Here is a 68,246-nt window from a genome sequence, read left to right on the forward strand (position 1 = left end):
GGGAGTCCACACTTGAGAAAAGCCTTAGACCTGAAGGAAATGTGCTGTCTCCTTGTTCACGCTAATGACATGTGACAGCTTTTATGAGGGAGCCATCTCCCCGAACTTAAACCTCATATTCCCACTCTTCCAGAGGATTGAAATGCCCCATGAGCTCCCAGCATGCATGAGGCTTATGGGAGCTGCAGAGCACATTCTAAACTCTCAGGGCCCTTTGCCAGTTACATCGCTGCCAGTTTCGCTGATAGAAGCTGTCTCATCTTTACTGTCTTGCACAGTGTTACATCAGTCACACCATGTGGCAAAGGCAAGGGAGACGTCTGTGCTTGCTCCCATTCCACAGAGGAAATCTTGAGTAGTTTGCGCTCTTACATCAAGTTCCCTTTTATGATTAACTCTGAAACTGACACACTTTTGGCCACAAGTGGGTTCTGCTGGGGGTTAGAAGGGAAGGTTACCCTCTACATGGAAACTGTTGGTCCTTCATGACACTTGCTAATCTTTCCAGCCTCCAAGTCACCAACTGGTAACTGGCTGCCTCCCATTGCTCTGTTTTGTGCAATAATAAAGGTCTTATTGTTGAACCTACTTTTACTCTTGGGGGTTCTCTTCACTGCATGAGGTGGGTGGAAAACAGAATTGGGCTTGGTTTGTATGAAGGGATGGACTGCTTTTGAAAAAATTTTCTTTTAATTTTCAATTACAGTGTACATTCAATATTTTGTATTTCAGGTGCACAGCATAATGGTTATATAATCATATACTTCACAAAGTGTTGCATCTGGTATTTCCAGTACCAACATGGCATCATACGTGTTATTACAATATTATCAACTCTATTCTTTATGTACTTTACATCCCTGTGACCATTTTTTAGCCACCAAATTGTATTTCTCAGTCTCTTTACCTTTTTTGCCTGGCCCCCCAACCCGCCTCCCCTCTGCAACCATCAGTCTTTTCTCTGTACCTGAGTCCTTGTTTTTTTAAATTGCAGTGACATTTTATTTTTTAAATTCTGTTTTATTGATTATACTATTACAGTTGTCCCAATTTTTCCCCCCATACCCCCCTCCATCCAGTAATTCCCCCGACTCCCTCAGGCAGTCCCCACACCATTGATCATGTCCATGGAACATGCATAGTTTCTTTGGCTGCTCTATTCCCTACATTGTACTTTACATCCCCATGGCTACTCTGTAACTACCTATTTGTACTCCTTAATCCCCTTACCTCTTCAACCTTTCCCCATAATCCCCTCCCATCTGGCAACCATCAAAATGCTCTGTGTATCGATGATTCTCTGTCCTGGTCTGCTTAGTTTGTTTTTTAAATTCAATTGTTGATAGATATGTACCTGTTGCCATTTTATTGTTCATAGTTTAGATTTTCTTTTTCTCAAAAAAATCCATTTAACATTTCACATCATAATGGTTTGGTGATGATGAACTTTTTTAGTTTTTTCTTGTCTGGGAAGCTTTTTATCTGCCCTTTGATTCTAAATGATAGCTTTACTGGGTAGAACAATCTTGACCACAGGCCCCTGCTTTTCATGACTTTGAACATTTCTTGCCAATCCCTTCTAGCCTGCAAAGTTTCTTCTGAGAAATCAGCTGACAGTCTCATCAGAGCTCCCCTGTAGATAACTGCTTTTCTTTTGTTGTTTTTAAGATTCTCTCTTTATCTTTATTTACTTTTTTAAAGATTTTTGAAATTTATCTCTTTATCTTTAACCTTTAGCATTTTAATTATGATGTGTCTTGGAATGGGCCTCTTTGCATCCATCTTGTTTGGGATGCTCTGTGCTTCCTGGACTTGCATGTCTCTTTCCTTCACCAAATTAGGGAAGTTTTCATTATTTTTTCAAACAGATTTCCAATATCTTGCTCTTTCTCTTCTTCTGGTACCCCTATAATGTGAATTTGGATCACCTGAAGTTATCCTAGAGGCTGCTTACACTATCCTCATTTTTTTTTTTTAATGCTCTTTTCTTCTTATTGTTCTGATTGGTTGTTTTTTGCTTCCTTATGTTGCAAATCATTTATTTGATTCTTGGCTTCATCCACTCTACTGTGTTTCCCTGTAAATTATTCTTTATTTTAATTAAGACATCCTTTGTTTCTGACCAGACTGTTTTTATGCTCTTGAGGTCCTCACTGAGTTCCATAAACACCCTTATAACCAGTGTTTTGAGCTCTGCATCTGATAGATTGCTTATCTCCATTTTGCTTAGTTCTTTTTCTGGAGTTTTGATCTTTTCTTTCATTTGGGCCACATATCTTTGTCTCCTCCTTTTGGTAGCCTCCCTATGTTTGTTTCTATTAGGTAGAGCTGCTATGACTCTCTGTTTTGGTAGTGTGTCCTAATATAGTAGGGCCTCCCCTATCAGGGGTTGTGCGAGGTGGGTACTTGAGGTGCACCCTTCATGTGGGCTGAGTATACCCTCCTCTTGTAGTTGACGCTTGATTACTGTTAGCAGGTCAATGGCAGGGATTTACCCAGGCCAGTCAGCTGCAAGAATTGGCTGTGACCACTGACCACCAACATATGTGCTCTGTGCAGCATCAGCTGTGCAGGGAGAGGCTGGTAGTGCTCCAACATTGTCTGTAGCTGTCCACTGGGTGTACAGGCTCTGGGGATTCCTGGGTGGTGCAGGTCAAGGTCAGCTCCCACCTGTGTTTTTCCTGGGGCCACCCTGCCTAAGTTATAAAGCAATCTGAGATGGCTGCTACGTATGCTGAGCTTGGAGATTCCCAGGTGAAGCCACGCTGTGAATCTAGGCTGGTTGCTGCTACTACCAGGCCTGGGGCCCCTTAGCAAGATGCATGGAAGACTGGGGCTCACTGAGGCTGGCTGTTGTTTTTTAGAGAGTATTCAGGAAGTTGTGAAGCATGAGCCAAGACTAACCATTCATAGGGAAAGACAGCTTGGGTGGGCCCATAAGTTGGGTGGGATGCAGCCTCTGGGGATCTCCAGGGTGTGGCAAACAGTATTAGCCAGGTTGATGCAGTCTCAGAGATGGCACCTACCTGCTGGCTCCCTGGCTCTGTGGCGGGCAGGTTCAGAAAAGGGTCAATGGCTCACTTTTCTTTCTGGCAGAAGGCTGTCCCCCAGCTCTCACCTTGGTCAGACATTTCGTTTTCTCCCTGTATGCTACTGGTGCCTTTCAAGATGTTACCCTGTTGCTGGAGTTCTGAGGGAGTGAGTCTGATTACGTCTGTGTGTGGGGTCTTTAAGAGGAACTGCTTGGGACTCCAGAAGTTTCTTCCACTGACTCAATATCCACTGGAGATTGCAGCCGAAAGTTATGGGGGCTTATCTTCCTGACACTGGAACCCTGGATTGGCAGACCAGGTATAGGGCTGGGAAGTCTCGCTCCTGAGATATCCCTCCCGAATTTTTATCCACCACATGGTGGATGTGGGACCTGCCCATTCTGCATCTCCTCCCCTCCTACCAGTCTGGACGGATGTTGTTTCTTTAATTGCATAGCTGTCAGACTTCCACTGTGCTCAATTTCTGACCTGAATGGTTATTGTATATTTTAGTTGTAATTTTGATGTGGTTGTTCAAGGAGGCAAGCCATGTTTACCTATGCTGCCATCCTGAACAGGTTGTCCATCTGTTTTGTTTATATTTTTCTTTAGATTGAACATATAAATAAAATCATTTGGTAGTTTTCTTTCTCTGATTGACTTAATTCACACAGCACAATATCTTGTAGGTCCATCCATTCTTTCACAAACAACAAAATTTGGGTTGTTTGTTTGTTTAGAAAAATTTTTTTATCCTCACCTGAGGACAGTTTTTCATTGCTTTTACAGAGAGAGGGAGGAAGGGAGGGAGAGAAACATTGACTGGTTGCCTTCTGTACCTGCCTTGACCGCGGATGAACTTGCAAGCTTTTGGCGCATGGGATAATGCTAAACTGAGCCACATTGGCAAGAGTGTGTTGTTGTTGTTGTTGTTTTAATTTTTTAAAAGATTTTATTTATTTATACTTAGAGAGGGGAAGGGAGGGAGAAAGACAGGCAGAGAAACATCATTGTGTGAGAGATACATCAATCAGTCGCTTCTTCTATGCCCTCAACCAGGGACCTGGCCCACAACCCAGGCATGTGCCCTGACTGGGGATCAAACTGGCAACCTTTGGGTTTGCAGGCTGGCATTCAATCCACTGAGCCAACCCAGCCAGGGCTTTTTCTTTTTAATTATGAATGGACTGCTTTTGTGGGCCTTCAACTTGGTTGCTGCTCATCAGCAGGAACAGTATAATGAGAGGGAGTGCTTCTCATTCCAGCTTTGGCCTAATCTACATTGCTGCCCAAGACGTCCTAGGAACCAGTACAATGCTATGTGGTTCTAATTTGTGGCCTCCATATATTTTGAGACCACAGGTCACCCTGAAGAGGGGTTCCTTGTTTTGGTACACTCCAGTGCCTTTTGGAAGTTCCCAGAGGGTGTCACGTAACGTTCAGCACTGTTGAGGGAAAGCTTTTCACCAGGTTCTACAAAGAAGCCGAGTGTCCTGATGTTCATAATTCTGTAGACTGGTATCACTCCTCAGATCACGGGAGCCAGATTTGAACCACGGGTACTGAAATCCTGAGTGTATTAAAAGGCAGTAGAGGAGCCTGCTGCAAACGTGATGGAATGTGCCTTTTCCAAAAGTTCATCCAGAAATCTTGTGACTGAGGACCCACAGAACCTCCAGAGCTGTGTATCTCCTGTAGCTGAGGTCACTGTCAGAGCAAATAATCTAAAAGGTCTTGTGAATTCTCATTGTCATTCTGTGCTGTGCACCTCGAGTGCATTTCTCTAAAGATAGGGAAGTGACGACAAAGGATGGACATCCTGTTGTCCAGGGTTGTGGCTTTTGTGGTCAGTCAGCATTCTTGTTGTCCCAGATCCATTACTCACCAATATTTCCTACACTGACTCAGGGCTGCTGTTCCTCAGGTTTAAGGAGAATGGAGTAGAATCACTATTGGGTTGTTAAACCTGTTTTCTAAAATGAGTGGGAGATCCATATTTTTTATTTTGAACATTTTTATAGAAACTCTACTAAAGCATAATTGACATGCAATAACCTTAAGAATTTTCTGAGATCGAAGCTTATAAAACCATCATAATCACATCGAACAGATCCATGACTTACCATGTGCCCTTTTATAACCTTGCCTTGTCCTTCCTGGGCCTACAGGAATCCAGTGATTTACTTTTTACTTTTTTTGGTAGATTTTATTTACATTTTATTTTTAGAGAGACGGGAAGGAAGGGGAAAAGGGAAGGAGAAAAACATCCCTGTGCAAAAGAAACATTGATTGGTTGTCTGTCGTATGACCCTAACTGGGGACCTGCCTACTACCCAGACATGTGCTCTTACCAGGAATTGAATCGGTGACCTTTTGATTCACAGGCCAGCACTCAATCCACTGAACCACATCAGCCAAGGCAAATTATTATTATTTTTTTTACAAATAATTAGTTTGCATTATCTAGAATTTTACATGAATTGAATCATAAAGTGCTTACTGTTCTGATATTTTTCACACTGCATAATGATTGAGATTCATCAATGTTGCTTATGTGAATAGTCATTCTTTTTATTCTTTAGTATTTTTCCCTATGGATATGCAACTATTTGTTCATCCATTCTTTTGTTAAAATGGGCAGTTGGGTTATTTCCAGTTTAGTCCTATAAGAAACAAAGCTGGACATAGGCATATAATTCTTTATATGAATATGTTTTCTCTTGTACCAATACTTCAAAGGATGTAAATTTTTTCATATTTAAGAAACTGCTAAACTGGTCTAAATTGGTTGTACCCATCTATGTTCCTACATATCCATGTAGTAATATTAGTCATAATTAATAATAGTAATGTCATACATTTTCCTGTAGACTGTATTCCTGACTCAGGAAAAACTGGATATTCCTTCTCCTTTGAAATTGCTATTTTCACTATATTCCACATGCCACCCTTTCCCACATTCTCAATTCATTTATTCATCCTCCTCTTCATTCATTAGATTCTTAAAGGCATTCCCTTGCACTCTATCTCCCTGACCTCTGTGTTCCCAAAATATCATAATATTTGGCCTTGTCTATCCTACATCTGACTGCAGAGGCAGCTGAAACCATCAAATGAATGGAGTGGCTTCACCACCACAATGTGGCCTCTCCTCTCTAGTTATCCGTCTGGCTGCTCCGCCAGCTGGTGTCTGTGTTCAGCCTCAACTCAGATCCTGAGTCTATTCCAAATGTTCCCTTATCTCCTCAGTCCAATGGCAATCCTTGAATGTCTCAAACGCACCTGCAGCTCATCATGAGTAACAGAATTTCACCATCTTGCCTCTTCCTCCAACATCCCCAATTTTAATGAAAAGTCTTACCATCCAAATAAGTTTGAAACCCAGGTTCAGCCTTTGGCCATTATGCTCCACGCAGTACCAGAAATTGTGTCTATGTGACATGTGTCCACCCTGATGTCTGAGAGCCTGTCATGGGTCCTAGGGTTATCAGTATTTTCTATCCAATTCTGATTTGCCGTACATCTTTTGTCTGTTGTCTCTGCGTGCAATGATGATCATTGGGTCGTTGATTATTTTATGAGCTGTTGAAACATTTGGATCCTACTTCTATTGCTATTTCTGCATTTATTAGCAAAAAATCCTATATAAAGAATTTTCCACAATGTTCTATATGGTTACCTCAAAATACAGTCTGTAAAGAAAAAGAGAGGGAAGAACTTGATAGCTTCACTCTAGTTAGCAATTTTCAGAATAATTATTTGGATCGCTGACATTGTCCTCAAAAAACAACAAAATGTTTATCTTGGGGCTAAAGCTGTCCACTTTGCCTAAAAGGCTTTGATCACAGCGGCCATGGTCATAGTAGGAAAAAACCATTTGGTAAGTGGCTCTTCAGCTAAGTTTTAAGATTTTAAAATGAATTGTATCTATCTTAGTCCATTCAGGCTGCTATAAGCAAATATCCTAGACTGCACAGTTTATAAGCCACAGAAATTTACTTCTCACCGTTCTGGAGGCTGGATGTCCAGGATCTAGTAGTCAGGAGATTTGGGGTCTGGTGAGAGCCCTCTTCCAGGTTGATTGACACCCTGACATCCTCCTTCTTCCGTGTCCTCACCTAGAGGAGGGGGTAAGGTAACTTTTGGGGGCCTCTTATAAGGACACCGCACGCAGGGGACCAGTGGGACTGATGCCCAAGGACTGGGCTCAACCAAGCAGGAGAGCCCAGAGAGAGGACCCCTAGAAGGGCCGTTATTAGGAGTTGGAGGAACACACAAGCCAATAGCATGAGGGTGCTTTGTCCTGTCACTAGGTCAAAGGGATGATCAAAAGGGGAACTTGTGTCAGGGGCCCACCTGATCACACCGGTACAGCTGGTCGTCTGGGTGGGTGCGCACAGCCTCTTCCGCGGGGATGTTGAGGCAGCAGGAACGCACGGTTTTCGTAATTCACAATAGTGTGCCCGTTGTCGCCTTAGGAGCATCTACCAAGAGGCAGAAAACACAACCGGGATGTCTGGGTGCATCCCCTTTGAGAACATCCCAAGGCCCTCTTCCCTGGAGCCTCTGCAAGCCCCTTCCCAGCTTCCCTCCCTGGGCCTCCGGGGAAGTAGCTCCTAGAAGGGGCGGAGTATTCCCTCGCTTGGTCGGATGCAGGACAAAAAACTACATTACCCAGAAGACTGTGCTCCGCGGGTCGGGAGGAGGGCGTGCTGGACCGCCGACGATAACGGAAGGGGCGTGCTCGCCCTTTTGGCAGGGGCGGGACTTCCGGTATGTCCGGGTGGGTGTCCGAAAGCAGCGTGGTGGGTCTGTGGGCGCCGAGCCGCGCTGGGACAGTGGGACGGCCTCGCCCGTGCCTCCGTGGGGCCTGGGGGACGGTCGGCTGAGCCTGCGGGGCCCGGGAGCCCTCGCGCGGCCCGATGGCGCCGGCGCAGGTGAGTGGACGGGCCCCCAGACCCCTCGCCCTCTTGCCACAGACCCCTCGCCCTCTTGCCACAGCGGCGTCCGGTGACTCCGTGCTTTCTCCCGACCATGTTGCTTTCTCTCGACCCGGATTTCTCCGGGTCGCCGTCCAGGGGCTACAGGAGGTCTAGTCCCGTTTCTGCCCCCGCGGGCATGTCGAGTGGAAGGGACGTGTGGAGTCTGGACCTCTCCGGACCCCGTGCTGCGTGCGTCCGGCCGCGGAGACCTCCTCGTGGGTCTGGCTGCGCCCCTACCCGAGGCTGTGAACTTGGGCACCCCCCTTGCCTCCCTGAGCTGGTTTTCTCGGGTATAAAATAGTAGGGATACTGACGGTGTCTCGTCCCGATTGAGGAAACTAGAGAGGACACGTGCGGGGTGTGGTACCCGCGCTCCCTTGGAGATGCCTCCCGAGCCGGCAGCCCCTGCCAACTAGGCTGCACGAGGAAGAGGCAGGCGTAGCGTCTTGGAACTACTCCGCGAGGGCAGGAAAGGTGACAGGCAACTGGGAGCCAGAAGGGCAAGGAGTTTTCCTTTTGGCTTACAGCGCGACCTGACCTCCCACTGACGCAGTGAACCCGTTTTCCTATTCAGGACATTCAGTTGGGTTTGAAAAGTGAGCCCGTTGAAATGCTCGGTACCGTTAGTGTGCGGGAGCGGGATGTTCCTTTGGACACAAAGGCGCAGGAGGCCGCAGGAACAGGCGGACACCCCGAGTGTCCCCACGAGAGCCTTCTCACCGCCGGGACCTGGCTTGTTAGTTGATTTCCCCGTCCACAGGCTCCCTCCTTCCCTTTTTGTCAGTCTCCAGAGACTGCCTTCCGCGAAGAGGTCTTCCCTGGTTGCCCCACCTAAAGTGGCCTGTCATCCTTTCAGTCTCCTCTATCTTCTCGTCTTTGGTATTTTTAGGGGCCCCTGAAGTTGTCTTACTCATTTCTTTAGCTGCTCCGATAGGTTCCGTTTCCAGGCTGGGACCGTGAGCGCCTGTCGCGGCTCCGAGCCAAAACTAGAAAGGCCTGGGCTTGCAGAAGGTACTAGTGAAACAGTTGAATGAATGGGGCTACCCCTCAGGGGCTCCCACAGTCTTACCATCAACTCAGACTGCCCCCTGCGGCCTGCGGGGCTCTCCTGGGTATGCCCCCGGGACTGCCTCTGCTCTTCGTCCCATGCTTAGGGCACCCACCCAGGAGGTCTTGAACTTGCCAAAGCCCTGCCCACCTGGCAGCCTTTGCCCTTGCGCTCCTCTGCCTCTGGGGCCCAGTCCCCAGGTGTTTACACCCTTCCTGTGCACCCGTGGCACCTCTTAGGATAGTCTTCCTGTTGTAGTTCTAGCTAAGGTGCCCCTGGCCCCGGCTCTTTGCCATTTTTTGTCGGGTGTTTAAATCCCGCCTTTGCTGCTTAATTGTGAGATTGTGGGAGACTTTCTAGAGCTGCCCTCGCCCCAGGCCACTGACTGTGTCGTGAATGTGATCTTGGCATGTACCTCATGGGCTGTCGGAGGGTTAGTAGAAGTCACAAAACACACTGAACGCTAGCCCATGCAGGTCCTCCAGGGTCTGTCCTGGTTGCCGGGCGTACGCTTCCTCGAGTTCTCAGAGCTGCCTGGTGAGGTGGGGACGATTATTGCACTGATGGGGAACCTGAGGCTTAGAGAAGTGATGTGATGTCTTTCCACGTTCAGAGTGGGGAGTCTGATTCAATCCCGGGAGGCAGGCTCCAGCGCCTGGGACAATCTCTAATGGGGCATGTGACGTTCTCAGCCCAGGGCATGTGGGTGGTGAGGCCCCGGGAGGCCCGGCCGCTGCTGTGGAAATTATCATCACCATCATTTCCAGCAGAACGCTCACCATCTGCGCCACAGTCCTCATTGGAATGGCATCGTCTGCAGTGGGTTCCCCGGGGCCGGCTTTTCTCTCAGCCACAGCCGCAGTATGTCCAAAGGCCTCCCCTTTCCCCCCTCTGTACCCAGCACAGAGCTCAGCCCTCAGCCCTCAGAAGACCTCGGTGATCCGGGCGTGGGTCTCTCTGCACCTTTGCCAGTGACTGAGTGACAGGCTCTGATCTCACCCAACAACAGGCGCACGAAGCTACTGTGTTTGACTTTCCAGGCACCAGTGACCTTCAAGGATGTGTCTGTGACCTTCACCCGGGAGGAGTGGGAATTGCTGGACCCAGCCCAGAGGACCCTGTACCAGGACGTGATGCTGGATATCTGCAGGCTCCTGGTCTCGCTGGGTGAGCGCCCACCTCGCATTCCTGTGTGGTTTGATTTCTGACTGGTCAAGAAGGTCACAGAAGCCACCTTCTCCTTTCCCCACAGCCCCTGCAGTTTCCTGGTCCCTCCTCTTCCTGCCTGGTCTGCCTCGGGGATCGCTGGGGGAGAAACAATGTCCTTCTGGACCCTCACTCTCACCCCAGTGCCCAGCACGCTCAGGCCTGTCTGAGGTCTGTATCCCAGAATCCACAGGAGGGGCGCTGACTGGCCCAACCTGGTGGGGTCAGGTGTCCCCAGTTAGCCAGGCCCTGCGTGACGGGCTGTTCTCAGAAGACAGGGTGAGTCAGGAAGACTCCCACATGGCACTTGTCATCAGTGCCACCCAGGGGTCCTCTAAATAACATAACGTCAGTCTGCAGGCCCCTGGCACCTACAGGGTCATGATGTCCCCTGAGACGCAGCCACGCAGGAGATGATGTAGAAGGTGTGTGGGAGTGTCACGGGTGGACACCCCGAGAAAGCCAGTCCTTTCGCCTCCTCTGTCCGGCATGCTGGTCGCTGTCAAGGGAAAGTCTCATCAGTGCTGATTCTTTCATGTCCCAAAACCGTGACTAGTTACTCTTTTCAACGGAGCGAGCAGCCTCCAGCTCACAGCTCTGAGCATCTACACAGGCTTGCTGGGACTCGATGGCAGTATTTTGATTTCATTGCTGTTTTGATGGTAACCTTCCACTGTGGGACGTGAAATCGACTTTCTCATTCGCCGTAGAAAACCAGGGTTCCTTTTAGAATAAAATACTTAAGGACGATAAAAAGTGGGTGAGTTTAGGAAGAAACCATCAGTAATGATGGCATACTGTGGGTGCTCGGAAGGGGGACATCAGTTTCAGATGAACCGCGATGAGTTGTAGAAGAAAAAAAATAGGATTTAGGAGTATGTAACCAGGGGGTCATAGCTTGTCCTGGGCACTTGAAGAAAGGCATCTGAGGAGGTGACTCGGAGGCTGAGCTCGCTGGGAGGGCGGCGCAGGAGACGGCTCCAGGTGGAGGAACCAACGTGAGAAAAGGCCGAGACGGGAGTGAGCTCCGCTGGCAGAGCCGGGGGACGTCTGTGCCACCTGCTGTACTGCCTCTCCCTGAGGTTGGTGCCAGGCACACAGCACGTGTCAGTGACTGTGGCTGAGCCCCTGTGTGAATGGACTTCTTCACGGAACCCTCCGGCCTCTACAGAGATGTACTAGGCGGCACACACAGGATGATGTGAAGGTCCGAGCTGCTCCGCCCCCGGGACCGGCCCCTGCCGCGCCCGGGCAGGGATGTCGGAGGCCGCGGCAATGACTGAGGCAGCGAGCCCCTTGCTCAGCCCCCTCCTCCCACACAGGATTCCCAGCTTACTCTTCAGAACGGGGATCCAGCCCAGGTGCCCTGCCTACCCCAGATGACTATCAGGGACTGACTTCCACAAGCAGTTTCCTGTCCTCTCTGGGCACCGGAGCCCTGCGGGGGTGGGGAGGGGCGCTGCACAGACGCTGATGCCTCGGCCTCACCCCAAGAGATGGGGTTTCTTTCGGCTGAGGCTGGAATCAGGCCTCCGGTGGTTCTGAAGAACCAGGGGCTTAGGTGAGTTAGATGGGCTCACCTTCCCGGTGCCCTGTGGCTGTGTGGGGAAGCGGTATGCACCTGAACCACGCTGGCTTCAGCTGGTGAGGGTCAAGGGCAGTGCTGTTGCGTGGACAGACGGCAGCGCCCTCCACAGCAGTTGCAGCCCAAGAGCGGGGTTTGTCCCCTTGGCGTCTGGGTCACACGTCGGCCTTTTCTTCACTTTGGGAATAGCTTCTTTCATTCTTATCCCATCATGAAGTCCCAGATACAATGGAGCGGCTTCCTCTTTCGTTGCAAAACACCCATATCGGGTTTCTTTCTCCCCCCACAGGGCATCCGGTTCCCAGGCCGGAGCTGGCCCACCTGCTGGAGCACAGGCAAGAGCTGGGGACTCTGAAGGGAGGCCTCCCACAGAGCACCTGTCCAGGTAGGAGCCAACAGGCGGCGTCACGGCAGCCTTCCGAATGCCACTGCCTCTAAACTGCGTGAAACTCTCCGTGACCCCCTGGGGTTTCTGGTTGTTTTCCTCACATCAGGGTACGGTGTCCATCAACAGGACAGCTATGAGCCACACCGTTACGGAGACCCAGGCACCTTCAAACGTCACTGTGTAGTTCTCCGGCTGCTCCAGCGCACCGCAGCTGGCGGAGGGGAAACGGGGGCGAGGGGTGGTCAGTCACTCCTGGCATGCACGCGTGCTGCGCCCCCACACGCCCCACTGACAAGATCTGGGCATCTGGCCACACTGGGCGCTCAGGACTAGGGACTGCAGGTAGCGACGTGCTCTGGGAGCAGAGCCAGCGGCTGGGTCTGTAGCCGCCTGGGTCTGTAGCCGCCTGGCCCACTCTCGGAAGACTAGTGGTGCTGGTGCCTGTGTGATCGGGTGCCTGGAGGTTGTAGTGAGATGTTAGTTCAGTGCCTGGCCTCTATAAGGGGGACAAAAGTCAGCTCTTCGTGGAGCCATGTAATTACATTAATCGTGAGTGATAGGGATTCTGCACATTTCTTTCTGGACCCAGAGGAAAATGGGCTTTTCTTCCCCCTGAAAGTATAATCTGGGTCCAGGAAGAAATGTGCGGAACCCCTATCATTCGTGATTAATGTGATTACATGGCTGCACGAAGAGCTGGCGCCATATGTATTTGGTAACCCACTCTTTCCCGCCTTCTCCATCTGTTCATCCATCGTCCTTTCGGTCCCGCAGACACGCAGAAGCAGCCCCTTCTATCTTCCTGTCCCTTTGCCCCAAGAAACAGCAAGGTGACCTTTGGTCCACCTCTGTGCTGTGAGTGCAGCTGGAGTCAGCCACCGCGAGCCACAGTGTGTCCTCTTCTGGCGGCCCTCAGGCTGCTCGGCCAGCCTGCGCCCGTGGCCAGCCCCATGCCCAGCCCTCCGTTCCAGGCGCCACCTCCCCTTAAGTGTCTCAGAGGCTCATCCTGCCTTAGAAGACACTCGTGGGCATGCCCGCTCCTCCCCACCCCCAGTTCAGAGAAGGTCCTGCCGTCCAAGCAGGTGAGACCGGAGGCCCTTCATCGTGTCCGACTCCATCAAACCCAGCGGCCACCCACCCCGACTCCTGCCCATTGGACATTATCTCTGTCTCCTGAACTCGTCACCTCTGCCACCTTCACCCATCACTTGTCGCCTGGATGATGCCAGACCCCCAGCAGGTCTCCATCTGCTCTTCCCCCTGCACCAACCCCGGCAGCCACCTAGACACGCTCCAAATCTGCGGTCTTAGCACATTATTGTCATGTTAAAAATAAAGGGAAAGTGCTTCTGCTTCCTGTTACTCAACCCTCAAAGGCTCCTCCGTGTGTGCCTCACACCTACGCCTTCCCTTCTCGTTCTCTGTGGACAGCGTCTTACCTGCAGTCATGGCCGGTGAGCCCACGCCGCACCTTTGCCGTCTTGAGAACTTGGTTTTTCACTTGTTTTCTGCCTTGTTTGATTTCATCCTCTCCGCTCAACGTATAACGTGCTCAGGGTGTCTTCACTTGGGGAAAGAGAAAACAAACACAAATGCTTTTAGATCTATGAAAGCCTCCACCAATGTGGACTCTACTTATAAAGCCAAGTTGCAGGAAGGAGTTGTATCATTTCTGGGAAAGATGTGTACGCTTGATGGCACACCTATTATTTAAACTCTTCTTACTTCATTGTTTTTATATGGGACGTGTACATTGATGTGCACAAATCTGAAGGGTTCAGCTTAAGTTTTTACCTATGTATAAACCGAAACGTCCTCTGCCGCAGTCAGCATTTAGAATACTTGCAGGACTGTGGCAGGTTCCTGGTGCTCCAGCCTTGTCAGTAGCTCCACCTACAGTGGTCTCCATTGTCTCTGTGGATTGGTTTTATTCTTTTTTTTCCGGTGTGTGCACTTGCTCGTGTGCCTGCGCCTTGAACAACAGAAATTTATTTTCTCACAGTTCTGGAGGCTGGAAGTCTGAGATCAAGGTGTTGGCAGGGTTGCTTTCTACTGAGGCCCCAGCCCTTGGCTTACAGGACGAGATGATGGTTCTTGCTGTCACCCTCATGGCCCAGAGCAACAGTGCAACGAACGTACAGGGTGGGGCAAAAGGTTCACCGTTGTGAGTACACAAAACACAGTTTATTCTTGTATTATTAATTATTGCATTTTCCACATGAACAACTATAAACCTACTTTTGCCCCACCCTGGATTAGTCAGGGCTCTCCAGTGAATCAGAACCAACAGGATGTGTGTATTTCATTTATTTTTAAAGAGCTGGCTCTTGCACTTGTGAGGGCGAAACAGTTTCAGAGACTTGGAAGGCAGGAAGAGTGGGTGGTGCAGACTAGAGTCTGAAGGCAAATTCCTTTCCTCCCTGGTGGGGCTCAGTGATAAGGCCATCAACTGGCCTTATAAGGCCAGAGATCTGGAAGGGCTTTTGGGAGTGAGGCTACCCAATTATAAAGGGTAGCCTGCTTTTCTCAAAAGTCTGCTGACTTAAATGTTAACCACGTTCAAAAACTACACAGCAATATCTAGACTGGTGTCTGACCAAACAACTCAGCATGATACCCTCGTCAAGGTGAATGTAAAATTAACCCTCACAAAGAACAAGAATGATAACCCCCAGTTTGGTGAACACTTTTCTCCTTTAACCTTCATGGAAGCCTGCGAAACTGAGTCTCCTTGTCAGTCTCTCAGATGAGGAGAGTATGACTTACAGATGAAAGACATCCATCCAAGATCAGCTCACTGGACAGAGGCGGGAGTTTGTGGGGGGAACCTAGGCATTCTGGCCCCAGAGCCTCACTCTTACCTACCCAGCACACTGATGCCTCAGAGAGCAGAAACCTGTTTCATACTACTCGGCTTGCGTGTCCCTCTGTCCCCTCCTGAAACCACCCCTTGATGTCAGCTTCACCAGGTGCCTGGTGCCCTTTTCCTCTTTCAAGGGTGAATCTCCCCATTTCAACCCAGTGTCCCTCCCTCTTCCTGGCAGTTCTCACTTCTGCATCAGGACCTAGCTTAGGGACAACACCTCTGGGAAGGTGACCTCTTTTTCTTCCCAATCTTGGTAGGTTTCACTTGGTGCAAATATAGCACCAAGAGATGTCAGCCTCAATTCTTGGGGCACGTTCCTCCCCCACCCCAGACAGTATTATCAAAACTGCCTTCCCCTACTCTGGACTGTGAGGAGGGGTCTCCACACCAGGCCCCGTGTCCCCTGGTCCAGTCCACTGTCCAGATTTTAACTTTAATGGTGTCAAGAGTACAAGGACCATAAAAGGTCATTGGAAACCTTGGTTATAGGGACATGAAAACACAGCAAACACCAGAGGTGACATTATTGTCCTTACTTGCCCCCCAAAGTGTTGCCTAAATTTCTTCCATGTTGCATCACTAAAAGTCCCCCTTTGTGTCCCGGATTTTCTTCAGGTGACAGAGCAAAACATCAGACCAGAGAGCCAAGCACCACTCAGCCAGTTTTGTGTGAGGGAGCCTTGCTCCAGGGAAGCAGGACTCCAGAATCGTCAAGGGACTCCAGACTGAAGCAAGCCAGGGAACGGGAAGGGCTTTTGGAAGTGAAGCCAAGGACAGACCCCCACAAGGAGGCCCATCCTGCGAAAAGGAGCCCTGAAGATAATGGTCTGGGGACAGATGACGGTCTGCACTCTAGGGGGTTACAGGACAGAGTCTCCCGGGGAGATGTTCTCCGTGAACATGACCTACAGGGACCAGGGAAGGGCCCCAGGATCCAGGTGGGAAGAAACCTCTACAAATGCAAGCAGTGCGGGAAAGGTTTCAGCAGAAAGTGGTACCTTGCTCGCCACCAGCGGGTTCACACGGGGATGAAGCCCTATGAGTGCAATGCGTGTGGGAAAACCTTCAGCCAGAGCTCCACCCTCATCCGGCACTACCTCATCCACACTGGGGAGAAGCCCTACACGTGCCCCGAGTGTGGGAAGGCCTTCAAGCGCAGGTCCTACCTGGTGCAACACCACCCCATCCACACTGGGGAGAAGCCCTATGAGTGTGCCCAGTGTGGGAAGGCCTTCAGCCACCGCTCCACCTTCATTCGGCACAAAAGGACCCACAGCAGGGAAAGGCCCTTTGCATGCAAGGATTGCGAGAAAGCATTCAGCAACAGAGAGCACCTTATCCAGCACTACGCTGTGCACACGGGGGCCAAGCGGTTCGAGTGTGCCGTGTGTGGGAAGGCCTTCCGCTGCCGCTCGGAGCTCCTGCAGCACCGGCGTGTGCACACAGGGGAGCGGCCGTACGTCTGTGCACAGTGCGGGAAGGCCTTTCACCGCAGCACGTACCTGCTGCAGCACTCCATCATCCACACGGGGGAGAAGCCATACAAATGTGGCCTATGTGGGAAGGCCTTCAAGCGCAGGTCCCACCTCCTGCAACACCAGCGGGTCCACACCTGAGCTAAGGCCCTCCCACACAGGGGCTGAAGAAGGGCCTCATCCACTGTTCCTTCCTGGTCTGTGAAGGGGATCCACATGTGAGGAAAATCTCCTTCAGTGCAAAGAATGTTTGGAGAGGGAGTTTTGTCAGCTCTGAAAGGCACAAGAAGTCGCCTTGGCAAGAAGCCCTGTGAATGCAGCGACTGTACCTTGAGCTGCAGGTCAGCCTTCCCTCTTCATGGTGGGAGAGAAAGGAGAGAAGGTGGGTCACCAGTGGCTCTGCCTCCGTCAGCATCAGAAAACTTACAGGGCAGAGAGGCTGGATATAACTACTAAGGCCAGTCTTAAGCCAAAAGGAAAAATCTTACTTGCTATCTGAGAATTCGTAGCAAAGAAGAGCCACATAACTGTCATAGCTATGAGCAAACCTTCTGGGACAGGTCACTGATACACTGATCAGATCACTGGGGAGGAAGAGGGAGAGGTCACAGGAGGAGGTTGCCCAAGGCAATGGTGAGCAGAGGAGGATGGGATGGGCCGAGAAGCTGAAGAGTCAAAAGGAGGGCGGAGACTGGCTCTCTGGCTCTCTTCTTTGAAGATGCCTGGATGATCGTGCTGCAGCTGCCTGCAGACAGTATCTTGGACAGTAGAAGGAACTCGGCACAGCCTAGGATCGCGCTGGCCTGGCAGCGGGTGGCAGGGTTATTCTTTGGGGGTTCTAGAAGGGGCGGGCTCTGAGGCAGAAGCCTACCATTCTTCCAAAATAGTGTTGTTTTGTATCTTATGTTTAGTTTGTAAACTAACCCTATGAAATAAGATCATTAAAAACTAACAGGAGGAATGATAGGGGAACTCGGGAGTTAAAAATTTTAGCCTTAATTGATTAATGCATGTGGAAAGCTGTTATTCCCAAACTGTGTAGCTTTGGAATAAAGACTCCTTTCCTTTATTGCCAGACCTTTGCTTCCCGAATTTTGCCTAGACAGTGGCAGCAGGAAGCAGGCCCCCACTTGCTGTCCAATAACGGCAGTGGTGACTCTGGTGGGACCCTAGCTGCCTGTGGCTCATCAACCCCAAGAGTGGGACTGTGGGGTTTCCCAGTCACCAGGAGTTCCTCCGCATGCCCACCCAAGGTGCCAGCTGCCTAAACACGCCTCGCAGGTGGAAAGGAAAAGGGTCTGGGAAGGGGCTGTGAAACGAGGTCCAGGTGAAGACTGCTTTGGGGGGCACCATGGTTTTTGAGATTGGTTGGCAAATACTTGCTTGTGAGTACTCTTTGGAATAATGCAGCCATGGATGCCAGTTTTGTTTATACATTCTGAGATTTTTTTCGGATTTTTCTGGTTATAGCTTTTGGCCTGTATGTTTGGGCCCGCGAGGACAGTTCTGTACTGGCTCCTAGAGGGAGCCTACTGGGTAGGATTTTGGCAGACTGGAGCATGTGCTTCATTATCCAATGTCCAAGGAGAAACTGATTTATTATTGTAATACTGTGTGAGAGAAACATCGATTGCCTTTTGCATGCCCACAACCAGAGACCTGGCCTGCAACCCGGGCATGTTCCCCAACTGTGAATCAAACCTGCGACCTTTCAGTTTGCAGGATGGCAGATGCCCAACCCACTGAGCCACACCAGTCAGGCTATGATTTCCATTCTTTAAAAAAATAATAATTTTTTTTTTTTTAATTTTAGAAAGACAGGAAGGGAGAGAGCAAGGGGGAGAAACAGCAATTTGTTATTTCACTTACTGATGCATTCATTGGTCAATTCTTATATGTGCCTTGATAGATTGAACCCACAACCTTGGTGCATCGGGACAACACTCTAACTAACTGAGCTACATGGCCAGGGCTCATTTCTTGAGAGCACACAGGGTACTGCACCTGAAGTGCGGTAGATGAATTAGTAAAATGAGGACGAGTAACAGAGTGGTACAAATGGATAAAAAAGTTAAGGTGACATTTACTTAGTGCCCTGGCACTTTTCTAGCTATGTAAGATGCGCATGCATAAAATATTACAATGATTTTGCCCTCACGGAACTTAAGATTCTAGTTGAGGGAAAGTCAATCAGCAATGTTCCTAAGTTATTAAGTTACATACTGTTAGAAGGTGATGGGCTTTATAAAAAAGAAAAGACCAGGATGGGTCAAGAAAAACATGGGGGGTCAGGCATATGACACAGTCTGCTCATAGTTGGGCTGATAAGGATAATACTATGCTAGCACATATTTTTAAAGGTCGGAAGAGTTTATTTTTTCCTTTCTAATGCATATGTGTATATATTTTTTCTTGCCATTCAACATTAAGTAGTCCCTGTGGAGTAATGAAGGATAAGAAGAGATAACCGACTTTTTTTCTTGTCCTTGATCTTAGGAGAAATATTTAATAACATTATGTCAAATACATTGTAGAATTTTTTTGGTAGATTCTTTTTAAGATTTTAAAGACAATCCATTCTATACTTAAAAAAAAAAAAAAAAGCCAAGCATCAAGTTATATCTGTCTTACGCATCTTCTGAGTTGTAACATGACAGATATTTTCTATGAATTGGGGAAACATTGATTTCTGCATTTAAAATTTTTCAGATAGTTTCCAACTTACAAGAAAGTTGATAGTACAAGATACTCTTGCATAAATTGTATCCAGATTAAACACATTTGTTTTGCACCTTTTGCTTTATCATTCATTCTCGCCCACATATGTGTGTTTCTGTGCAATGAGTTTAATTCAGAAATATATTGCTTTCATACAAGTGAATCCTTCAGCGTGCATTCCCTAAGAGCACATTCTCTATTGTCAATGTTAGCACGATCAGGTAACTCAACATGGGTAAGATAGTATTGTTTAATCCAAAATCCACATTCAAAGGCTATCATTCATCCTAGGTATTACTCCTGGTCCTCACCAAATCTAGAACTGCATATTGCATTTAATTATCCTTACTCTTTTTAAAAAGTTTTTTTGAGTGAGAGACATTCATTTGTAGGTCCACTTACGTGTGCATTCATTCGTTGCCCTAACCGGGGATTGAACTGGCAATCTTGGCTACAACGCTCCTACCCGCCCAGGGCCTGAAATACTTTTGAAACTCTGAAGTAGATTGTGTCGCTTTTATACTTACCACCCTCCATGGCTCCCAGGAGCCCCAGACTGAAGGTCCAGCTGCTCGCGCAGGCGCGCCTCCTCTCCCTCTACTCCTTGCAGATGCCAGACCAGCCCCAGGTTTCCAGCAAGACTTTGGATGTGCTGGTCCCTCCGTCTACAACACTCTTCTTTCAGAAATGGGGTTCCACCCGCGAACACCCCGCTGTTCTGGATACAGGGGCCTGAACTCCAGCGACCTGGGCAGTAGACCCTCCTCAGCAGCTTCAAGATTTGGGTCAGGAAATGGAGAAGGAAACAGCCATCTGGGCCGGGATGGTCGCCGTCAGAACACGTGTATGCAACGGAGCTGGGAGCCGCGCGACAATGGCCGAGAGGAGCCGGGCGTCCCCAAGCCTCACACCGCACCTCAGGCCCCGCTCCCGAGCAGCGCCCAGAACGCCTCCTCCAGCGCCTTCCTGTTCCAGTTACGCAGCCCGCACAGTGAACTTGAACCTCTCAAGGCGCCACGCTGAAGGCCCCCCAGGCTCCCCACAAGGAAGATGCCAGAAGTCCTCAACCCGAAGTATTTGCCACGCGCTAAACCGTCACACGTGCGCTTCCATTGGGGCAGAGCAGCAAGAACGCTGGGCGCACAGTCTTTTGGGTAATGTAGTTCCTATCATACAGGCTATTGCTCCAAACTCGAAGGAATTTGAGGACCTCCAGAATCTGTAGGGAACGACAAATTAAAAACATGTCAAAGTAGAGTCATACACAAAAATAAACGTAAAATGGATTCGAGATTTAAATGTCGGACCTCAAACCAAACTAAAGAGATGTTCCACAGCAAAGGAAACCTTCAACGAAACAAAAACACCTACCGAATGGGAAAAGACACTTGCAAATAATATATCTGATAAAGGGTTTGTATCTGAAATATATGAAGAACGGACACAATTCAACATCAAAAAATAAAAGCAAACGACTTAAAAATGGGCAGACAATCTGAGTAAGCATTTCTCCAAGGAGGACATGCAGATGAACAGTGGACATACAAAAAGATGCTCAGTATCACTAATCATCAGAGAAATACAAATAAAAACACCAAAGAGATGCCTTAATGCCTGTGAGAATGGCGAGCATCAAAAAAAAAAAATCAACAAATAGCAATTGTTGGTGAAGATGTGGAGAAGAGGGAACCCTCCTATATTGTTGGTGGGATTGTAAATTGGTGAAGTCACTATGAAAAAGAGTACGAAGTTTCCTCAAAACTGAGAAATGGAATTACCGCAGGACCCCGCAATTCCACTTCTGGGCATTTATTTAAAGAAAACAGAAACACATTCAAAGTGACAAATGCACCCCTATGTTCACTGCAGCGTTATTTACAGTAGCCAAGATATGAAAACATCCTAAGTATCTGTCTATGAACAAATGGATAAAGAAGATGTAGTATGTACATGAATGTTATTCAGCAATAAGAATTAAATATTTTTATTAACTAAAGTTCATAAGTTATTCAGATTTCTTTTTTTAACCTAATGCCCCTTTCCACTTAAAGGGCTTCATCAGGGATACTACAATACATGTAATTATTATGTTCCTATAGGCATATATAATGAATATGAGTGATATATGAATATTATGATAAAAACACTTTTTCTTCATTCATCTTTATGCAAAGTGGATGAGACAGACAGAAAAAATACCATATAATTTCACCTATATGTGGACTCTCAAAAGCAAAAGAAGCCAACAAACAAAACATGCTTATAGATTCAGAGAACAAACTGGTAGTTGCCACAGGGGAAGCAGTAGGGAAATCGGTGAAAAAAGTGAAGGGGAAAAAAAGTATAAACTTCCAGTTATAAAATAAATAAATGACAAGCATACAATGTACACCACAGCGAGAATAGACAATGATATAACTTTGTACTGTGACAGATGGTCACTAGACCTTGTAGTGACAATATTGTACACATGAATGTAGAATCACTATGTTATACAGCTGAGACTAATAAAATACTGGATGTCAACTATATTTTAATTAAAAAAAAAGCAGAGCAAGCCAGGGCTGTATATGTATATGTAATATTTGAAAATCCAATTTAATGTCCATTTAACAACATAAAAGTTGGTGCAGGATTAGAAACAATGCATTCAAAGCGTTAAAAGACTGACACTTGACACAGTGCTTGCTTCCTGTTTTTCTTTATCTGCTTTGTGTTCTTTGTAAAGACTACCAAAATGAAAACCTTGGAGGAATTTCCAAGTTTAAAAAAAAAATCAAGTGAGTATCTGTTTGGAATAAAAAAATGAGAATTATATGCAAAAATATCTTTGTAAACTACATTATCAGCTAAAAAATAAGTACATAAAATTAGATAACATACATCCGTTGTTGACAGTAATTATTAAGTTGGCATGCTTGGTGGTGTTGCAAGAAAAAGCCACTAAGAGATCGTGCTAAAATAGTAGAATAGTGTGGGGGTGAGGTCAGGTGTTCATAATAATAGTTACAAGAGAGTGGGTGGAGGAGAGTAAAAGTGGAATAAATGGTAATGGTCAGAGACTTGACTTGGGGTTGGTGAACACAGTAAAGTGTAGAGATGACACATTGCAGAATTGGGTACCTCAAATCTGTATAATTTTGTTAACCAATGCCACCACAATAAATTCAATAAAAAAGGGAAAAAGTAAAACATAATTAATGTCCAAACTGTTCCTTTCGAGAAAAGATAAATACAGATAAAAATCCTTATAACCGCTGCCCAAAAATATTAAATGGAAAATTCCAGAAATATACACTTCATAATTTAAAAAAATAATAGTTATAAATGTTAAAATCCTAATATTGTGTTGGACTTTGAGATACTATCTATGAATGTCATAAGGCAACGACTATAAAATCTACAAAAGTTATTTTCATATATAGGTTGGAGTAATTTTTCTAAAATAGGCTAAGGCAAATCATACATTTACAAAAAGAAGCACATTTTATTTACTGAGTAGTGGAATAAAATTTACATTTAAAATTAGCAGAATAGATTACAAGATTCATATACACTCACATATTTAGATTCTTCATTCAAGGCTGGGATGTTAAGATAACACGTGACACTTTGAAATGAATGCTTTAAAAAAAATTGTTCCAAGGAGGTAGGGTATCGAACAGATAAGGCTAATTTTCATCCCTGCTTTTAAACATACATAAGAATTAATTTCAGATAAAGAAGACTTAAATAGGAATAAAAATATATACTTCTTAAAGGATTGTGGAAGAAAATGTACTTGTGAAAGGACAAAGCATGAGTTCTCCAAACAAACATAAAAATTATCACAGAATATACACACGCTCAGGGAAAGTAACAGTCTCCTTTTATTTAAAAAAAAATAGGAAAATTGAACTGGTAAGAACACACTTGAGAAGATACTGAGCCATATGTAGTTTTTAAATTTTTCAAACCTTTTTATTTATTGATTTGAGAGGGAGGGGAAGACATATTTATGCATTCATTATTTGATTATTATATGTGCCCTGAGCAGAGGTGGAACCAGAATCTTGTAGTATCAGGATGATGCTAAAACCAACTCAGCTACCAAGTCAGAGCAGGAATCGTATTTTGGAAAGAAGCCTTCAGACTAATAATCCTGAATAGACACATTAGATCAGCTTTTCTCACGTACATAACACGGTACTCTTTGCACAGCCCATTAGGATTGATTAGTTCAAATGCACGTTCTTCCCTCGGGATTCTGCCCCTTGGGATGGATCTTCTCAAGCACTTTTATTAGCTTTCCGTGGTCTGCACAATCCACAAGGATTTTCCGAGATAATCTGCACTCCCCATGCGCACTCTGTCAGCGCACTCACAGGTGACATGGTAACCGCTGCCTCACTGGCAGGGGAGCTCACCATCCAAGCCTTTGTCTCTGGCTTCTCTCTCCTGGTCAGGCACTTGCACAAACGCTGCCCTGGCAGTGCCCGTCCTGGGAGCACAGGCACATTCAGAAGATGGAGCTTTTCAGGGAAGTGTCAGACTCTTAGAAAATATTTATCTCAGTAAATCCAGGATGGATGATTCCTAAGCAATTGGGTTATGATTTGGGACAAAACCTTAGGTAATAAATAGATAGATAAAAAGATAGACTGAAGGACTCGGCCACTTAGAAATGAGAGGCATTTGCTGAGGAAACCAGAGGCAGGTCACACTCTTGTCGAATTGCTTCAGGGCTGACTGACATCTCCGCTCTCTCCTCAGTTCTGTTATTTCTGAAACTTCTCTCACTTGCCTCTCTGTAAACACAGGGACCAGAGCTGGGTTCATTGAAAAGGCTTCAAGATACAGCATAGTTCAAGTAATAAAATGCAGAAGATGAGCTGCCAGTCTGAGCGGACACCTAGTAGTCTGTGGGACGTCAGTTGCCAGTGTGTCCGTGTGTGTTGTTGGTCTGTTCTGTAACGATCAGGGGCATTGTGCCACATGGAGTCTTTAATAATGTGTCTCTGAGTTCCTCTCCTCCCTGTAGGATTATAACCACATTTCTCATTTAAAGTAAAGGGAAGCTCACTATCTGGTATGTGTGAAAATAAAAATGTTATGTAAAGTGAATATGGTTGAAAGATTGTGGGGTGTGGGAAAAAGAATAATAAGGACTTTCAATCAGAAAATACAGCGTAAATTTTATGCTGACATTCTCTTACTAATTCTAAACCCTTTTTACCCTTTGAGGGATGGCCTTCTGGATTGACCCATTGATGTATATCTATCTGTCTGACTCTCTATCCTACATGTTGTCCTCACCAGTTGGTGTATGTGGTAATTCAGTTTTATTCCCCCAAACATGAAAGACATACTGTATTTTTAAAATTCAAATTTTCCTTTCTTTAATCCATAATAAATTGCTGTGAAAAAAGTTCAGGCTCTAGATTCTAAACAAAAAATACTATTGAGGTAAAGGGGGTGTGAGTCAAAGAGGGTAACACTAAAAAAATATGTGACATCAACCTGTGAATTTTGTGCACACAAAAAACGTTTAAAGTATCTTCATTTTCCAGATCAAAATGATCTCCAGGTTTTTTTTAAATCCCTACACAAGGACATGTCCATTGATCTTAGAGAGAGGAAGGGGTAGAAAGACACAGAGAGACAGAGAGAGAGCATCAATGCAAGAGAGTAACATGGATCAGCTGCCTCCCATATGCACCCTTGACCAGGGATTGAACCAACAACCTAGGTATGTGCCCTGACCTGGAATAAAACTTGCAGACTTTTGGTGTATGGGGTGACATGCCAACCAGTTGAACCACTAGGCCAGGCCTGTTTGTTTTTTGTTTATTTTGCACACTTGGCAAAATTTTATCTATTTATTTCCTTTTATTTTAATAGATTTTTATGGACTTACATTTGACATAACATTGTACTAATTTAAGAGATACAACAGGTTAACCTGGTACATTTCTATGTTGTAATGTGATTGCCATTGCAGCAGTAATTATCATCTCTAATATGTGACATCATTATCCTTTCTTTTTAGTGGTTGCAATAATCAAATTCTATTTTTTTACCAGGTTCAATGGCCCTCTGAGGAGATTTCTTCTGCACAGGGTCTGTCTGTCAGTGAGTTGCCGTTGTACACAAGAAAAGCATAAAACTTTAATTTCTGCTTAAAGTGAAAAATAAGATTTATAAATACTGATAAGTACTTGACATATAAATGGCAAGACATTTATTTCTGCTTCTTTTTTTTCTCATTCTCTTGACTTCAGTTACAATCAACACCCCTAGATACTGATGCAACGGGTTCTGGAAAATTGGACTTGGGAATTATCTTCCTCACTCAAACTGCAGTGGGGATTCTGGGAAACTCCTCTTTCCTTTGTCTTTATAACTTCCTCTCATTCAGAGGACACAAGTTGAGATCCACAGATTTGATTCTCAACCAGCTTGCCTCAGCCAACAACCTGGTCCTTTTCTCCAAAGGGATAACTCAAACAATGGCAGATTTTGATATAAAATACTTCCTGGATGATGTTGGGTGTAAATGTGTCTTTTATTTCCACAGAGTAGGCACAGGGGCTTCCATCAGTATCATCTGTCTCCTCAATGGCTTCCAGCTCATTAAGCTGAACCCCAGTCTTTGCAGGTGGATGGTGCTCAAGATTAGATCCCCAAAGTTCATTGCTTTTGGCTGTCTCCTCTGCTGGATCCTTCGCCTCTTTGCAAATACATGTATTTTCATCATGGTGAGTGGTCCATTAATCAACCAAAACATTGGTGTAGAAAACAATTATGGACACTGTCAATGGACAATTTCAAAGAGATTTATCTTATTATATATAATCATATTTTTCACCTCACTTTTTGAGCTTGGGTTTCATGGTCTGGGCCAATGGCTCCATGGTCTTCATCCTGCACAGACACAAGCAGCGAGTGCAACGCATTCACAGCAACAGACTTTCCCCCAGACCTTCCCACGCAGCCACAGCCACATACACCATCCTGATTATGGTGAGTTTCTTTGTCACCTTTATTCAGCCTGTACCATTTTGACTCTTTGGATGACTCTATTTTCCAGTCTGGGCCAGTGGATGGTGAACAGCTCTGTGTGTGTGGCATCATGTTTTCCAGCATCCAGTCCCTTTGTGATCATAGTGTGTGATACCCGAGTCTCCAAGTTTTGCTTTGGCCACAAGGTCAAGTGTAAATTATTTTTCTAATCTGGTTACAGGGCTATGAGACTGTTTTCTAGGTGGAATGAATTCACTCACTTCACATTGGTTAATATTGGTTAAACACTCCATGCTAGAAAATTATGACAGATGTGACAGCCAAAACCAGGAATGTTCCCTGGATCTTACCATAGAGGTAAAACGAATAGCACCTACTCTCATATGAGCAACACTCACTCTAATCGGGAAAGACTCTGTAGAGGTCAAGTTCAGAGAATTCTGAAACCATGTAAAACAGGAAATTTCTACATTTAGGAAGTTAGGGGAAATCTCTCACTTTTGGTGTGATGAAGATGCATGGAAGATTTTTTAAAAATATACTTTTGAACACAGTTGGGTCCAGTTCTATCTGACAGAAGGAGAATCACCTGGAAAGACCCTATTCAACCCCAAGAAATTGGAAGAAATAGCGTGTGTTTAGGGTGCAGAGAGGTAGGGAAAGCAGAAGACTGTGAAACAAGAAAAGAAGGTGATAGAGGGTCTCAGTGAGCACTAGGATTGGACAAGAGTTGGACATTTGTTTACAAAAAAATGGCAGGTTGATGAAGGAATCAAACTATAGATAAATGTCAGCAATCCTTATTTTAAATTATTAATAATTTACTTTAATATTCACTTGTTCAATTAATAATTCTTTAAATAACATTATAATATAAATGCATCAAAAAATAAAACACCCCAACATAAATTTTACCCAGAAGGTGAAAGATTTGTACACTAAAAACTGTAGGACTCAATGAAAAAAATTGGAGAAATGAATAATCAAAATGCCATATCTATTGATATACTGTCTTTGATTTCAATTCATTTTATGTTTTCTGGTCCCAATGACTCCCACTTCTCTCTTTTCCCTCTTCTCTTATTTTGCTTCCTTGTCCTAGTTCTATCATAAATTTTTATTACATTAGTGATTTAGCAATTGTCTTCATCTTGTTAGTATTCAATTAAAGTGACATTTTAAAAAAGATTTTATTTATTTATTTTTAGAAAGAGCGGAAGGGAGGGAGAAAGAGGAGAGCAGCGTAGATGTGAGAGAAAAACATAGATCACTTTCCTCTTGTACATGCCCCAACGAGGGACCAAACCCACAACATAGGCATGTGTCCTGACCTAGGATTGAACTAGGATTGAACCGACAACATTTCATTTAATGGGACAATACCCAGCAACCTGAACCACACTGGTCAGGGCAAGTATCACTTCAGAGAATAAGGTACAAAATGACTGGGTACATTTGGGCCCTGTGCTCTCCAATCCTAAGGCAAAGCAGGTAACATATTGTTAGCTTGCAGGCTGGAGAGGCCACTAAAGCAGGAATTTAGGGATCCCAGGGGACAGCAACCAAGTAAAAAGTGGTGTTCTAAATCCAAAGTCCTGGGAAAATGCGAATCTGCCAACAAACACGTAAGTTTAGAAGAGGATCATCCCCAGGTGAGCCTTCAGATGAGACCACACCCCTGGTAGATGGGTTCACTGTGACCTCACTAGAGATCTAGAGACAAAAGTTCTCAGCTAAGCCACACCCTGCTTCCTGAACCCAGAAACTGAGATAGTAAATGTTTGTGAAAACACTTAGTAAAAAACTCCCTAAGTTTCCATATAGGTTTTTCCTTCCTTTCTTCCTGCCTTCCTTCCTTCCTTCCTTTCTGTCTTTCTTTCTTTCTTTTTATGAAGAAGTATATAAGTAATAGTAAGACCAAGTGAGGAACAGTTTCAATGTTCTTCTGCATCGCACTTCAGTAGAGAAGTCTCAGTCTCATCCAGGCGTCTCCACTCCTCCTGGGAGAAGTACATGAGCACAATCCTGAAGGTCACACCATCCTGCCATGACGGGAACACTGGACTCTGTGAGCAGGCTCTTTCCCCAGGACACCAGCCCATGTGCTTTCATTTCTACCCTGCCAACCACTCACCACAGCTCACTACCCAGAGGAGTTTCCCGGACCAAGAGCCACTGATGCTCTCTGCTCATGCCCCCTGGTATCTGTGTCAGCCCACAGATATAAGGGGCAGGGATGCAGCTAGATGATGCCCTTAAGTTCTATATGTTGACATGAAGGGCCTCATCCTTCTCTTAAAAAGACAGTTCTTTTGGGGGTGCTTCCAAGTGTGCCTCCCTGACACCATAAATTTAGGCTGACCCTTCTATCTTCAATCCTGATGACCTGATTCAGCTCTTCCTACCTGCACAGAATTCTCCGGACGGCACGTCCGTCACATCTCTGGCCTGTCTACCTCCACTCTCCTGCTCATCCTTGGCATTCACACATTTCTGTACTGACACCTAGAGAGTGCCCATCTACCTGCGTAAAAACAATCATACCTACCCAGGTGCACAGATAAAAGGTAGTTCTTTGCTCCAGCCTTGCCCCCTTTGCACCCTGTCAGCAATGCCACCATGACCTGGAGATAACCCTGCAAATCACCCCCACAGCCCTCCACCTGTTCTACCGCCAGCCATGACCTTGTGAGTGTCTCTGGTCTGAGCCTCTTTCCAGAAGTCGAGCTGTGTGTATCCAACTGTTCATTTTCTGTCTCCACTAAAGGCTCTCTGGGTCTTCTTAAATGTTGTTATGCAGAAAACCTCACTGCCCATATTTTCTCAGAAACTTACTCCTACTACTCAGTTCTCTATCCCTGGTGATGGGGTGTCCATCCTCATAGGTATTGAGGCCAGAACCCTGGAGCCAGTCAACTCCCTGGCATACAGAATCCAACCATTTCTCCCACACCCACAGCCACGCGCCTGGTCCAGTGGCCCTCACAGCGCTCCAGGCTGCTTCCATCATCTCCTCCTTCACTACGAATCTTCTCTCCATTCCAAAGTCTCAGAGAATCTCTTAATGTACGTGGGAGAACGTCTCCGTCCTCTGGTCCAAATCTTCCGTGGCCCCAAAACCCTCAGTACAGAGGCCAGAGCACTCAGCCTGCGGCTCCATTCCCCATCCTGCCCTCTCCGTGCCCCTTTCCCATTGGTGGAAAGGGGACTGGAGTTTCCCTGAACATTCTCCATCACTTTCAGCTCCAAGTACTTCAAGATGCTGGTTCCTTTGACAACCCATTACATTGGTGGCCAGAAATATGAACTTAACCATGGGTGCTGTGGACTGGACTTGGGAAACTGGGCCTAAGAGAGTCCCCAAAGCTCTGGACCCAAAAATCAGGAGCTAGATGGACAAGAGTTTAGAACATTGTGCTTCTTTATACAAGGTCCTTGAGGACACATGGGGGCATCTGGGCAGGTGAAGCTTAGGCCCCTCCATCCATCCACCTCTGTTGCCTCTCTTAGCGTGGCCTCTGTTGCAAGACCATGAACTGATCCGGATAGTGAGAAGTGGTCACCATTCAATTGAAATGACAAGAAAGCACTTGAGAAGATACTGAGCCATCTATAGTTTTTGTAAGGTCATATATAGATAATAAATAATTTAAATAAATTCTACACATAGGTGAAAGTTTTAAAACCAGAGACTGAAAAACTCTTGTATGCCTCTATAGATTAGAAGTACAAAAAGCAAAAGTAAAACAAAAATAACATTACCAGCAATTTGGACAATCACATTATAGGCACAGATACATGGAAGAGACCGACAGCTGTCTGAGGGAAGGGTGGTGGGGGGACTGGAGGAAAGAGGATGAAGGGGGTAAGCAAAAAAAACCCCAACAAACCCATACATATATAACACAGAGACGGACAGCAATAGCCAGAGGGAGAGTGGGGGTGGGGGGATGTGCGGGTGGGCAAAGGAAGGATAAATGAAGAAGGAAAGAAACTTCGCTTTGGGAGATGGGCGCACGATGCAATGTGCAGATGATGTTTTGTTGAGTTGTACACGTGAAACCTGTATGGTTTTGTGAACCAATATCACCCCAATAAATTCATTTAAAAAATAAAAAAAAATAAAAAAAAATTAGGAAAGCCCTAAAGAAATAGAGGAATATTCAGGGAGAAAATGAAACGCATCAAACTGATGAGACTCAATAGCTTTAACCTACCAAATTGGTAACACAGAAGACATTTGTAAATATTATAAACTATCTTTGGGTGTCTAGGCGGGGCATGATTCATTTGGAGAAGAGTTTGATATCATACAGTAAATTTTAAATGATATCTCTTTGTGCAAAAAACAAAACACCTTCCTCCTATTGATATACACATTACAAGAAACAGCGTGTACAAACCAGAAACATGGAAGTCTGTCTAAGTCCCAGGCTCGTAATTGTGAGAAATATGAAAACACCAGGAAACAAAAATATCTTCAAGTGAAGGTAAAATTATATATTATGTAGTCATACAAACATGAAAAAAATCGTGATGCATGTGTTAAAAAGAAATGTCACATACACTTAATTTTCACTTTTTTTTTTTTTTTTTTTGGCGTTTACTTAGTGGTTCATGACCTGGGAAGTATCCAGTCTAGAAAACAGAAAGGAGTTCCAAAGAGCTGCACAGAATGCATAGATCATATAGACAAAATCACAAGACTACGAGGAAGTTATATTGGGTGATAGCTGTTAGTTCTAACAGGGTTACTTTCCTAATATGTAGCAAAGGGCAGTATCGATGCTAGGCTGTGAGAAACTAACAGTGAGCAGACATATTGCGATTGGCTGTCCTTAGCATTCTGCTTCTCAGAAAAGCTAGCTTCTTGATAAACATGCAAAATCAAATGTACAATCAGCAACGTGTCTCCCCATCTAATTCTGTGTGCAGAGGCACCTGCTCTGCTCAGGCTGGCATCATGAGCAGAAGTCATGAGAGCCTCATCCTTCGTCCGCATTACCCCAGATGGTGTCCTGAGTGGTGGACATACATGGTGACTAAGACATGGAAAACCCACATGATCACACAGAGGTGTGGTCTAGAGCTTGGCAGCTGTGACAATAACATGTCTGTGGCCTCGTTATGGCAAAATGAAGGGTGAAGTCAAAACTTAGTTATAGAGAACAACTGTGTGTTGACAAGAGGGGTCCAGTGGCCAACAGCTTGGGCTCTGGGGACAGTAGGGATTCCAACACTTCTGAGCTTTGTGCATCACCAGCTGGGTGACCATGGTCATGTCACTTCCCCAAGGGCTTCTCTTTTTGTCTGTAAGAGTAGGAAGGTGTATATTAAAATGTAAAGGCAGGAAGAAGAGCAGGCAAAGGGTGATCCTACAGACCCATGAGGATGGAGTATCAGCAGCCGCGTTCAAGGATGGAGAAGGACATGCCTGGCAAAGGGAACAGCATGTGCCAAGACCCTGACAGTAGCTGGGCCAGTAGCAGGAAACAGCTGGAGGCCAAGTGCCTTGACTGCGGGAGTGAAGTTGAAGCTACATTTTCTTGGACACAGAAAATACAGGACTCCTCCTTGTCTCCATCATATTTCCATGGCCTTATTTTTATCACCCAGAAAGGGCCTTGGCCCTGCTCAGATTAGACAGGAGGCCATTCTCAGCTGTGCTACTTAGTGATGTCCATGATTCAGAGGAACTCCAGAACCTTTCAGGTTCTCAGTTCCCCTCCCCTGTAAACTGGGGGATCCAATAACCATTGAAAACCTCAGCTTCTTTGTCTATGAAACAAGAGAGTGTTGACTGACCTCCCTCACCCGGTGGTTGTTCCTGCTAAAAGACACTGTTGCAAAGGGCCTGTCATGGTATTGGGATGTGGATATGCTTAAATGTCAGCTGTTAAAGTAATTGTCACACGTTAAGTTACCCTTTTCTGACATCCTATTTTTTCCCCAGCAAGAGATGTGCAGGTGGATTTTGCAGATAAAAATACAATGCAGTTCCCAATATATCTCAGCTGATTTTAGGTCTTATGAAGCTTGACTGTGGGTTCTGGTGACCTCCACCATAAGGTCTTGGTCCCCCACCATCAAAAGCCAGGGCATTCTTCTCTGCCCCCCGGTTTCTTTCCCACTGGTGGAGGTGGGATAGTTGGGGAGGCCGTGGAATGTCTTTTGTGTTTTGAATGGAAATTCAACATCTGTGATTGAAATTTATTGATGAAGATTAAATCCCCTGTGGAGGGAGTTTTGAGCTGTCAAAGAGCACTGGCTGCTAATTTATTTTATTCCATACACCATGTAATAGTTGATATTTATTTGCATTTAAATATGTCCTCTTATTTGATGTATTGCTTTGCTTAACTTGTCCTTTTTCTGCCCCCCCCCTTTAAAAAAGACTTTCTGTAAGTTACTTACAACCCACATTTTCTTTATTTTGGTTTGGAAAGCATATACTTTGATTGTTTAAGCTAACATTTACAAAAACTTGAGACACACAATAAGGAGAATAGCATGTGAAAAAAATAAAATTTATGAAAACTTAACATAGCAGAGCATTTTATGTGTGTTCATCATCCATTAAATGTCCCATTTTGGGCTTGAGATAGCCTTATTTCATATTTTTTCTTGTAAGACAGTTTTGCCTATATACAAATCTAGGTTGATGGGGGGTTTTTCTTCAGAAGATCCTTGAATAGTTCCTTTCACTGTATTCCAGAACCATAATTACATCGGTAGTGAATGGCAACAAGTAATAATTTATTTTATAGCCAGTGGTCTTATGTTAGGAACAGAAATGCTACCATTAAAATGGATAATAGAGCCCTGACCTGCGTGGTTCACTTGGCTGAGCAACATTTAGCAAAGCAAAGGGTCACCAATTCCATTCCCCATCAGGGCACATGCCTGATGTGTACAGGGCACAGGCCCAGACCCCAGTTGTCATGGGTCTGAGAGGCTAGTGATCGATGTTTCTCACATCGATGTTTCTCTCCCTCTCTTATGCTCTCCTTTCTCCCCTCTAAAAAATAAATAAATAGAGGAAACAAGATGGCAGAGGAGTGAGCGGAAGTCACACTGACCTCCTCCCAGGACCAACATAGAATTACAACTAAATTGTGGCGAAGTCACCTGGAACAAACAACTGAACAATAGAGAGAGGAGCCTTACAACCTTGGACAGACAGAAGAATCAGCTTTAGCACAACCTAACTGCTAAGGAGTGAGGTAGAGACTCGAGAAGGTGGGTAGGGCGCCCGGGGATGGCAGAGCTAGAGGGATATTGAAGCAGCCAGTGGGATCCTCCTGAGAAGAGCAGGGTGTAAACTATAAGTGGGCATATCTAGCCTACAGCACAAGAGCCCAAAAAGTACACAGATAACAGCCATCTGTGAAAAGCGGCAGGGTCGCTCTCTGCCAGAGACAGGCATCTGGAGACACAAAGGGCTATTTAAAGGGCTAATGCATAAATTTTTATTTACAGCCACTTACCCTGGTCTCCAGCAAAGGCAGGGGCAGAGTGAGCTAGAGACACTGGAGGAGAGACTGGGGAAGGAGGTTTTGGAGAGATAACTGAGAGAGTAGCCAGTGGGATCCCGGTGCTGACTCATTCTCCATATGGCAGCAGCCATCTTGCTCAGGCAGACCACTCCCCTGAGCGTCAGCAGTGTGAGAAGACACAAAAGCCCAGCCCCCAGGACGGACTTGGCCCTGGCCTCGCGGTGCTAAAACCTGTCAGCTGAGTATGGAGTGGAAGCCACAGATAGTAGATCTCTGGTGATAGGTGGCGCAGAGTGGTCTAGAGACACTTGGGAAGAGACTGGAGACAGACGCTTTGGGGAGAAAAGAGAGAGAGCAGCCATAGGATCTCGGTGCCGACTCCTCCCCCACACAGCAGCTGCCATCTGGCTCAGGCAGACCACTCCCTCGAGTGGCAGCAGTGTGAGAGGACCCAATAACCCCGCCTCCAGGAGGGACTCTACCCTGCCCTGCGGTGTCTCTAAGCTGGCCTGCTGAGTGCAGAGTGACTATATTAACAGCTGAAGGAGACAGCCACAGACAATAGATTCCTGGAAGTCTAGAACAGAATGCCTAAGGTCAGACAGGGTCAACATCTGACATCAGCAGCAGCAGATCCAGAAAGAGAAAATAGCTGTCTCCTACCATAGACGTTTACACCACAAAGTAAGGAAATCAAGACAGATCCATTTAAGAAGCAGAAGCAAAAAAGAAGTTTCACAAATGATGGGAAAATCACACACCCGCCAATCGGAGGGAAAGGAGGAATCCCCAGAAAGAGAACTAAAAGAAATAGAGGCAAATAAGCTATCAGATACTGAGTTCAGAACAACAGTTCTAAAGAAGCTCAATAAGCTCAGTAAGCTGAGAGAGAATTACAAGAAAACTACAGGGAAACTAACAAGGAACTTAGTGCAAACTGTATCAGCATGAAAAAGGACATAGAAGCTATCAATAAGAGACAAGAAGAAATGAAGAGTACAATTTCTTAATTGAAGAATATGACAGGTGTTCCCCGGGGGGTGGGAGGGAGTGGTGCACCACAGCCAGGCTGGGTAAAGAGGAGTATGGAATTGAAGTAGCACTGTTAGGATTGGGCCGGGTTTGCCAGCTCCCAGGCTCATGTTAATCTCAGGTATGGATGGCTGAGGGACTTGAATGGTGGTCTCACACCACTGTCATGATCCTGTGGGCCTGGACCTACAGGCCTCCTGACTCAGGGATGGTTCATTGTTTGCACCCTTCCTCCCCTGTTGGGGTGCCCTTGTTGTCAGGTGGGATCCCTGAAATTGGACAGCAGTGGCTATGCCCCAGGATCTCCTCCCAGTGGCTGTTTTCCCATTGTGATGGGGGCTTGGGGCCAGGTAAGCATCACAGTGACACAAAAGGTTGACTATGGTGTCCATGATGCTGCTGGGATTGGAATGTGGAAGCTGTGTGCTGTGATCTAGGACCCTAAAACAGACCTAGCAGGACTAGGTGGCTCTCCAGATAGGCATCCCATTATAGGGGGGAATGCTGCACTCTCATCATGACAGGCTTTTGCTTCGCTTGACTGTTCACAAGCATCTTGCTTCAGGTGCTGCACTGTCAAGTTCCCAAACTGAGCACCAGGTATGCCAAAACCCAGGCCATCCTCCTAACGTGATGTTTTTTTTCCCATCGAATCTCCAGCAAAGTCTGTATTGATTTTTGTGCTTAGACTGATAGAGCTGACTTTTCCTGCCCCTGCCCTCATGCAAGTAAGAACCTCAAGAGTGTCTATCATACACTGGTTTTGAATTCTGTGAAATGCTTTCCGAAGCATTTTTAAATCCGAAAGAATTCCACAAGGAACTGAAAGCATCCAACAACTCAAATGAGCAGGAAGCAGAATCTCCCTCACACTCCAGAATCTCCCTTAGACTCGCTGCCAACATCTTGATGTTAGCTCAATGAGACCTAATTGTGTTGGGCTTAGAACTCATAGAACTGTAACATAATTTGTGTTTTTTAAGCTGTAAATTTGTGGTAATTTGTTAGGACAGCAATTGAAAGCTGATACAGCATTACTCTATGAGAACTTCTTTTCTTTCTAATGCAAGAATATTTCCTAGACTCCTGTACCTTTCCTGCCCCAATCTGGAAATAGCCTCTTTTCTAAGGAGTTCTAGTTCTTTTTAATTGAAAAATCATATGTATGAGCCAATAACTGGGAATTAAATATGCTCACAACCATTGGCAATGCCACTTCTTTCGAGGCTACCTCAGAAGAGGTGGGATATGTATGCGTGTTAACATCTCTATGTGAAATCTTTATAGATTTATATAGATTTATAGATTGGGTATTTAAAAGGACTCATAAGGCTCCAACAGCATACTTGAATAAGGCTCTTAATTACAGGTAAAGATACAGAACCGTAAGAAAAAAATACAATGTCAACTGCGCAATCAATAAAAGAACAAATGGATACATTGGACTTCATGAAAAAGAGAAAGAAAATTAAGAAATTCTACTCTAAGAAAGGTACTGTTAAGAAATGAAAAGTAAAGCCAAAGACAGTGAGAGAATGTTGGTAAAGCATTTATCTAATGAGGAACTTGTTTCCAGAATATATTAAGAAATTGCAAACAAGAATTTTAATAGTAGGCAAAAGATATGAACAGAAGATAAAAGGATGACAAATAAACCCAGGGGAAAATGCTCAACATTGAGTTGCATAGGAAAATACAAATTAAAACAATGAAAAATACTACTAAACACCTATTAGAATGGCTAAAATGAATGGCTCCTGTCTTATAAACAAAGGTCAGCAAGGTGTGAGAATCTTGAAATCTAATATTCTCCAGGAGGAAATGTGAAAAGGCATGACCATTTAGAACACAATTTGGTGAGTTCTTAAAAAGTTAAATGCAAATGACTTCCAGCTTGGCAGTGTAAGTAGTTTTGTGGACCTGCTTCCCATTAAAATTGTGGCAATAGTCCTGGTGTGCAGCCAACGAAGAAACATTTATTCAAGGAAATCTAATATTCAATATGAACAGCAGGAGCCAGTCCCATGTGAACCAAGACCACTTCATCTTGCCCCCTTCCAAACTCAGAGATGAAAAGGCCACTCCAGACTGATACAGCCAAGACACAGGGCTCACGCTCTGCAGAACTCCCAGGCAGAAGGGCTATCTTCTCAGAAGTGTCAGGATGTTAACAATTTATCTTCCTGCTCTCAGGAGGCATAACTGGATGATGTTCAATTGCTGGCTCAGTGATAAAGGCTACTCTCAGAACTTGTGTGTTAGGTTAGGTTGACCGGGGGCAGCACGAGCCCTGCACTCCTAAGGCCTTTCTCTACTCTGAACTTTCTGGTGTTGAACAAGGTTATTTAGCCTTTGGCTGAAGCCTCTCTTCATGTTCACTGTATTCATAAGGGCTGTCTGGGTTGTGAGGTTCCTGTTACTGGATCAGAGCAGACTTTTAGTTAAAGGCTTTTCCACATTAGCTGCATTCAAGACTTGTTTCCTCTGTGAACTTTCTGGTGTTGAATGAGGTTGAAACGCTGGCTAAATGATTTCCCACATTCACTGCATTCATAAGGCATCTCTCCAGTGTGAATCCTTCGATGTTTAACCAGGCTGGAGCTGTGGCGAAAAAATTTTCCACACTCCCTGCACTCATAGGGTCTTGCTCCAGTGTGAACCCTGTGGTGTTTAACGAGGCTGGAATTCTCACTAAAGAATCTTCCACATTCATTGCATTTAAAAGGCTTTTCTCCAGTGTGAACTCTGTGGTGTTGCATGAGGCTAGAGCTTTGGCTGAAAAATTTCCCACATTCCCTACACTCATAAGGCCTTTCTCCAGTGTGAACTCTCCAATGATTAATAAGGCTTGACTTGTGGCTATAGAATTTCCCACATTCAGTGCACTTATAAGGTCTTTCTCCAGTGTGAACTCTCTGATGTTTCATGAGGCTTGAGTTGAAGCTAAAGAATTTCCCACATTCGCTGCACTCATAAGGCCTTATTCCAGTGTGGATTCTGTGATGCTGAACAAGTGTGGAATTATGCCTGAAGGCTTTCCCACATTCGCTGCACATAAAAGGCTTTTCTCCAGTGTGGACTCTCCGGTGTTGAATGAGGTCGGCGTTGCGGCTAAAGGATTTCCCACATTCACTGCAGCCATAAGGCCTTTCACCAGTGTGAACTATTTGGTGTATAAAAAGGTTGGATTTATGGCTAAAGAGTTTTCCACATTCGCTGCATTCATAAGGCTTTTCTCCTGTGTGTAGTCTCTGGTGCTGAACAAGTAAGTATTTCTGACCAAAGGCTTTCCCACATTCACTGCACTTATAATGCCTTTTGTCAGGGCGACTCTCCATGTTCCTGTGTGGTTCTCCTATACTGTGAGTCACCTGGTGGTTAAGACCAGAGCTAGTCAGGATGTCCTTCTCACTCTGCCCCTCCTCTTCTCTTAAGGGTTTCTCTACACAGTGCAGCTTCTGGTGTTGGTGAAGGTTTGTGCTGAGGACTCCTCCTACGTTAACAGTGTGCTCAACCTCTGCTCCACGCCAACGACCTGAAAGCAGAGAAATGCTGATGAAGTGGATATAGACTGCAGTGGGACTGAGTAGCACCTTCACAAATGTGCATCTGGTGCACTCAACCATGTGTTCCTGGGACTGCTGGTAGAATGAGGGGCCAGAGATCAGGATGAAGAAGGGCCTGCTGTGCAGTACTGGACCTGGCAAGCTCCAAGATCTATGGGGGGGGGGGGCCCTGTGAGCAGCAAGGACACAGGGATGGGTCCAGATCCAACACACTCCTATGCAAATGGCTTTCAGCAAGACCTTTGTGCTAGTTACACAGGAACACAGTGCAGAAGGGTGTGTTCAGACTCAGAAAAACTGAAGCAACTGAACAGCTCGTGTTCAAGGACTATAAAGATGCCCTTCCTTGACTCGGACCTAGTGCCATTCAAATGCCTCCATGCCCTTGGTCAGGTAGCTTGGTTGGAGTGTCATCCTGATGCATCAAGGTTGAGAGTCTGATCTCTAGTTGGGGCACAGACAAAAGTCAACCAATAAATGCATAAATGAGTGGAACAACAAATCATTGTCCATCCGTCCCTCCCTCCCTTTAACATTGCCTAGCTTTACTGAATATGGCAGCCAAAGATACCATCATTGCAGGCAACCCATTCAGGTTTCAAGGAGGTATACCCCTTTTAAACTATAGAGATATTGCAACAATCTTTATTAAAACAGCTGCCCATCATGCCTGGAGCTTTCCTACTATAGACAGAGATGCTGCTGTGTGCATCCTACAATGCTGGAACAAGCCAACGTCTCTTGGCCCTGCTCATCAAAGTCACAAAGTGAGGAGCAGCCCCCACCGCTGAATGTAGTAAACACCACAATATTGCCTGAAACAAGGTACTGCAGGCCTTCTGCTTGTTCGAGATCTAAAAGAAGGGGCAATTATCCCCACTATTTCTCCTTCAGTAGTCCCAGTTGGCCAGTCTTAAAGGCTTCTACTAACAGTGGCACTTAACTATTAATTATTGAAACCTCCAAGCTCAAGTACCCCATCAAGGCTCCAAGACCTCACATAATCCAATTAAATGACTCTCCAACCCTGGCTGGTGTGGGTCACTGGATTGAGTGCCAGCCTGTGAACTGAAGGGTCACCACTTCGATTACCAGTCAGAGCACAGGCCTGGGTTGTGGGCCAGGTCCCCAGTGGGGGCACATGAGAGACAACCACACGTTGATGTTTCTCTCCCTCTCTTTCTCTTCCTCTTCCCCTCTTCCTAAAAATAAATAAAATATTTTTTTTTAAAGACTCCAAAGGGTGCCCAGTGACTATTTTGACATGCTGTACCTGGCCAGTATATTTTATTCAGAACCTACTACCAATCAGTCACAGCTCCAGTGTGCCTTTACCTTTAAAAGGACCCAACATACATTTTCTGAGCTATCGATAAGTTACTTATTTTTTAATTTTTTAACAATTTACTGACTTTAGGGAGAGAAAGAATGAAACAACAGTTTGTAATTCCACTTACTGATGCATTCATTGGTTGATTCTTGCATGTGCCCAACTGGGGGATTGAACCTGCATCCTTGGCACATCAGGACAACACTAACCAACTGAGTTACCCAGCCAGGGCTATTCCCATCTTAATAGGACTTACCACAGCTATAGGAGATGCCAGCACCGGCACTCTTAGAGCAGCCTTCATCAAGACCATACCATGATTGCCTACTAGCCCCTTTCGGTGGCCCTCTCAGGTGATGTTCAAAGGCCACACAAAACATTGTCCCTCTGTGACAAGACCACGAGTCTCTAAGCCCAAATAGTCATGGATAACAGATGGGCTCGTGACTGTTTACTAGCCAGGAAAGGGGGAATCTGTGCCACTTAGGGTACCTCCTGTTGTGTACATTAACATCTCTGCACAGGTACAAGCCAAGGTACTAGGATTAGGCTACAAGGTAAAAAATATCTTTCATGATATGACCAGCACCTTCCAGCACATTCCCTTAAACCCAGAGGTGCCTGACCTGTACTCTTGGCTTCTCCCCTCTAAGGACAGCGGCTGGCTGATGCCTGCATTTCACTCCCTTGTCATATGCCTAGTGGGATTCCTCTTAGTTGTCACCTTCGTCAAAGCTTGCCTTCAGTGGCTAGACCACACTATCCCGTCACCTTTAATTCTCTACAACCCAAATGGCAGGTGTTATCCACCCCTATTAGTGCTGTTCACGATGCCGAGATACCAGAGTCAACTGTGTAAGTTTTAAACTTTCTGTTTTCCTGCTGCCTCAATATCCCCTCAGAAACAGGCTGTCAGCACACCTGGAGACCAAGTGACCCAAGTGATAAGGCGGACCTCTGACATGTCCCCTTTCTTGCCCTCCATGACTGACCTAGAGACATTCTAGTGTTCCAATCACATCCCCTACACCTGTTCTCACGTATTCCCCCTCATACCCAAAGTCCTTGCTCTCTGCACCCCTTACCCCCGTTTGGTTGGGCCCACCCTATGGGTGTTCCCTCCCACATGCCCCCCACCCCTTTGGCATGCAGTGACTGTCTCCTTGGACCTGTTGCGCACAAGAAACTGTCCTCCTAAGCTTTTCCTGTGTATCCTCTTGCATCCACACCAGACTGACCATCTTAGAATATAGAACAAGGCTTCTGTTAGCACTGCAGAGGGGTCAGTGGAGAGGACCAGGTGAAAGACAAAGGAGAGAGAGGTGAGGGACATCCCTGGGTCAGAAGTCAGAGTAGACATGGTAAGTGGGAAACTGGGAAAGAAAAGATGGAAATCGGGTGTAGTCCTCTGCCTTGGCACCAAAACATCAGGGTCCACTGGAGAGACCCTCATACTATCTGAACCCCTCCCTGAGTTCACACTTCTCCTGTTTCTCCCTCCAAGTACCTCCTGGCGTGGCTGCAGTCATAACTTCATGGGAAAGCAAAAAGGGCTCTCCCCACTGCTTCAGCTGGGTAATTTCATGGGTCCTGGAAGATGCAAGTCCTAAGGGAGAGACAAAAGAGGTGGATCAAAGCAACCTACCCCGCAACAGACCACAGGAAAGAAAACTAAGTATTACAGAAAGAACTTTGGAGGAGGGTCTTGCGTAAACAACCCATTCCAAGGGTGGCCATATTGGTGCTTCAATTCCTGCCACAGATAGATCCCATGTCAATCCGAGGAGGAGAGTGGAACCTACAGACAGAGCTGCCATGGACCTTCTGGAAGAGGCCAAGGATGTGATCCACTAGGCGGACTACAAAACTTCTCATTTCCAGCCCTGGCTGGTGTGGCTTAGTTGGTTGGAGCGTTGTCCTATACACCAAAAGGTCGTGGGTTTGATTCCTGGTCAGGGCACATGCCTGTGTGGCAGTTTAGTCCCCAATTGGGACCATACGAGAGACAATTGGTGTTTCTCACATTGATGTTTCTCACATTGATGTTTCCTCTCCGCCCTCTCCTTCCCTTCTCCTCTCTCTAAAATCAATAAGCATGTCTTCGGGTGAGGATTAAAAAAAAAGACTGCTCATCCCCAACCCTTTCCCACAAGGCTTTGGGGCAGCTTGGGGACGAAAGGAGGAGTGCACATCCCAGGTGTGGGCTGGATTCACACAACACCCACTCCAGGATGGGGAAGGAAGCAGTGCCCGCAGAAAGGACAGATCTGTCCCTGGGGAAAAGGGGAAGAGCAAGCCCAGCCCAGGGTGCTTACCCAGAGAGGCCATCAGTGAGAAGTTCTCCAGCATCACATTGCGGTACAGATGTCTCTGGGCTTCATCAAGGAGCCCCCACTCCTCCCAGGAGAAGTAGACAGCCACGTCTTCAAAGGTCACACAGCCCTGCCAGGATGGGGACAGTTGAGGTTACTGAAGCCTTCTTTCCCAGGACTCTAGGCATCTCCCCTAACATTCACCCTCGTCCCAGGCTCCCTGTCTCAGAGGAGATACCAGGCCCAGGTGCCAGTGTTGCCCACTTCCTCCTCACAGTCCCACTGATCACTGCTCAGCCCTCAGCAATACCAGGCAGCCGGGCAGACAGATGTCATGTGAGCTCTAGGCCTGGCCTGCAGGGCCTCACCCTTGTCCTGCCAGACATTTCACCTGGGTCTTCCAGACAGGAGGTTGTTTCCCAAACAACCAAACTGAGGTCACTGTTCTCCCATCAGTCCCCAAGACAAGGACCTGGGGCCATCAGGTTACATTTCCTCGGATGGTGCACATCACTCTGTACCACACCTCCCTTCAGGTCCCCAACCCCTCCGATGGCCCTGACTGCCAGCGTCAACCCCCAGGCCTGCTTTGAAGGCCCCCTTACCTGACCCTTATCCTTGCTTTATGCTCAGCCACCTGGAACCACACGCAGATTTCAGACAACCTCAGCCCTCTTCCATGTCTCTGTTGCAAAATGTCCCTTCAACAATCTCAGCTTCTCTGATGCTTCCAGGAAGCCGAGGCCCACCTGTCTCTCACATCGTGCCCACAATTCTCCCAGAGGGTCCCACTGGATCTTGAGCTAATTCCAGGTCCCAAGAAGGGTCACAGCCTGTAAGCCACCAACTTTACTGTCATCTCCCTGCCTTGTCTCCACATCCGTCTCATGTCCACTCCCCATGCGAGACCCTCCTCACCCCTGCGACCCCACTCCCCATGGCCACTATTCTCCTCCGTGTCTTTGGGGAGCCCACCACCCTATTCAGGTGCCCAGCAAAGACCCAGTCCTTGGTCCCACACCTAACAGCACTGCCACCAGGACCGAAGATGCCTGCTGCCGAATCTGACCCGCGGCTCCATCCCGGTCCACACACCCTCGACGTGGGTGTCTCCAGTCTGAACCCTTCACCTGAACGCCAGACTTGTTTTTCCAGGTGCCCATTTCACTAATCCACACAAGGGTTTCTAGAACATCTCAGTTCAATATGACCAAAACCTGACTCCTAATATTTCCACTGAAAATTACTCTTCCTTCTGGTGGGTAGCTTGGTTAGAGCGTTGTCCCAGTATGACAGTGTTGCGGGTTCAATCCCTGGTCAGGGTATATACAAGAATCAACCAATGAATGCATAAATAAGCGGAACAACTAATCAATGTGTCTCTCCCTCCTCCTCTTTCTCGCTCTCCCCCTCTCTCAAATCAATAAAGGTTTAAAAAATTTAAAAGAAAAAATTTACAGCCAACATTGACATGGTAGTTATTTCCCTACTTCTAGCTACTAAGCCAAACATCTCAGAGTCGTCCCTGACTCTCCCTCTTCTCTCTCCCCCTCTCCACATCAGAAAGTCAGCTTGGACCTTGCTTAAAAGCCATACACAGACTCCAACACACCTTCAACCTCCACAGTCACCTCTGGTTCAGCCACCATTAATATTCACCTTGACGATTGCAGTCGCCTCCTCCCTGGTCTCCCTGAAACCCAAGTCTGCTCTCTGCCCTGCAGCAGAAAAGCTTGTTAAATCTGAGTCACACTACCTGCCTCTGCTCCAAATGTTCTCTGGCTGCCACCACCATCACAACAGGGGCCAGCTCTTCAGGCCACCATTCCAGGTCTAATTCCTGATTCCTGCTGTTTCCACCAGACATAATGAAGACCTAAGGTTGCTTGAGCATTCCCAGCTTAACCTCACCTCCAGCATTTCCTGGTCACTGTGACTGTAATATTGTGCCACTAGTTGCCAGAAATGGGAACCAATCCATACATCCCTGGTCAGGATTCAAAGCTCTAACCTTGAGCGATCACCTTCCAGGGATTTCAGATGGAAGGATAGGGAGAGTAGCAGGCAGAGTCCCAGGACACCTGGGAGCACATGCAGGTGGGAATGGAAGGGGATGAGGATCGGGGATACCCTCCTTTACCTCTACAGGGTCTGGAAGCAGTTCTGCAGGCGACAATGTTGGACCCCACAGGCTCATCTAAGTGCTCTCACACCATCTAGGCCTTAGTTCTCAGGGACTGTGGACTACACGAAACAGTTTATTACTTATTGTATTATTTTGCATACGAACAACTGTAAACCTACTTTTGCCCCACTCTGTATGTATTTGTATACATATGTATTTTTATCAGCTAGTGATTAAATACGTATGTAATAAACTCACAAGTTAATGAAGTGGGGGACTGAGCTTGAGGAAACTGAGTAATACTGCTCCTGTTCACAACGCAGCTGCCTGCTGCTTAGACTCCTAAAAGAAATCCCGCTGGGGCCTTTCCATTGGAACGTCGCTCATCCTTCCTACTCTGAAGGCTGGGGGACTTAGGCCCCCAAAGGGGCTGCTCCACTAGCATGGCTAATATTTTCTTTTCTCTACGAGGACTGGACATGAGGGCCTGCTGAGCCTGGAATGGCCCATCTATACCAATGAACATCTCAGTCTTCCGGTCCTTGCACGGGTCCCTGCAGCCGTCCACTCCCACGCACACCAGCCGGACCCGTAGGGCCAGAGCAATCCCCTGGCTCTGGAGGAAGCCCCACCCTCCAGGCCCATCTGAAATAAGAACTTTAAGATTTTCTCTCCTAAGTCCGCACCGGGATCCCGCCGGCTACTCCCTCAGTTCTCTCCCCAAAGCCTCCTTCCCCAGTCTCTCCCCAGGCATCTCTAACCCACTCTGCTCCCGCCTTTGCTAGAGACAAGGGTCTGTCTATGTGTCTGACAAGCCCTTACACCCATTCCATCTGGGAAACTGAGTCTTACTAAAGACATGGAAGATTCAACGTCCTAAACAGCAGTTAGCCAAGCAATGGACCAGTCCTCATGGCACCCTGCTGACAACACAATCTTCCCTAAAGCTCGCAGGAGTCAAGTCTTGGATCCACCACACACAGTTAAAGCGGGCACTGCCTGAGGAGGACACAGATCTTGCTGATGCTGCTGACACTGCAAGGAAAGCTGGACCTGAACTTCTGAAAGAGATTTAAGATTCCGCTTTTCAAAGGGCAGAGAGAAAAAGAGGGAGGGAGAGAGAGGGAGATATGAGAGAGAAACACCGACCAATTGTTTGCCTTCCTCCACACACCCTGGCCAAGGATCAAACCCAGATCTTTGGAAGAACACCCTGGTGGGTTTTATTATACAGCAATTTCTTCAAGCATAAAGAGAGAACACACTTTTGAGTGGGAGTCAGTGCTGGAGACAGCAGCAGGAAAAGAAGAAGGATCAGGCTGCATCCACAGGTGCAGGCAGCTAGAGAGAAAAACAGGATCTCTCCCACTTTAAAAGAATGTATGTGTACTATATGATATTGAGAGAAAACAGACAAAGAAATCAAAAAGAAAATACTAAAAATCATCTTCAGGAGAATCAAAATTAATTTTTAATATTTAAGTCTAATGTTTTTGCATATAATTTATAAAGAAAAAATTTCTGTAAAGTTTGAATCTAAAAACAAAAAAGATTCTCGCTCCTAAATATGAGCCCCAGGTCTTGCGGTGATCTCCAGCCCAGATCCCTCCTCGGATATCCAGATGGGAGTGAGCAAACTACTAGTCCTGTGACATTTCCACTCTGGGACAACTCAGGGTTGTCATGTCTGAAGTTCCAATTCCTAATCTCTCTGAAACTTGCTCGCTGCGCTGATTTCCCCATCTCCAATCTTTCCAGGTATTCAGGAGACAGACAGGAACGCAAACCAAAAAAAAAAAAAAAAAAAAAAAAAAGGAGGGGGAGGGAGATGGTGCTTCATTCCCTACTTTCTTCACAGCCACATTTGATGCAGCAGGAGCGCCTGTCAGGTTTTGAAAATCCATCCTAGATCTGACCATTCCTGTCCCCCTCTTGCCACCCGTATGATCCAGTTCGCACCAGGCGTATTAGTCCATTGCATTGACTTCCTCGAGCAGGGGACGCTCACTCTGGGCTTTGGGGTTCGGTGGGGTGAGGGTGAGGGGGACGTGCCCTCACCTGAGTCGGGAGCCTCAGCTGGGCTGCAGCCATCGGATTCCGTGCGCGGAGCGGGGCGGGGAGCGGAGGACCAGGTTGCGCCCCAGGGATCCCGTCCCCCGACCCAAAATCGGGGCCCCCCCGGGCGGCGTCGCCGAGCCTCGGCCTCCTCTCGCGCTGTCCCTTGTCACGTCGGCCACAAACCAGCCATCCGGGCTGATGAGAAAGACCGGCCCCAGAAACCCTCAAAGTCAACTCGCCCGAGGCTACGCCGGAAGTCCCGCCCAGGTCCTCCGCCCTCACGGAAACGGCAGTTGTCTAGGCCGGCCGAGCACCGGCACCCTGGTGCGCAGTGCCTTCTGGGCAATGTAGTTCCTACAGCGCGAAACGTAGAGGAAGTAGAGCTGCTGAGATGGCAGTGGAGGAAAAATCAGGGTCCAGAGACTATCCTTACTGATGGGCCTGGATATCAATTTCCCTGCGTAGCTGGGGCTCCAGTTTTTCTTTTCCTTGAAGGACTTAAAGACCATCTTGAGAGCCACAATAAAGTGGTTTCCTCCGTCTGAAGCAGTTATCTATTTCCAAATTCCCCTGCCAAGGAGGTGCCTAATATCAAACGCCAGGCTGATGAAGCAATGTCTGATGTGTGAGAAAAGCTCAACAGCTGCTTCTTTTTCTGAGTGAAAGATACAGTTCCATTCCTGTAAGCCAGTCAATGTTTTGTTTACTCTGTCCAGGTGAGAAACCTCCACAACTGTAGACAATTTTTATGAGTTCATTTGAGCCAAACTGACAATTGCTGGGAAGCAAAATCTCTTTGGATTGAAAAAAATGCTTTGAAGAATGGCAGTTTTGCCGTTTTATACGTTAGAGTAAAAGGAGGACGTGTAAGCAGGGTTACATGAAATTCATTGGTGGTAGATAATGAGGATGGGAGAAAGCAAAGGAGGGGGGATCATTACAATTAGATAAAAAGTACAACAGAGACATACTTTTTTTGCATTGGTTGGTAGAACATAGTTAACACTTAACACTCACAACACATAAAGATGGTATGTGGGCAACAAGATAACAATGAGGGTTTCTGTGCTGTCATGCCCTGGGGCCCGTGGTTGTGCATTGAAGGGTCTGGAGGAGAAGATTATTCTGACACTTCAGAGGTATGTCATCTTAGATGCAAAAAGACAACAGGCAGAGTCACTTAAGTTAAACATAGAACTCTGTCAAGGAAGCTACAGGCCTAGGATGTGACTATCTGCCATAACTCACTCTTAGGAAATTTTCATTTCAGATTATCCTATGTGACTACTTTTGGTCTTTGTGTTTGTGAGACCCATTATTCAGGCCTCCCCTGAGCTTGTCAGGTTTTGTACATGGCCCCTTTTTTTGTCCACAATTCCCCCAAAAAAGAAACAGGCCTCCCCTCACCCGCAGGAGAACACTAGAGCAGGGAGCATGTGCTACATTCCCAATCTGCCTCATGTTGGCTGTGGGGGACTTCAGGAAGCTGCTTTGCCTCTCATGGATTTTGTCACCATGCAAACAATGAGACAGTCATGCATGAATGATTCTAACTGACATTAGGGAGCATGTTACTAACCCTGAGACTAAAGTTTGAAGGGCTGGTAACAGGAGGACTGAGGCCCTTGCCCCTCTAGTCACCAATGTCCTTCTGATCCATCTGAATATACCAGATAGAACTTGATTTGTTTTGAAACCACCTTCCTGATGTGTGGAGAATGAGGTGAGGCAGAGAAAGAACTAATGATGGAGGCAGGGAAGAGGCTGTTGAGTAGTCCAGCATGTGCTTCCTGTAGGTCGGCCCAAGGGAGTAGAACTGGAGGTGTTGAAAGCAGAAGTGAAAGCACATGTGGATGGCTGGGATGATGGGGAAAAGCTTAGGCAACGATAGTTACTCCCCTTAACCACCGCCCCCCGCCCCGCCCCGGTGTCTGTGGGCCAACAGGGCTTTTCCTGTTCTGATTTCTTGGCTGGCACGCAGAAAACACATATTTAGAGAATAACACCGAACTCTAATGTTTCTGAGACAATGAAAAGGCAAGACACATCCCTGTCCTCATGTCACTAACCTGGAAATATAAAGGCTTTAGCACATTAAACAATTAGCCTCATCTCAATGTCTTTGCTCTGAGGTTACACATAGGAATTTCATCATTTTTAACTCCATAAGAAGATATATTCATGCCTTTGCAGCTAATGAGCAGTTATTTTAATCAAAAGATGCACCCCTCTCTTAATCCTCATACCCTCTCTCACTGTAGGCCTTTTTTTTTTTTTTTTTTTTTTTTTTTTGGTCCATTACATTCATCATTTTTGGCCTCAAATAGTCTTATGGCACAGTTTCTCAAGACAATTTTACTGTGTAAAGAAATGTAGTTTGGTAGTTATTTCCTCTGCGCAAAAATTGTTCTTGCCCTCTAAATTGCCAAATACACTTGATATTGTATATTGCCTTTATTGTCAGATATTTGTAAGATAGCTTAAAGGAATTGCATACATCTCTGTATATGGAGTAAGAAATATCTTTTGAAAAAAGAGTGTTATTCACTGGGTTTTACACAATCACTGATTATACAGGCAGAAAAATGTTTTCTGAGATAACCAGAGAAACAAGCATTGTCCATGGATTTCAGTGGCGTCCAACATCTCACTTCCATTTTCTAGGTCATGTTGTGTCTGGAGTCTTTTCTCTCTTGTTTCTAACCCAAAATACTGAGGCTCACGAAACTAACTCTAGAGCTTCAAGCACTTGTGTTTATTTGACAACAACAAAATATTTAGCTTCCAACTATAGAGGTCTCAGTGACATTAGCATACAGTGTGTCAACCTGACTTTTTAAAAAAATTTATCGATTGATTTGAGAGAGAGAGAAAGAGTGAGAGACGAGGAGAGAAACATCAATTTGTTGTTCCATTTATTTATGTATTCATTGGTTGATTCTACCTTGGCATAACAGGACTATGTTCTAACCAACTGAGCTACCCAGCCATTAATTTTTTTTTTAAAGAAATCTGAAACAATACTTCTCTAAGCATTTCTTTGATAAGTGACAGACTATACTCCCTGGAAATATGAGTGTAGCTCCTTTCAGAGAAAGCGAAGCTCCTCCTAGTCCTCCCTTTCAAGGCTCCGCTAACTCTGTGATTCGGCCTTTGCCCGGGAGGTGGCGCGCCGGACTCGCGTCTCGGTGGTTGGTGCTCTGAGAACTACATCACCCAGAGGCGCGGTGGCCTTGGGCCAATGAAGGCCCAGGCAAGGGGTGTGTCTGCTCTGAGGAAGATATTAGGGCGGGACTTCCTGTTTTCTTCTTGGGTGGACATTTTTTTTTTTTTTTTTTTTCGGTTTTGGATTATTCCGTCTCGCCAGGCTCCGGGACTCACTCTGAGTCCTGAGGGACGCGACTGGAAGCGGTTCTTCCGTGAACAGAAGCGAGCCTGAGGCTCGGCTGTGGCGCGGCCCGTGTCCCCCGGCTGCCGGAGCCCGGTTCCTCACACTTGCCTCCGCCAATTATCCTCTCTCCTCGCCCGCCTTCCGCGGCCCACGGGTTCTGATGGCGAAGGCCGCGCTGGTGGACCCGGCGCAGGTGGGTGCTGCGCCCCCGGCTCCTCCCCGACCTCCGCCCCTGAATTTTAAAGCCTCAGTGAGGGCCGCTCGTGGTGGGGTCCCAGCTCTGACAGCCAGGATGATGGGACGTGGACGGCCTGGAGGTGCGAGGCAGCCGGAGCACTGGGAGCGTATGTGACAGGAGCAGAGTGCGAGGAGGAGCTACGTCTGGAATGTCAGCTTGAGCAGTTTTGCTTTCACTCTGAGGGAGATGGGAGCCCTGCAAGGTTCTGAGCAGACACGATCGTTGGGTTTTATAAGTATTTCATCGGTTGCTCGGGGGAGAACAGTACTGGAGTCAGGGGTAGGGAGAGGAGGAGGACAGTGAAGCACAGGAAGGTGGTGGCCTGGTCTGAGGTCATAGCCATTGGGGAGCCCTGAGGACGGAGCCCAGAGGACTGACAGTCACCCCTGGGTGTCAGTGGCAGGGCAGGCGTAAGGGGCAGGCATGAGCCTTTGAGACTCCGTGGTTGCTTGTCTCTCAGTCTCTTCCCACAGGTTCCCATGAACTCAGAAGTAATTATGGACCTTATACAAGTGGCGGGGGGGTGTGGGTGCTCTCATGGATCCTATCCCCAACCCCACCCACATAGTCTCCAGGATCGTGGTGTCATAGAACACTTGTACTCTTCGCAGCTCTTGAGTCTGAAGACCCTGGAGAAAACCCAAGTCCAGGGTTCTGAGTCCAGGCCTGAGGTTGTATGGAAGGGTTCCCATTTCTGGTAACCATTGGAATAAAGTGTGGAAGGTTGTTCCAGGCACAGGAACCAGCAAGTGCAAGTACTTAGAGGTGAGACTGAGATGGAAGTTTTCAAGAAACTGCAACTGTCAGCCCTGGTCCGGTGGCTCAGTCAGTTGGAGCATCGTTCCATGAACCAAAAGGTTGCAGGTTGGATCGCCGGTTGGCACTTGCGTGGGAGGCAACCAATTGATGTTTCTCTCTCACATTGATGTTTCTCTCTCTCCCTTCCTCTCTCTCTAAAGACAATAAAAAAATATATTCTTGGCGAGGAATAAATAATTTTTTTTAATTTAAAAGAAAAAAGCTATGTGTCTCCATTACATTTATGAGAAATCAAGAGTGGGTGGGCAGGAGTTAGGCCCCTGTTCCGAGGGTGGTGTAGCTCTGGCAGGTGTGGAGCAGGTGAGGAAGTTGATCTGATCCAGGTTTGAACGGGCTTCCTTTGGATGGCAAGTGGAGAACAGACACTGTCGGGTGAGAGATGAGGGAGTTATGCAACCAGGGAGGAGGGTGCTTTAATATACTAGGTGAGGGCTAAGAATGGATGGTCCAGAGGGGTGGCTGTGTAGATGTTAGAAGTGACTGGATCAGATATTTTTAAAATCCCCACCTGAGGATATGCTTGTTGATTGTCAGAAAGGAAGAGAAAGAGAAACATCTATCGGTTGCCTCCCATACATGCCCAGACCAGGAATCAAACCAAAAATCCTTTGATGCACAAGATGATGCTCCAACCAACCGAGCCACCTGGTCACAATGGATCAGGTATTCTGATGCGTGAGAGAGAGGTAGTCCCCCGGTTTTAGGCCTTATCAGCTGGAAGGGTAGATGCTCCATCAGCTGAAATGGGCAAGTCAGTGGTAGAAGTAACTCGGTGTGGATATCAGCAGTTTATTTTTGACCATATTAACGGGCTTAGGTGTTCCAGAGAACACTGTATGGAGGTGTCGAGTGAACTCCTGGAGCAGGAAGGGATTTCTGTGGAGGGGTTCAGGAAGGAATGTGGAATGTCCGGAAGGCAGATGATGGCATAAAGACAGGTGTAGGAGGGACAGTTTACGCATCACAATGGCAGTGTAGTCAGTAGCCAGGAAGGCCAGTGGGTGGATGGGGGGCCCGGACTTGTGAGACAGAATGTGGTCCAAAAGAGTGAAGTGCAGGTGGAAGGGAGTATAACTGATGCCCGCTGGACCCTGGTATCGGGAGTTAAGGGAGAAAGGTGAGCATGATTTGAGCAACCTCAGAATTGGCTGCCATGGCAGGTGTTGGGGTGGGGGACTGAACGCCAGGCCCAGTACTTAGATGATGGCTTTCTGCCCACCTTACTGCAGGTGGACACAGTGATCACAGGGACTGTGAGATAGCATGAGGATCCTGCGGCACCCAGTCCTGGTATTTCCTCTGAGTTGAGGAGTAAGGAAGAAATGTAGGGCACGGATGGGTGTCCTTAGGATCAGGCCGTTCACAGACTTTGCTCTCCCCATGGTCACAGGGGCAGGTGACCTTCGAGGACGTGTTTGTGCACTTCTCCCAGGAGGAGTGGGGGCTCCTTGATGAGGCTCAGAGGCTCCTGTACCGCGATGTGATGCTGGAGAACTTGGCACTCACTGACTCTCTGGGTAAGTTCATCTCACCCACCCCAGGGTCCTGCAGCAGGCTCTGCCCTTCCCATTTTCCAGGGTGATCCTGGCTTTTCCAGAGCCATGGGCACTGCCTCCCTCCCCAGTGCCCTACAGTAGGTGCTGTGGATGCCACCTCTGAGTCCTGAGCAATCTACACACCTGCTGCCCTGAAGGTGTGTGTGGCTAGCTCAGAAGTGAGGGGTCTTACAGTTGCCCAGTGGATCATACCTGACCGGTGCCTCTGTTGAGGCCCATCACACCCCGTTGCCCCACGTTCTGCCCCCTTCCTCTGGCTGATGGCCTGCCTGTGCCAGAAATTGCAGGGACCAGTCTGGTCAGTCACTACTTGCTGGGACCACCGGACTATTCCTGAGGTTACTTCTATAATATTCATTTCTCGTCTTTGAAAGTTGGGTCACCCAGACCAGTGCTACCCACTTACCTGTCCTGTCTTTTCCTTAGGATACGCATTTTCCATGTCCTGTGGGGTGGCCCCACTGGAGCTGTGCAACGAATCCTGGCTATCAGACTGGCCACACACGGCTCCAGCCTTGACCAGAGAGGCTCAGGGTGGGTGTGACCCTGGTGAGTGGGAGCGGGGGGAAGGTGTCATGTCAAGGCTGGGTCCTAGTCACTCCCCAACCACTCTGTGCCCACAGTTGTTTGAGAGCCAAGGCCACTGGGCACATTTCATTTCTCTTTCCCATTTATACACTTGCCTTTTGTGCTCTGCCCTTTGGCCTCTGCCTGTCCTTGACCTCTGCCTCCACATCTCACCTGTTCCTCTCCACTGCTCCCTCTGTGGTGCTCTCCAACTTTGGCCTGTACTTAATGTGTCGGATGTGCACAGGCCCCAAATTGTCCTTAAATACCAGCAATTTGGTTGTACCTCTTCAGGGGACACAGCCTTCTGCACAGCTCTCACTTGTCCCCAGCAGCCAAGGCCTCGCTGAAATCTGTTTGTGGATGATTTCTTTGGAGACCCGGACTTTGCTGGGCTGTACTGCACATTTGTGTCCTCCTCAAGTCAAAGCACCTTCCCTTCTATGACTTTTAGATGCCAACCACTGCGTGGCAGCCGTTTACTCAACTTGAGCTCAGCCTCTTGTCCTACGGCCTTGCTCTTACTTCTGTTGGACCCATGTTTGTAATGAGACTTCCCCCTCTCACAGGTTGAACTTCACCAGCATTTGTCTGCTTTCAGGTTCTTGGCGTGGAATGGAGGATGAGAAGATAATGTTTAATCAGAGGGTCTCTACAGAACAAGTGTCACAAGCCAGGACTCCCAAGGCAGGCCCTTCTACCCAGAAAACCTGCTCCTATGAGTCATGTGGATCGGTCTTGAAAGACCTTCTGCACTTGGCTGAGCACCAAGAAACACAACCTGGGCAGAAACCAGGTGGGAAACAATTCTGGTTCAATGCAGAACTTCACCACCAGAAACAGCACAGGGGAGAGAAACCCCTCAAAAGAGACGAGGGACAGGCCTTTCTTGTGAATAGCTGCCCTGTCCAGCCATTAGAAATGCCCTTTATGACTGGGGAGGGTTGTAAGAACTTCTCAGCTAACTCAGGCATTTTCCGGCACCATGCGCCTCGCAGTGAGTGGAAGTCACACAGTGGACAAAGGCATTATGAGTGCGGCGAATGTGGGAAAACCTTCAACCGCAAAGACTCTCTTGTCCAGCACCAGAGAGTCCACACTGGAGAGAGGCCGTACGAGTGCAGTGAGTGTGGGAAAACCTTCAGCCGCAAACCCATACTTGCTCAGCACCAGCGAATCCACACTGGAGAAATGCCCTACGAGTGTGGCGTATGTGGGAAAGTGTTTAATCACAGCTCCAACCTTATTGTACACCAGAGAGTTCACACTGGAGCAAGGCCTTACAAATGCAGTGAGTGTGGGAAAGCCTACAGCCACAAATCAACACTTGTTCAGCATGAGAGCATCCACACCGGAGAAAGGCCTTACGAGTGCAGCGAATGTGGGAAGTATTTCGGTCACAAATACAGACTCATTAAACATTGGAGTGTTCACACTGGTGCGAGGCCTTACGAGTGCATAGCCTGTGGGAAATTCTTTAGCCAAAGTTCCGACCTCATTGCACACCAGAGGGTCCACAATGGTGAAAAGCCCTATGAGTGCAGCGAGTGTGGGAAAGCCTTTAGCCACAAACACGTGCTTGTCCAGCACCATAGGATTCACACTGGAGAAAGGCCATATAAGTGCAGTGAATGTGGGAAGGCCTTCAGGCAAAGGGCTTCCCTCATCCGACACTGGAAAGTTCACACTGGAGAAAGGCCATAGAATAGTGGGACATGCCATTTCCTTGTTCACCAGTGAGAAGCTCTGTGAGTCACCTTTGAGAGTAGCCACCAGCTGGAAGTTGAACCCCATCCATCTGAACACCCACCCCAGGGAGATTCTTCTGAGGGCCTGCTCCGTGGGAAGCTTTTCGGAGCAACGTTGCACTTTTTCCCAGGACCCCTGCCAGAATTCCACCACTACCAATATATCTGAAAGAAGCCATCACCCTATTGAATGGCAGGGTCCAACGTTGTGCACATATTACCCCAACAAGCTCTGTTAGGCACAACTGTGCTGTTCCTCATTTTCCTACAGGGAATCCTCAACATCCTGAGCCCATTGATCCTATTCCTTCCTCCTGCCAGCTGGTTTAAGCATAGGCATGGCCTAGTTTCAGCCACAAGGATGCAAATTTTGTTTGCTGGCCACTTACAGAGCAGGTTTCCAGCTTTTGTGGACTTTGTTGGGGCTGTGTGGCACTCATCATGGGCCTGTCCTTCCTCCAAGTCCCCTAAATTGGGAATTGCCTGCCCCAGTATTCTGGTTTTGCAGAGAACGCCTTAGTTTTTTAAACCACCTTTAATCTTGGGAGTTCAGTTTCCTTTATGGTCTGGGTGGAGGACAGAAGTGTTCTCAGCCAGCATGAAGGGATGGACAGCTTTTGGAAGTGCTCTCTGTGTTGTGAGCTCAACAGCAGACACAACAGCTCTCATTCTAGTTTCCGCCTAACTTGCATTGCTGCCCAAGGCTTCTAGGGAAGAACACTGGTCTGCATGGGCCTAACCTTGTGTCCTGTATGCCAAGATTATCTGCGAAACTGTGAGGCTTGGGCATTTGTTGTGACAACCTCTGGGAACAGCATGTGTTGGGTCCCTTGTTCCCAGGGGATGTCCCATATTTTCTAGCCCTCTTGAGGAGAATTCGACCCCCTCAGGCCTGCTAACATCCCTAAAATCTTATATTCAGTAGGCAAATGTCGCTGTCCCCTAAAAGACCAGGTAGGAAGCATTAATTGGTACAAAGACACTGGTTAATAGGGAGTTGGAGGACTGGGGATATAAGTTCTAAAGGTGTATCCACAAACGTTTCCTTCACTATGGCATTGGTATGAGGGTTTACAGATATTCTCAGGGCTCCCATATTTGTGTGTCTGTTATGGCTGTGGTCACTATCAGAGAAATCAAACATTTTCTGCAATAAACTCTATTTATAGTGTACAGTTTGATAAGGTCCAATGCATTTGCACCTGTGAAACCAGGTTTCCTGATTCCCATTGTAATCCCTCTCCTCTTGACCCATTCCCAGGCAATCACTCTTGTTTTCTCTCACTATAGATTTGTTTGTGTTTCCTAGAATTTTATGTATGATGTATATGAACTAATTTAATAATTACCTATATATCTGGCTTCCTTGACTCTTGATTATTTTGTGATGATATTATCAGCGTTTTGTATGTCAGTGGTTCATCCCTTTTTATCCACATTTTTGCTGAAAGTATTCTATTTGGAGGAAATAGTTCCAAAGCAGGCAATCCAGGAAAAGTCACACAATAACAAAACCACAGTATGTACTATGATAACTGGAAAGTGATTTGCCATCATTTATGACATGGTTTGTGGACAACACAGACTAGTTTGTTACAAGGTGGCAGGAGGCTCCACAACAGTGAAAATACAGGAGATAAGGATTTGTGGGGGCACTTCTTGGACACTGGTGACCATAATCACAGTTATTTGAATTTTCTTTACCTTTTTAGTCTTTCAAGATGAATAACATTGATTTTAAAAAGGTAAACTAAACTTCATTTGTGAGGCAAGCCCCACTTGGTCATAATGTATTATTTTCATGTATTGGATTTTGCACTCACGCACCTCAACAATAGGAACATTCTGAGAAATGGCCTCCCTCAGTTTCCTCACTGTGTGACCATGATGGAGGCACTAACACAAACCTAGATAGTTTAGCCTACTACCCACCTGGCTGTATAGTTCAGCCCGTTGCTCCTAGGCTACACTCCTGCACAGCATGTTACTGTGCTAAAGCACTGTAGGCAATTGTAACAATGTTAAAAATTCATGTAGCTAAACACAGAAAAGGTACAGTAAAAAAAAAAAAAAGGGGGAGGTGCACCATATGGGGCACTTAAATGGAGTTTGCAGGACAGGAAGTTGTTCTGGGTGAGTCAGTGAGTTGAGTGATGTGAAGGCCCAGGACATTACCATCCATGTCTATAGGCTTGACACACTATGCTAAATTTATGTTTACATGCTTTGATTTCTTCAATAATAACCTTTATTCACTAAATTTTTTACTTTTTAAATCTAATTTCAAAAGCTTTTCAACTTTTGTAATACCAGCTTCAGGCACAAACATTGTATAGCTGTACAAAAATGTTTTCTTTATACCCTTGTTCTATAAGCTTTTTCCTATTAAAAGTTATTTTTTACTTTTTAAACTTTTTTTGTGACCACATACATGAAGACTAGACAGAACTGGATGATGATGAAAGCATAAATCTTAATGGATTCTTCACTTTTTTTAAAAGCCACCTTGCAGGGAGCTTCTTCGCTCATTTCTTTTTTAAGATATTATTTATTTAGGGTGGGGGAGAGGGAGAGAAACATTGACTGGTTGCCTCTCTTACACCCCCAACTGGGGACCTGGCCCACAACCAGGCATGTGCCCTGACTGGAATCAAATCAGCGACCCTTTGGTTCAGATGAGGCTCAATCCACTGAGCCACACCAGCTATGGCTCACCCATGTTTTTTGAGACATGGACACACCAGCACCTCACTGTGATGGAGGGGAGGTTGTACCTGGTTCACCACACCCCACCCAGGGTTGACCAGATGGCTCCCAGGAGCTCCACAATGGCTGTAATGATGTGGTGCTGGGGAGCATATTTGTCAGGCCACAGTCAATGGAGGCTGCTGTTATCTGTGGACTGGCCCCATCGTCAGCCACGGTCATTTTTTCATCCAAAATCGGTCTTTTCCTGCTGCCAGATAGGTGGACACAGCCCCTGGAGACCGGAGACAAAGAGGACGACTGGTGCGGGTACAGGACTCTGCTTGAACACGACATGACACCCGGCTCTGTTCCTGCCTGATTCTCTGCAGCGGGACTCGTGTGCCCGGGTCACCCACAGCGGGGCTGCCTCTGGGCGGCCGCGTCCAAGGACAACGGGGTCCTCACCCCGTGCGCCCCCCACCACAGACACCTGGTGTGGTCGTGGCAACCCCACCACCCCGGGCCCTCTGCCTCATGTGAAGTGTTCTCTCCCCCTGACTGGCGTGGCGCAGTGGCGTGAGTGCAGGCCTGGGAACCAAAGCGTTCTCTCCCATGGGTGTTGGCCCCTCCGGCAGAGGGATGCCTTTTTGCAAGAGATACCAACACCCGAGGGAGGGCAGGTCAGGTTGCTGCCCTCCTGGGCTCCCTCTGAAGCTTCCTCTACAGATCGCGCTCCCCACGCCAAACCAGAGATGGACGTTCCTAGCGAGGAGGGCTCTCTGCCCGCAGCCCCTCCTCCCCTTTCCGTCCAGGGAGAGTGTGCGGAAGGCAAGGTGCGGGCCTGGCTAACGTGGCTCTTCTATAGTTGGCTTCGCGGGAGCAGTGGCCAGAGTCTCCTGACGCAGCGGCCACTCCCTCGCCCTCAGGCGCGGCTCCCGCCCACTTTTTCCCCCTTACCGCCCCCCGCCCCCCCCGCGCCGCGCCCCGCTCTCTGCGGAGCCCATGGAGGCTCCAGGTCGCTCCCATCCGAACCTCTCGGGCCACCCGCAACCCACCTCGCCTAATATCCTTTTGATTTTCTTAAGAAATCTAATCCCAAGATCTAGGCTCCTAGCCGGACGAGCCAACGCAGCCCCGGCACCGTGAGCAAGCACCTCCGCGACCGACGGGCGACGCCCCAGTGAGGGCTCTAGCGATTCGAGGTGCCCTCGGGATCCCAGACCCCAGCCGCCTCTCGTTGGCCCCGTAGCCACCCAAGGGACCCCCGTGCGCGTGCGCGCAGCCCTCGCCGCCGCGCGGCCGCGGCGTCCGGGAGGGGGCGAGCGTTTCCCCTACCTGTGCCACGGCGGCCCTCACAATCCCATCCACGCTGCGGCTGAATTTCCTTTTCATCTTGAGATGCAGGTGGAGAGTGCAGGTCGGGCCACTTCGCTTGGGAGCGTCCCCGAGATGTGACCCCGAAGGGGACCCGATGAGTAGACAGGGGGCTGAGAGCGGACGCGGTGCTGGGGCTCTTGCGTCCGTGGTCTTGAATCCCTGCGCATTTAGCGGGTGGCCTGGCTGCGCAGGAAGCCGTTTCTTAGGGCCCCTCCCGCGTGCGTCCTCCTACCCAGGCCCGAAACAGCCTCATCGGGCAAGGATCGCCTGTAGCCGTTCCAATCCCCCCTATTCCTGGGTGGGAGCTACCAGACTCCTGGAGCCCCGCGCCATCCGCAGGCGCGAGGGATCAACGCGGGTGGGAGAGACTAGGGCAGCGGGCCGAGCCCCGTGAGACATGCATCAAGGCCAGTTGCCTTCCTGGCACCCTGGAGTGGGGGTGGGGGAGCTGCCTTCTGCCGTAGCCCCTGGGAAAGTCCACTGTGTCCCCGTGAGTGACTTGAATCCGAGGCCTTCCTGGCTCCTTCCTGCCGCCGAGCCGTGCCGTTCCAGCTGCCTGCGCGGGGCGCATCACTGCCTCTGCGGCTGTGGCCCTGTTGCGCGGCGTAGGTGCTAATTGTTCTGAGCCAACCGTGCAAATCCACGGAAGGATCGCCAAAGAGGCGCAGCTGCGGCCTCGATGAATGGGCCGCTCACCTATGTAGTGCGGCTCCAAGGTCGGAAGGGCGCACAGGAGGAAGCGCGGTCCGGGATCTCCGTGCCCTCGCGGATCCCCGTTGGTCCCCCATCGAGGCCGCGGCCTCCCCACAGTACCCAGCATCTCTTTACCTCCATCAATGCGGGTCCAGGGGCGAGGGCTGCGCCCCAGACTCCGACTTGGGCGCTGGGTGATTCCGGTCGCCAATTCCCCTGAGCCCTCTGTGCGTCTCCGGGTGCGCTTTGAGTAGGCCCTCTCTTCCGAGTCCCCAGAAATAAGCTCCTGGGTTCCTTATATCGAGGGCTCACACGGACCGCCTACCCCCTCGCGTCTTTCCACACTCTCCACGCCTCGGGACAATCTGGTACTTCCCGCCCTGTGCTCGCTTCCCCCTGCAGTGCCATCCTCTGTGGTGAGAGGCCCGGGCCCTGGTTGTTGGGAGAGAAAGGGAAGATTTGGACTTGAGAAGGCCGCCCGACGTAGGGGAGACGGGCCCATCACGGCCGCAGTGCTGAGGTTTGCGTCCTGCGTGCTGGGGAGCACAGGAGTCGGCGTGGAGGCGGTGCTGTGCAGCCCCTTCGTCGTCAACTTCCAGGTAACCAGCGCGGAGGTTCCCGGGGCGGCTAGGTCCATGGGGAGGGAGGACACCCACCCCACCTCTAGCAGCGGGCCAGCTTTTGCCCAGACTGGAGTACAGATTCGGTGCCGCCACCTGCTGGACAGATGGTGACTTGCAGTATATAGGGCCACGGAAGTTGGGAAAGTCAACCGTGGTCCGTTTTCAACACCAAGAGGAATCCCCATTTTGGGGGGTGCGCGGAGCAAGTGCACTATTCAGTGCAAACAGCTCAATGATGACATAGCACGGAGGCGGCCCCCTTTGCTCCAGCTACAGATGTGTTTCGTGTTTCAGCTCCACTCGGGGAAATGCAGCCTTCAGGAAAAGTGCTGCCCCCATGCCAGCGGGGCGCTGACTTTGTAGACAAGTCCCTGCCCCTGATCCCTAACGGGTCCATCCTCATGTAAATAATTATTCCAGATCCTCAGTTTGATTGGTCAAAATGGAGGTGCTGTGATTCATTTGCATAAATATGCTAATAAGGAAGGGTATCGCTGCCAGCTCCTGATTGGACAGGAAAAGTCTTAGGCCTGTAGATTGAAATGCAATTCCAGAAACTCCTTTACAAGGCGTACTTCTCCCTGAAACGCAGTTAGCGTTAAAGGCCCCGTGTGTAGAAATGGCTGCTAGGATGTGCTTTCAGATTTGAGCCATTAGCCACCAGTAGCTCTTCTTGGTGTTAGGTATCCACAGGAATAACAGATACCAAAAAGACAAACACAGAATCTAAAATTACGATAAATCACCCCCAAGGAACCCTCCCCGCCAAAAAGTCCCAGAATAAACATCCGGAAGACTGCGCTCTAGTGTTTACGGAGATTAAATTCTGTTATTCCTTTGGATTAAAGGCAAAAATAACAACCAGCAAGGATGACCCCAAATTCTAGGTAGTATAGGCTAAACCAACAAATGGTGCTATCATGTGCCCTCTCACTCTGAAGCCAAGTTTGTTTATCTTGAGTACTTGTAAGGGGGCTGTAGCTCCACATCTTTGCAATCTCTGCTGGGTTATCTCTGACGTGCATCACGTTCTCGTTTTGTACTACAATTCAATAATAAAACTTTTCTTTCTCTTCTACCTTTGTGGAGATTTTGGAGATTGTGTTATTCCTCCAACAATGGCCAGCATGTTAAAGACTATTAGACTAGAGATTCAATAAACAAAATCTGGCATGTGGCAAATCCTAACTTCCACAAACTGTTAAGGGTAAAAATAAAAAAAAAAAAGAGCAATCCTAGAGCTACAGGTTAAGGAGGCTTACAGGACACATCTACAAGTTACAAGAGGTCAAACAAGGCAATTGAGGATTAACCCTTGCCCTCCCCTAATGTAGCAAGCTGATTAATGTTCCCCAAAGACATTCAGCAGGTCCTCAGTCTTGGACCTTCCTGAGGACAAAGATTCAACCCTAGAACCTCAAGAGACTGCTGCACCCCTACCACTGACCCCTTGATTTTTTTTTTTTTAATCCCTATGAAGGACCAGTGATGAGAGCAAAGGAAGATGACACGTAGGGCTGAGTCCAGGAGAGACCATGTGCTAGCTTCCAGCCTTAAGAGCTTAAGTCTGCCACCAATGCTAACCAGTGAAGCCACCAAACCTTGGTGTTGGTTTTTTCCTCCCCCAGAGTTTGTCACATAGACAAGGAGCACTTGTATTGGCTGACTGTGTCTAGCTTCTGCAGAGGTCAGTGTCTCTCCATTATCAGTATAGACTGTCTGGCATACAGTCCAAGGCCAGATAAAGACTGTATTTAAAAAAAAAATTGTATTTATTTTTAGAGAGGGGAAGGGAGGGAAAAAAGAGAGGAACATTGATTGATTACTTCTTGCATGTGCCCCAGCTGGAGACCCGGCCGGCAACCAAGGCATGTGCCCTGACCAGGAATTGAACGAGTGACCTTTAATTTTGTGGGACGATGCTCAACCGAGCTACACCAGTCAGGGCAAGACTCTTAACGCTGATCAAGTGTTTCAGGAGCTTTAGAGGTTTACCTCACAGGAGCAAGTGCCAAACATTTCCTTGGAATGTGCAGAGGTTGGACAACTCAGACCTCCTGACAATCCTTCAATGTATACAAGGAACACTCAACAGTGTGCAAATGCACATCTCTCCCCAAATTTACATTAGTGAACTTCATATTCAGCTGGAAATAGTTGCTTTATTAACTGTCTAGACCTGTGAGGGAGACTATATGAGGACTTGAACTTTATTTTAGATTTTATTTATTTATTTTTTCTTGGGGGGGGGGGAGACAGGGAGAGAAACATCAATGTGTGGTTGCCTCTTGCACAGCCCCCACTAGGGACCTGGCCTACAACCCAGACATGTGCCCTGACTGGGAATTGAACTGGTGACCCTTTGCTTCACAGGACTTTAACTTTTAAATGGAAACATTCTTCCAGTACTGAAAAGCATTTATTCCACTCAGTAAAGTTAAATAAAGAATGAAGTTACATTTCTATACACATTTTATCAAAAAAGATACCCAGGTGGCAAATTTAAACATGTTATGTACATGTGTTCTCATGTAAGCTTATTTGTGAGAGCCAAACTGGAAACAAAAGCATCTATTAACAAGCAGATGAATGGGTAATGGTGGTGTATGCACACACTAAATGAAAAGAAACGCAAATATGAGGAAACATTTAAGATTCCAATTATATAAAATTCTAAAAAACAAAAAATCAATAGTTGTCCTGGCTGAGTAGTTTAGTTGATGAGAACATCATCCTGATATGCCCAGGTTGTAAATTCAGTCCCTGGTCAGGGCACATGCAAGAATCAACCAATGAATGCATAAATAAGTGGAACAACAAATCAGTGTTTCTCTCTCTCAAATCAATAAATAAATTTTAAAAATCAATAGTTGCCTGGGAATGCAGGGGAGATCACAAGATGATAGTTTGTTATGATGAAGGTTTTCATGGGTTTATATAGTTACCAAAATTGTACATTTTTTAAATAATCTTGTTTCATGATGTGCCTATATAACCCAATAGAGTTTTAACAGAAATGGTTTCATATGACATGAACCTGCTACTCATAGGCAGTTTCCACACCATGGATGTTCAAATATATGATGTCAACTTTAGGTTGATGACACCCTCACAAGATTCTGTCATGTGTGGTATGACATAGAGCTCATTCCCTGCTATCCCATCTCATCCCATCATGCTGAATGAGGCCTTTCTCCGCTGTGAATTTCCTGATGCCCAGTGAGGTTAGACCTCTGACTGAAGGCTTTCCCACATTTGAAGCAGCCATAAGGTCTGTCTGGGATGTGAAGTTTCTGGTGCTTAATCAGAGCAGATCCTCGACTAGAGATCTTTCCACATTTGCTATACTCCTGAGGCCTGTCTCTGATGTGAACTTTTTGGTGCTGAGTAAATTGGGTGCTTTGGCTAAGAAACTCTCCACAGTCACTGCACTCATAGGGTCTTTGTCCCATGTGAACTCTCTGGTGCTGAGTGAGGCCAAAGCTTTGGCTAAAAAGTTTCCCACATTCACTGTACTTATAAGGCCGTGACCCGGTATGAATTCTCTGGTGCTTAATGAGGGTAGAGTTTCGGCTGAAGAGCTTACCACACTCAGTACACTCATAGGGTCTTTCCCCAGTTGAATTCTCTGATGCTTAATGAGGCTGGGGCTCTGGTTAAAAATTTTCCCACATTCACCACACTCATAAGGCCTTGCTCCTGTGTGAACTCTCTGGTGTTTAACCAGGTTGGAGTTAGAGGTAAAGAATTTCCCACATTCACTGCACTTATAAGGCCGTGACCCAGTGTGAATTCTCTGATGCTCACTAAGGCTGGAGCTTTGGCTAAATAATTTCCCACAATCGCTGCATTTATATGGCCTTTCTCCCGTATGAATTCGCTGGTGCCAAACAAGTGTGGGTTTGTTGCTAAAGGTTTTCCCATACTCGCTGCACTTGTAAGGTCTTTTTCCAGTATGAATGCTCTGATGCTGAACAAGTATGTGTTTGTAGCTGAAGGTTTTCCCACATTCGCTGCACTTATACGGCCTCTCTCCAGTGTGGACTCTCTGGTGTTGAGCAAGTCTGTACTTTTGGCAGAAGGCTTTCCCACAGTCATTGCAGGTATAGTGCTTCTGCCCAGCGTGAAAGGCCTCCTCACACTCACGGTGAAGGAGCAGGTGAAGGCCTGAGTTAAGCGGGGAGTCCTTCCCAGCCTCCCAGCACATGGATGGTGTCTCTGATATGTGAACAATGCAGCTCTTCACACAGGAGGCCTTGTCTGTGTTCCTTCTAAAGAGTTTCTCTCTACTGAGCTGCTTCTCGAGCTGGTGAGATTTCCCAGATGCTCGAGGATTCTTGGGGGTTCTTCCTAGGTTGTCAGTTAGATGCAAATCACCTTCTAAGGCCAGGCCACACATCTCCCAGAGGTCAGCCTCAGGAGTATTAATCTGTGACATTTCAGGAACATTCCGCTCAGGAGTTGCATCTTCATCCTCTGCTCCATGCCAGCCTGAAAGCAGAGAAAATACTAGTGAACTTCATATAAATGGGGGTTAGGAAGGGGCATCCCCATCACAAATGTGTGTCTGACAACCAAGGATAAGCCCACAGGATTTCCCAAACAAAGGAGCTGGGGTGGGTTGAGGAAGGACTCTGCACAGTACCAGGCCTCTAAAAGTGACTGAATAGGGGGAACCAGACCTCTACCTGTGACGGAATAGGGGGAACCAGGCCTCTGAATGTGACAGAATGGGGGACCCAGCAGACAAAAAGCAACAAGGATGGGAGCTGAAGGAGAAGGCAGGTCCACAACTCACTTCTCTGGGAACACTTGTCACTAGGGCCAATGCTGTTGGTGAAAGGTGTGAGAAAAGGTGTGTCCTGTCCCAGGAAAATCTGAGTGTCGCTGAGTAGCTGGTGTCCAAGGGCTACTTCAGGGATAGGCACAGACATAAGGATACATTGAGTGTGGGCCAAAATTGGAGAGCACAGTGGAGTGGAGGATGGGAGGTGAGGGGTAATCCTTGGTCAGAAGTCACAGTAGAAATGACAGGTACACAAGTGTCAAGAATGGGGAGTCAAGAGAAATGAGGTATACAGAGAGCCACTGGCCTTGGCAAAACAGCGTTGGGCATAGGGCATGTCTCTGATATGAGCTGGACCCAGCCATAATCTCACACCCTCCCCCTGGTGCCAACACCAGGGCTAGGCCCACTGTGAGCCCCTTTTGCTGTCCCCACAGTCCTGTCCACTCTGTCTTGTACCCAGGGTTCTCCTCCCAGCTCCATTTAGACAATGTGGGACCTAGAAGATGCAAGTCCTAAGGGAAAATCAGGACCGGTGAGGGGTCAGCACTGGCCCAGGGCAACCCAACCCAAAAACCTCAGGAAAAACACCACGGTTCAGTTCCTGAGAAGGGTCCTACAGAAACAGGAATTCCTGGCACACTCAGGCCCCAGGAAATATCCACTATAAAGAGGCACATCCTGGGACACAGAGATGGCGTTGAAGCAGGGGGCAGCAGAGGCAGAGAGGAGCCGCAGGACTAACCCCATGTCTTTTGACCCACAAGCCTTCCCTGAAAAAGCTTCAAGGCAGCTGCTGCTGGGGCTACTTGGGGAAGGAGGCAGTATACATGACCAATCCTAGAACTTATGACAGGGGACTCCGACATTGTCCAGCTGTGAAGAGAACAGGGCTGCCCTTGGGGGAAAGATAGGAAAGGCAGAGCCAGCCTGGGGCAGGGGAGCGAGGGAGGGCCTTACCCACGGATGCCACAAATGCACAGACCTCCAGCATCACATTGTGGTACAGACGTCTCTAAGCCTCATCAAGGAGCCTCCATTCCTCCCGGGAGAAGTACACAGCCACATCCTCAAAGGTCACAGAGCTCTGTAATGAGGGGACACTTGTGTCCATAAGCAGCATCTTCTCTCTAGGAACCTGGAACTTTCCACATTCAAGCCTTGATCATTGGATCCAACAGGTAGCCAGACAGATGCAAGACAATAGCCTAAAGCCCCCTTCTCTCTTAAGCTCCTGGTATGAGGGCCCTGAGACTATTAGTTCTCGCACTGGACCTCCCGCATACATCCGGTCTCCCCACCACCTGACCCACAAAGTCAGCACTTCTCTGGCCTCCTCACATACCGTGCAACAGGACCCCATACACCCCAAACCTCCAGACCTACTGACAAGGCTTCCCTACCTTGTCCTCTGGCTCCAACCTCAGTCACCAGAACCAAGTGCATACCCACATGTCTCTGATCATCTCCTAGGTGGCACGTTATATCTCTTCAGCAGTTACAATCTCTGTCCATGTAACACTCATTCAAAATCTGTACCCACTTGACACACCTGAGGTAAGCTAGTCTGACATTCTAATAGCAAGTCCCACAGGAGCCACCAGGCTTGGGGGGTTTAGAAGCACCAATTCGACTTCACTATCGTCTCCATTCCCCCATGGAAACTTAGGCCGCCTGCTTGACTTTCTCCTCCCCCTACCTTCCTACTGAGGACTGACCACTTCACTTCCTTATCTGTCTTTATGACACCTACAGCCCCAAACTATTTTCCCTTGTCCCCAGTAGCAATGTCCCTAGAACCTGAGTACGCCCCTGTGTATAGCAGACCCAGAGTTCTATATTGGTCCATACACTGGATGCCATGTCTTGGGTATCTCTACTTGGAGGCCCTCCCTCCTCAGTGCTCTGGAACCTCATGTCCAGCTGTGTACTCTCACCGGCACTTGGGAGTCTCCAGAACATGAGACTTGATGTGACCCAAACCTAATTCCTCATCTTCTCATTGAAAAGCAGTACGTGTACTACTGCCTTCCCTGTCTGTTGATGGTACTTTCCAGCTTCCAGTTCTCTGTGACTTCTCAGTTACCTTTCACATTAGAAGATTTGGTCAACTCTACTTTAAAAAAATCCAAATGCCAAGTATTTCTCCCACCTCCCTAGTCCAGCCACATCCAATGCCTCCTTGATGGCTCAGTGTGTGAAGCCATGAGTTAGGTCACCTTTCTCCTCTGTACTAAAAATTCCATGGCCGCCATCACTCTCAGACCACCAGACACAGAGCCCTACAACACTCCCATCTCAGTCTCACATCCGCACATGTGTACATACTGCTCACACCGCTGGGTGCCACAACGGGGATCTCTCAGCTCTGACCTGGACTTTGAAACCTGGGGTTAGGATTTCTCTAGGGTTGCCAGACACCAAGGGCAGGAAGGGAAGAGGCAATGGAATTCCCAATACCTGATACTCACTAGTGCAGGGTCTGTAAGTGCTTCTTCTGAAAGCACAAGCTGGGAAACCTGTGGGAAGACCAATGTCACCTTACTTTAATTCCTGTCAGCAATACAAGTAAAAAAAATAAAGAAGCGAAACACAGCGTTTTAGGTGAAGGGGGAAATAAGCATGTTAAGAGAGTACAATATGTTTATGGAGCTGTGCCATAAAATCATGTGACTCACTGGGAAAACACCAAGTGAAAAACCCCTCTGTCAGTCTTAGTTGGTGTCCTGAGTAGCGTCCATGAGGCTAGTGCGGCTGAGACAGAAGAAAAGGTGATGTATTGGAACAAGGGGGGAAGGACAGGGCACAGTGGCTACAGATGCAATTCGTGTCCACTGTAGCTCCAGAAAATGCAGCAGCGGAGAAGTCAGGCTGCAGCCCCCACACTACAGCCTGGAGCATAAGAGGGTGAGAACCTGTCTCCCTCATGTTACAGGGCGGGGGCGTGGGGGAGGCTAGAATAAGCATTTGGAAGCAGTGCTGAAAGAGAAGAGGTCCCTAAGGCAAGGACTCCTGAAACCCATGTGCCAGGAAGACCTGCCTATTGAAGCTGTTTACCACAGATGCATGATACATTCTCTGGAGTTGGCAGTGATGTTCATTGAGAGACTGGAAACTCATCTGGAAACAATTTGAAAATATTCCTCATTCAGATGCACATCTAAAGGAAGTGAGCAAGGTTTTAGAAGAGGTGTTTATTTTTGTGACTGAGACAGAAGAATTGGCAGAGAATATATTCAAGTAGTGAGAACAACAAAGGGAAGTCTCCTCTGTATCCACAAAATATTAGCTGAAGAAAATTATCTTCATAAACAGGATGTTATAATGCCTCCTTTAAGCAAAAACAAACAAAAAACACCACACACAAAAATTGTGCTTAATTATGTGAAGTTCATTTCTTGTCAATGGTAAGATGGGTATTTATAGGCTATTGCTAGCAATACTGAAAGAACCCTCTCTATATTTAAGTCCTAAGATTCCAAGTTCATTAAGACCAAACTAAATTTTCCTATGTTTTTCATATACTTTCATTCCACTTT

The 68,246-nt window shown here is 47.3% G+C and overlaps 5 protein-coding genes and 1 pseudogene across 6 annotated transcripts; 3 read left to right on the forward strand and 3 right to left on the reverse strand.

Moving 5' to 3' along the window:
• The first annotated feature begins 7,875 nt into the window (after positions 1–7,875).
• On the forward strand, positions 7,876–17,246 carry ZNF550 (zinc finger protein 550). The gene is made up of 4 exons (XM_054588256.1): positions 7,876–7,969; positions 10,103–10,229; positions 12,143–12,238; positions 15,723–17,246. Exons 1-4 carry the CDS (start codon positions 7,955–7,957, stop codon positions 16,721–16,723), a joined length of 1,239 nt encoding a protein of 412 aa, XP_054444231.1. The 5' UTR covers positions 7,876–7,954; the 3' UTR covers positions 16,724–17,246.
• A 2,285-nt stretch (positions 17,247–19,531) lies between these two features.
• Positions 19,532–26,511, forward strand: LOC129082423 (vomeronasal type-1 receptor 1-like). The gene is given in 4 exon segments (XM_054588129.1): positions 19,532–19,535; positions 25,643–26,135; positions 26,137–26,321; positions 26,324–26,511. Coding segments are annotated over 4 exon segments (870 nt in total).
• A 1,725-nt stretch (positions 26,512–28,236) lies between these two features.
• On the reverse strand, positions 28,237–35,735 carry LOC129082424 (single-stranded DNA-binding protein 3-like; annotated as a pseudogene).
• A 1,120-nt stretch (positions 35,736–36,855) lies between these two features.
• Positions 36,856–46,472, reverse strand: LOC129082552 (zinc finger protein 773-like). Its single transcript, XM_054588254.1, is given in 5 exon segments — positions 36,856–37,396; positions 37,398–38,365; positions 41,234–41,332; positions 42,042–42,168; positions 46,222–46,472. Coding segments are annotated over 5 exon segments (1,335 nt in total). The 5' UTR covers positions 46,255–46,472; the 3' UTR covers positions 36,856–37,288.
• A 3,144-nt stretch (positions 46,473–49,616) lies between these two features.
• On the forward strand, positions 49,617–55,796 carry ZNF772 (zinc finger protein 772). Of its 2 annotated transcripts, none has more exons than XM_054588252.1 (4): positions 49,617–49,805; positions 52,060–52,186; positions 52,652–52,774; positions 53,394–55,796. In XM_054588252.1, the coding sequence occupies exons 1-4, from the start codon at positions 49,773–49,775 to the stop codon at positions 54,494–54,496; spliced, it is 1,386 nt and encodes a 461-aa protein (XP_054444227.1). In that variant the 5' UTR covers positions 49,617–49,772; the 3' UTR covers positions 54,497–55,796. The 2 variants fall into 2 exon arrangements, with proteins under 2 accessions (XP_054444227.1, XP_054444228.1); XM_054588253.1 differs by having other exon boundaries at positions 52,652–52,759.
• Positions 55,797–63,094: 7,298 nt separating this feature from the next.
• On the reverse strand, positions 63,095–64,359 carry LOC129082426 (zinc finger protein OZF-like). The gene is given in 2 exon segments (XM_054588130.1): positions 63,095–63,543; positions 63,546–64,359. Coding segments are annotated over 2 exon segments (1,263 nt in total).
• Positions 64,360–68,246: the final 3,887 nt, after the last annotated feature.

Source organism: Pteronotus mesoamericanus, unplaced genomic scaffold (assembly GCF_021234165.1).
Source record: "Pteronotus mesoamericanus isolate MK-2021 breed Mesoamerican mustached bat unplaced genomic scaffold, CSHL_Meso_final scaffold_128, whole genome shotgun sequence".
NCBI lineage: Eukaryota > Metazoa > Chordata > Mammalia > Chiroptera > Mormoopidae > Pteronotus > Pteronotus mesoamericanus.

Bases quoted from the DNA above. Each gene is read 5' to 3' on its own strand.
- ZNF550 (XM_054588256.1), top strand. The intron at 10,230-12,142 runs GTGAGCGCCCAC...CTCCCCCCACAG, and splicing joins CAGGCTCCTGGTCTCGCTGG to GGCATCCGGTTCCCAGGCCG. The intron at 12,239-15,722 runs GTAGGAGCCAAC...GATTTTCTTCAG, and splicing joins CCCACAGAGCACCTGTCCAG to GTGACAGAGCAAAACATCAG.
- ZNF772 (XM_054588252.1), top strand. From the start codon at position 49,773: ATGGCGAAGGCCGCGCTGGTGGACCCGGCGCAG. The intron at 52,187-52,651 runs GTAAGTTCATCT...TCTTTTCCTTAG, and splicing joins GGCACTCACTGACTCTCTGG to GATACGCATTTTCCATGTCC. The intron at 52,775-53,393 runs GTGAGTGGGAGC...GTCTGCTTTCAG, and splicing joins TCAGGGTGGGTGTGACCCTG to GTTCTTGGCGTGGAATGGAG.